The sequence below is a fragment of the Lissotriton helveticus genome, chromosome 6 (assembly GCF_964261635.1).
Source record: "Lissotriton helveticus chromosome 6, aLisHel1.1, whole genome shotgun sequence".
Classification (NCBI taxonomy): Eukaryota; Metazoa; Chordata; class Amphibia; order Caudata; family Salamandridae; genus Lissotriton; species Lissotriton helveticus.
Window position 1 is genome coordinate 811,076,252 of NC_136067.1, and position 72,089 is coordinate 811,148,340.

Here is a 72,089-nt window from a genome sequence, read left to right on the forward strand (position 1 = left end):
AAAAAAAAAATTCCCACGCTTTAACATTGATTTCAATGTAAGCTTATGTCCTTCATTTATTTCCATAGCTCACTATGTGAATCCCGCGGCAATGAAATATGAAGCTTGTTGGAGTGTAGGAGGATTGGATCAGTAACAAAAGGGAGTATGCTGAAGGTAAGAATAATATTTTATAATTTTATACATTTTTAAAACTTTAATTAATCATTGTAAATATAAATAACATATTGTAAAAAAAAGAACACAACATAGTTTTTGTAAGTTTATTAATAAAAATATTTATTTAATAAATGAAATTTTTTAAATTAATTTTCGGACATTTCAAAACATTTATTGAACATTGATTTATATTAAAAAAAATATTTTAAATATACAGTATTAATAAATAAAGTAAAATAAATAATTGTCCTTTTTCATTTTTTGCAGCTTTTGATGACGTATACGCGTGAACGTCAAATGCGTAGGCAGCCATATTGAGGAGCGTCGCTGGACAGAGCAGAAGCAAGGAGACCTGCGCTCAGGTAGGGAAGTTATAAAACTTATTTTTTTATGAAAAACAATGTTTTGAAAGATATTTATTGCAAGGAAAGAAAAGGGAGTTTTAGAATAGGCAAACAAAAGGTTTCATTATAGATTTTGCATGTCGCCGATCACATTGTTAGTGTATGTCCACGTCGGGTCACTTGTTTGTTAAACATTATAGCAATGTTTGTATTTAATAAGTTAAATAATAGTTAAACAATGCTTTATGTTTGTATTATTGTGACATTGTTTAATATGGTATACATCGGAAGCAAAAGAAGATCAATTAACGAACATGGGTGTTCGAGAGGAGGCAATGGATCGTTTTAATTGGGGTTTTTTGGAGTCATGGAACACATCTTTAGATTGCTTTTTGGGATTTCTTTTTGGATGGATTTTTGTTTTTGGAAATGCTTTTTGAAGGAGTGCTGATTTTGAGTACAGCGAGAAGATGGATCGTATCTTCAATTTTTTGGGAGTTCTGATATCGAGAGCAGGAGGAAGAAGGAACCTATTTCGAACTTATTGGGAGTTGGAGATTGTTTCGATTTGGTGAACAAATCTTTTTTTGGGAATTTTTTGCCGTAAATCGATCTTCACAAAGGAATACTTTACTTTGGAAATGCATTTTTATGGGAATGGAATAAAAAACAAGCATGGTTTTCCTTTGGATTAAAGAAGAAAAATAATGAAAAAAGAAGACTCCTAAGGTAAGGGGACCCGACTTTAAATTTAGTAAATTTTTTTTTTGAAAAATGCCTATTATAATTAGAAAATGTAATTTAGGGCAAAACAGGAAAGTAATACTGAAGGGGGAATTAGTAGTGGAGTATGTGTGCAACATTATCTAGGTAGTCTGAAGCCACACACAACGAAAACTGTTGTAAAATAGCCAATAGTCGTTCTGACATTTCCTTTGATCTTTTAGAGATGCGTGGGTTCACACTACCTGTTAATGCTTGTGACATTCTCATTTCTTGAAAACTTTGCTCCGTCCTCAAAGTTTCCAAAAAATGATAAAGATTAGGATGAGGTTTCCCAATTGTGTGGCTGAAGGAGTTGTGCCATCCCTCTATGGCATTGTTTGTCTTTGCCTCTCCTTCTAAGCAGGTCGTGTAGCAGTTCCACCACTCCACATGGAAACGTGGCTTCCTCCTGCGACCCGACCTGCTTAGATGGATACATGGTTCACCCGGCCTTCCTCCTTGACAGATGCCAGACCGGGAGGGAGGGCTAACTGGGGGCCCTCTACAGCAAGCCGGTCAGGAAAAGATATGCTGGACCCATGGCACACACGGTCGCAATATGGCACAGGGCCAACAGGTGTATGGGGTGGTCGGATAAACTTACCGAGGCAACACCCCTATGGTCGTCGCAGCGACGGGTTCCCTTTGCTTCCTTCAGGGATTCGACAAATGGGACACGATAGGGATCTCAACAGTGGGAGACCTAGGGGCAGATTTATGATGACTGGCGCATCCCCAGGGATGCGCCAGTCATCCTGCGCCGCTGCTCCGCCACCCATGGTGCGCCGCATTTATAATGCGGCGCACCATGGGGCAAAAACGGCACAGATGCGTGACGCATCTGTGCCGTAAAAGTGGCGCATTGCTGGAGCTGCGCCGCAAGCGCGACGCAGCTCCAGCAAGGCTCGAGGGTGCTCCATCTCCACAATGCTGTGTCAAGACCTACGCCTGCTTCAAGCAGGCGCAGGGTTTTGACGCAGCATTGTCCTGAAAGTGACTGAGTGAAATCTCATAGATTTCACTCAGCCACTTTTAGGAGGCGTTCCTGCACAGGAACGCCCCCCCCTGCGCAGGAACGCCTCCTTATGGCGCAGGGCTTTACAACGTGACGCATCTCCTAGATGCGTCACATTGTAAATAGGGCGCATTGTTTGCGCCGCCGTTGCGTCAAATAAAGTGACGCACCGGCGGCGCAAGGCCGTCATAAATCTGCCCCCTAGTACATAGGGGCAAACTACTGACATTTGCTGAACTGCAGGCCAAACATTCCCTTGCATTGACAGAATCTTTCCGGTATCTTCAAATCAAACACGCCATCCTCACCGCCATCCCTGACCTCACATCCATACCTGAGATTTCCCCCCTGGAGGATAGACTACTGTCGGAACCTCTCCCTGAAAAGGCCATCTCCTACACTTACCGCAAGCTCTGTAACAATCTTCCTGATTCCTTCCAGCCCTTCTACATAGAGCCTACATGTCCGCTCCAACACTGGCCAAAATAGGTAGACGCCCTGACGCGCGGTGTCTACGGGGTTGCGGCTTACCTGGCACCTTCTATCACATCCTATGGGACTGCCCGGAGGTACAGCACTTTTGGGGAGGAACGATTCGTAAGATGGGAAACACCCTGGGTAAGACAATCCCACAGACACTAAAATAGTGTGTCCTTAATATGTGGGGGGCCACGGACCTGACCGAGCTGGCACTACAATGGGCGGCGTTGGGCTTCCTGCTTGCTAAGCGCTCCATTGCTGGGGCTCTCCAGAGTGGCCGCTGGTGTTGGACTGGATGGCTGAGATGGATTGATGCATGATTGCCGAAAAAACAGTGTACAAAATCAGAGGCTGCCCCAAGAAATGGGACAAGAAATGGGGACATTGGAACAAATACCAAGGTGAACTCTGTGAATCTCCGACAATTGAGCTATCTATGGCCCGAGCTGGACCCATATGACGAAACGTATGCTAATTTATTTTCCTGCTTGATCTGTACCTTGATTCAATTGTGTTGTTTTAATTGTGACTGATTTATTGACTCTGCTTTTCCTTCCAATAAAATCTTATGTTAAAAAAATATTTATATATGTATTTATTTCTAACACAACCCTCTGCACTCTTTATGAGGTCAGAGATCGAATTACATCACAAGTTACTAAATTAGCATATTATAAGTTGCACAAATACAGTTATGCCCTAGAGGCCTCACAAACCATATTCTAAGTAAGTGGTATAAGGACCACTTCAGAAATAGTGAATAGGCCTAGGGCCTAGAGAATCGCTGGGGCTACACTAGACGACCAAAGGTTAGGAAGTAGGCGACCCAAGGGAGACGCGTGCAGTGTCTAAACACAGTCATGAGTTACCTTTGACTTATAATGGGAACGTGGAAGTTACAAAGTTAAAGATTTAGGGCACTTCCGGGTGGCCTACAACCACTTTAAAGAAGGACACTTCGAGATTCAAGACCCACGGGAGCACCGGAGTACTCGTGTTACCTCACCCAGGGAAGTCAGATGCATAGGTGCCTTTTGATGTCGGGTTTCGTCGATCTTTTCAGTGGAGATCTGCAAAGAAGTGCTGCAGGCGACCAGATGAAAAGTGTCTGGGTGGATCCAAGGGTGGATCAAGGAACTGAACAAGCTGAAAGCAGAGGGGACAGAGTCTGGGTCACTAGCCAGTGAACAGGAAGGAACCAGGCGATGTCGAGTCGATTTCAGGTGAAGAGGTGAAGCTTGTCTCTGCAGCCACAAAGACCAGGAGGTGTTGAAAACAACCAGGAGCTGGATTCGAGCTGTCCCACAAAGGATATAGTTGACTGCGGTGTCAGGATTCGGATTGAACCCAACAAGCCTTGGCAACCGCAACCCATGCAGGAAGTGAAGATTGGCTTTGAGTCAGACCAGCAAGGTCTGGGGAGCTTCTCCGTTGCAGGAAAGCTGGAGCAAGCCTGGAGCAACCAGGCCAGTGGTATAACTTCAAAAAGAAATGTTTTAGAGGGCTAACAAGCCAGTGGGCTAGCAACCCGGAAGACACATCGTGCTGAAATGCAGGAGCAGGCCCCACGTGGCACTTGTGGAGTGTGGAGGGCTGAGCTTTGATGCAAATGGCGCTTGGGTCTGGGGATTCTCGTACCCCAATGCACAACTGCGAGTTACCTCAGGAGTCGATGCAGTTAGCAAAATGCCAGAAGTCCAGGGTGTTCAGTCCCACGTCTCTCGTGTCCGCCACGGATCTCAGCTTTGCTGTGGTGGTGGATCGGAGTCAGAAAAGTTGGAAGTCCAGTTCCTGTGTTGCTGAGTCTTTGGGTTCTGGCAGAAGCATCGACAAAGCAAACCAGCAAGTTACTGGTGGTGCCTGTTTGCACAGGGTGGTCACTCCTTACCCACAAGGGAGATGTCTTCAGTCTTCTAGTCACAATAGAACGTCGAAGGTCCAAGAGTTTTGAATCAGAGTTTCGTTCTAGGATAATCTAAAGTCCTGGGGGCACAGCCCCTATCTTTATACTGATTTTAGGGGCTGGATTACCTGCTAGGTCCCTCCTATGGGTGGACCTGGGAAGGGGGTGGTTTCCTCCTTTCCCTTTGTCCAGTTTCGAGCCAGAGCGGGGCTGGAGTGCCCCAGCAACTGGTTTGAACCGAGCTATGCATGGAGCACCTTGTGTGCCCCAGGCAGTGTCTGGAAAAGCATCTTTGCCTTCAACCCACCCTGCCCAATACACTACAGGCTGTCTGGGGAGGTGCTAGGGCGGGGGGGGGTAGTATTCCAAAGTGCTTGACACCTTACACAACATGTTTTGAGAAAGCCAAACTAAAGTTAGCATTAACCGCAAGGATTATAATGCACTTTAGAGTATATGGTATGGCTATATCATAGAACAGCTATAAGGAGATGGTTCCGAAAGCTGCAGAAGGGCTCAGCTCATGCTAGGGCACCCTCTCACATAAAACCAAGCACTCTGCCTCCAGGATTGTTAAGGCCTGCCATAGGAGTGACTTACAGGTTACTATGTGTCTATATATAAGGTAGATATAGATATACTATATCTTAGTAAGGGGTGATTACACCACCTTACCCAAGCTGAGTGATCAGCCTGTGGTGTCAGTTTAGATAGCCAGCCAGGGGTGGCATAATACATGCTGCAGCCCCTGGTAGGCCTTTGATACACCTATGCCCTGGGTACCTATGGTACACTATACAGGGGCTCACAAAGGTGACTCAATACCCAATTTGGTATGTACCTAAAGTACATGGTATAAATTTAGAGAGAGGACCGCTGGGCTGTGGGTCTGATTAGCTGGCCCACAGCCACACTAAAGTTGAATCACAGCAAAAAGTGGGGGTGACCATAGGAAGAAGACCCTACTCTCCTACACACAGCGCCGTGCCAACTAAGTCTGCATAGCACTTAGATGCCCATAACTTCCACCCCCTGCAACTGGACAGCATGTAGGTCCACCCTTTCTCTTTCATAATTCCCCGTCTAGGCCATGGTATCTTCTCCATTTCCCCCACACTCTATTGAACTTCTTGGGGCAGCCTCTGGCTTTGTATGTGACCCTCTCAGCTGCCATGAATATGTCCATACCTCTTCTCCACTCCTCTATTCGCGGGGGTGCAGGCGCGCCCCAGGCTCGAGCCAAATTTCTCTTGGCCACCACTAAAGCCAGCCAGAGGAAAATCAAAAGTGGGCGATTCAGGTCTACCTCGTTAGCTATGCCCAATAGAACTAATCTATGCTCCATCGGAAGGGTCGTTTCCAATATGTCGCTTAGTTCCTTTAGTATCTCTGTCCAGTAGCCCTGGATAACACTACAGTCTCAGATGGTATGGTAAAAGTTTTCTTCCCCCCGCCCACAACTCAGACAGGTAGAGTCAGTGGCCCGCCCCATCCGGTGCAATCGGTGCCTATCATAATAAATCCAATGGAGGATTTTAAACTGTATGAGTCGAAGCCGGGACTTTATCGCGACTTCCCTAGGGTGCATCAGGGTAGGTCTCCCAGTCAAGTGTCTCCATTTCCCCAAGATCCATTTCCCATGTTTCTTTCAGTTTCCCCAAACTATCTGGTATATTATTAATCAAAGTCCTGTAGGTCAGAGAAACTAGCTTAGCTGGGACGTGCTCCTGTAGGAGCCGGCCCTGCAACAGTGCATACTCCGGTAGTGGACTCGAGAGCGCCCCTTCAGCGCTCCATGCATGGCGCACCTGCGCATACTTCAAGTATTGCGTGGTATGTAATCCATACTCCACTCGTAGTGCCAGGAAGGACTTCAAGACTCCCCGATTTCCCCAAACAGAGATACCTATGGCATCCCAACGTGTGAACCCTTTTAATTTATGCAGTACCTTGAGCCATGTACAATGCCATATCGGGGTTTGTTTCATCGGTTTATGGGCCCATCCAATTCTCCGGGTTGCCCTCTCCCACAGCTCCACAGTCACACGGATTGCTGAGAGTAGTCTTTCTTTTCCCTTACCTACATATAAGTAGTGCAAATACGTTCGGTGCATCATTTTCCCCCTCTCAAGTCTATAAGTTGGGTGATCTGCTGGGGCGTGGAGCCAATCATTTATTGGCGATAAATGTTACGCCCAGCAATATGCCTCAATGTTCTGCAAGGAGAACCCCCCATTGTACTGATTCCTCTGTAGAGCCTCAAGGGCAATCCTGGGCTGCTTCCCCAGCCAAAGCAACGCCTGGAGTTCTCAATTTATCTCTTTGAAGACCTGTTAGGGGGAGGGGGAAATACTAATTTTGTAGGGCGTACAAGAAACTTGGCAAGGTTATCATTTTGAACATTGCCGCCCGACCTAGAATTGTAAGAGGGAGGGTCTTCCACCTGGCTGCGTCACCAGCGAAATTTGCGAGGACTCGCTGAATGTTCCTCTGATATGAGATTGAGCGGTCTTTCGTTACGAATACCCCCAGGTATGTAAACCCCTCCTTCGTTACCTCAAGCGCGACCGGTAAGGTCGGCCCCCTATTCTCTCCCCCGGGGCAGTACAGAATAGACTTATGCCAATTGATCTTGTAACCCGAGTGGGAGCCATATCGGTCCAATAGGGTGAATAGACACGGTATTGAAACCTCTGGGTGGGTGACATATAGGAGGATGTCATCCTCATGAATCGAGATTTCTTCCTCAACTGCATCGCCCCGGTCTATCTTGAACCTCGTGATCCCTCTCTCTTGCCTTATATCACACGCCACTATTTCTATGGTAAGGGCAAACAGTAGCGGAGACAGGGTGCACCTCTACCGGTTCCCTCTCCGTATGGCAAAGTCCGCTGATCGCACCGCATTGACTTTGACCCTCGGGCGTGGGTCAGTGTAGAGGAGTTAAACCCACTTCCTAAACTTCGGACCGAAACCGAACTTAAGCAATACTCCCTCTTGGAAGGGCCAATGTACCGGATCAAAAGCTTTCTCTGCGTCCAGCGACAGAAACACATGGGGCTCCTCACGGTCACATACCTCCATCAGCCAGTTATGCGTCCTCCTTAGATTTAGCCTGGTTGCCCTGTCGGGCAGAAAGCCTGTCTGGTCCAAGTGGACAGCCGAAATCATGCATCTCAATCGCAGCGTCAGAATCGTCGCCAGGAGTTTGACCTCCACATTCAGAAGTGATATGGGGCGATAGGACGCACACTCCTCAGGCAGCTTACCCTGTTTATAGATAGGTACAATTGTGGCCACACGTAAATCCGGTGGCAGCGCGCCCTGATTAACCGCCCCCGTGAACAGAGCCAGCAAATGATTAGTGAGTAGGTCTGCTGTTTTAAAAAAAAAAATCTCCGGGGACACAGTTCAGGCCAGGAGATTTCCCTGGGCGAAGTCTCGCCAGGGCCTCCCTAAGCTCCGCAGCTGTTATCTCTTCCTCAAGACTCGCCTGATGCTCTTCCGCTAAGACTGGGGTCTCAATGGTCTCCAGATAGTGCCCTACCTCAGCTATCAAGCTCAGGTCCCTAGCTTTGAAGAACTCTTCATAATAAGCTGCAAATGTCTGCGCTATCTGGACATCAGTTCGCTTGATATGACCCTGTGCGTCTAACACCTGTATCACCCATCTCGCATCCTGCTCTTTACGGCTCAGCCACGCCAATAATCACCCAGACTTAATCCCATGTCATACAACCTATGCATGGTCGCCTGTGCCTGCGTCTTGGCCTCATCCGTCGCCAGTGCCTTGTAATGGTGTTGTGCGTCTAGTAATGGCCTGAGGGACTGTGTCGAGTGAACTGCCAAGTGCCGCTGTTCGAGTTCTAAAAAATGCAACTCCAGGTCGTGTAGCTCACCCAGCACTTTCCTCCTCTCCCACGCTAGCCTGTTCTGGGCTTTGTCACGCATGACTGTTTAAAAGCTTCCCACATGGTCACCCCTGACTGCACCGATCCCAAGTTTTCGGCAAAGTACACCTTCACATGAGCTCCCCGTAACAGGTCCTTGTTCTGGAGATCCCTTGCCATCAATCGCCAGCTCCTACCTCCTGACCTATGACTCGTCCCTGTTGTCATCAAAAGTGGCACTTGGTCTGAGACTCCCTGTGCCTGATATTCTGCCTGATCACCAGTGCTAAGAGCATGGCGGGGAAGGAATATTTAGTCCAGTCTAGAAAACACCTTATGTGCCCCCGAGAAATAAGATTAAGTTCTAGCATCCGGATGGAGCCATCTCCATACGTCCGTCAGCCCTAACGTGTCAATGCACCTCGCCAAAGGGGACTGTACCTGAGGGTCTGTCCGGTTACCTGACCTGTCGAGAGGGGCATACATAACATCATTGAAGTCACCCCCCACCACTTGCAGCGTGCCTGGCGCATTTAAAAGGATATCTGCGACCCCCGCTAGGGTTCTAGCCTGAAGTTCGGGTGGTGCATAGACGGAAACTACCGTGATCTTCTGGCGTTTCCATGTTCCCGTGATCCCCACATAAGTACCTTGTGGGTTCATCCAAGTATGTGTAACAGTAAAAGGGGGGACCTCTTAAGCAGTATGGCCACCCCTCTGGATCCCGACGTGTACCCTGCATGCACCATCATCTTGTACTGGCCCCTGGCCAGAAACCCGCATCTCGTGCCATGTAAGTGTGTCTCTTGCAGCAGGACTATGTCCGGGGCCGCCCTCTTAACATAGACCATGACCAACCCCCTTTTTATCTTATTACCTAGGCCATTCATATTCCATGTGAGGATTTTGGCTGTGTCATTATCTTGTGTAGAAGCCCCAGGGCCTCCCCCACCTCAGGAAACATCAGTCCCAGCTTTCTGCTGCATCGGTCGGTTTCGGGTGTGTGGTATGTAGGTGTATGAAACGCTTCTATCTGTGACATGCTTTAAAAAGATAACATTGAACTCCCCCAACCCCTTCCAAAACTGGCCTCCCTCCCCACCCGAATAGCCTTGCATAACCACCCCTAGAGCCCCCCCCCCTCGCCTCCAGTCCTATCGCCATACTAGAGGCAAGATAATACTGTCCAGGTGAAGGAGGTCTCTCGCCCACCCCGTCTCAAGCCCAAAAAGAGAAGGACCCGCTCTAAACCTCTAGAAGAGAAACATATAAAGGCAGAGGCACAAGCAAGTAGAAACCACAAAGTAAATCAATCCCAAAGAACAAAGGAAACATAAGGGGGTGTCCAACTTGCGAGCTCCATGGCCACAAAGTCGATGCTCGGTCAGCCGATCCTGTCCAATCATCACGAATTGGAGTCCTGGGGGTCCCCCTGCGATGTCACCGTCCCCTGTGTATTTTCTTGTTCCATATCATGTATTGCCACCACCAGTGGATGCAGTGAGTGTCCTTCCAACTCCTCTCCTTCGGATGATGTACCTCTGGGCTCGTCCTCCCCTTATGACTGCGCTTTTTCGGGCTAAGCAGCCGCACCGGGAACCCGATGGTTGACCAGAGTCATGTGAGGCCGCACTTCGCCGTCTCCTCCGCGCCGTTCCAGATTTGGGATAGGGGGTAACTGCCAAGCTGCGGCCGCCATGTCGCTGCCTCAGTCTCTGCGGCTTTGGTGATCCCCTCGGGGGCCCTCCCCGGGTCTTTCAACAGCGGAAGTCCTCTGAAGGTCAGACGCATGGCGCGTCAGGGGGGACGCTCCTCCAGCCACTGCCATGCCTCTTCTGGGTTTTGAAAGAAGTATGTTTTCTCCTTGTAAATCACTTTCAATTTCACTGGAAAGTGAAGCATGTACTGAACGTGGAGGTCTCTCAGTTTCGCCTTAACCGAGTCGAAGAGCACCTCTGCTTCTGCACTTCCTGACTGTAATCCGGAAAAATCATGATTTGGGCATTCTCAAGACGGATTTCCCCCATTTTTCTAGCTTCACGCAGAATCATGTCTCTGTCCAAGAATTTCAGAAAGTGAGCAATGACTGACCAAGGCCTTGCTCCTGCCGGTGGCTTCGCCACGGTTCTATGACGAAGCACATAGAGAACTTATCCTGCGGAAAAGTGCGAAGAAGCCAGGAGTGCAGGCACTCCGCCATGTTTGTACCCTCAATTCCCTCTCTAAAACCCACAAAGCGGAGGTTGTTGCGTCTTGCCATGTTTTCCGCATCGTCCACCTTCCACATAAGTTGCTTGTGGGAGGACTGTAGTACCGCCATACCTTTCTTCAAGTCTTGTATGGTGTCTTTGGCTTCTCCTATTCCAGTCTCCGAGGCCGTCACTCTTTCGGCCAGATTTCGGAGGTCTTGCCGCAGGAGCGTCACCTCTGTTCCAACTTGTCCGATTTTACTCTGCAGGGCCTCCCGGGACGCTTGAATGGCTCCCATCAGCAGGGCAGTGTCCGATCTTGCTCCAGGTGGATCACCTTCCTGGGGGGGCGCCGCTGTATACCGGTTTATAGTCCCCTGCCTGGGGGCTTAGGGTCCATACTTTTCTTGCCCATGTTGCGCAAGTCACGGTCTGCACACACCTCCTGCAGGCTCGTCATCCAGGTGTCGCGTGGACTCTCTCCACCGAGTCTCCCGGTCAGTGGTCCCAGCAGTCAGGGCCCCTATGCTCCGACTTTCTTTTCGGGCCGCATTGACCTCCACTCTCCGTCGCCAATGTCCTTCAATGGGCGGCCCCAACTTCGGTCCTGTGGGGGGAGCACTATTCCCTGCTCCACTTCCGCCTCTAAAGGGATGCGCAGTCTCAGGCCGCTGACCCGGACAGTACCTCCAGCCGTCACCCGAGAACCACCAGAGGTCGACTTCTGTCAGCATCCGCCAAATTACAGCAACTTGTGGGCGAGGGGGGCAGGAGAGCAGGAACGCCAGGCCCCTACAGTCCTGAACTCCGCGGCTCATTAATGGTGGCCCCCCGTTTGTAAGCACTGCAACTCCCCAAGGCTTCCACAACCACTCCAGGGGCCAGTGGGGTGCCTCCTGTGTTTCAATGAGCCCCGGTTCACAGGTGCCTCTCCAGCCCAGGGTGAGGTCCTCACACCGCGTCCCTCCGTGGCTCCATGACCTCCAGGCCGAAGGTTCTCACCCCTCTTTCCCCGAGTACGGTCCTCAGCACTCAGGTCGGCGCTCCCCGGCTGCTCAAGTAATGGAGGCCTCCACACCGTGACGCGCTCCACACAGTCTCCCCCTCAAGCAAGGCCTCCTCCCTCTGTGGCCACCACGGTACGTAGATGAATGGTCGGGGGGAGCGGGCCTTCCCAGGTCTCTTCGTCAGCCCGACGTGCACTCACCTCCCACTCACCGTCTGCCTCTGGGGTTCCTCCAGTCACCCCGGATGCCAGGGGCCCGCCTGCCTCTCCGTATCTCGCCCCGATGGGCCGCAAGGGCATCCACAGCTCCCCGGGTCCGGTCCCTCACGCAGGTCCCTCAGAGACTCTGCAGGTCGCGCCATGCAAGCCTGGGCCGGCCCGCCTTCCAAGCACGGCAGGCCCCGGATGGGCCGGCAGATCAGCTCCAGCTCCGGCTCCTCCTCCGATCATTCCAAAAGCTCCCCGGGACCGATGCAGCATCCCGTCAGAGCCTCAGTCGGCCATCGGAGCCCCTACCAGGCAACAGGGCCACTCCACCTCGGCTGCAAAGCTCCCGGCAGTCGGTAATACCTCCGGCAGGTCCAGCGATATCCTCAGCACAGCGGCAGCGCCATCTTGAATTGCGTATTGCGATCCGATCCGCTCTCCGGGTGGTTCCGCCGCCTGAAACGGGCCTCCGAGGCACTCGCACACCACTCTCTGCTGACAGGGGGGAGCAGGAACACCCACAGAAGGTAAAAGTTACCCTTTATGCCGCCATATGATCGTCGGAACGGTTTAGGTGGCCGGGAGCTACGCCGGCACATGTCTTACTTGGTTATGCTGCTGGCCACGCCCTGACCTCTCCTCATCTTTTGACCAATCAAATTCAGGGAATTCACACATTTGCAACATTGGGGGGTGGTACACTGCCCTGGAAAATTGTATTTCTAAGGTAGGCTTAACTAGTAAGTTTGTCCGACTTTTCCGAATTGCTGACCTGTCACTGACCCACCACACTCAATAGGCGATCGAGAGCAGAGGTGCTGGCAGAGCACTCTGTCAGAAGAATCAATAACCCAATCGGGGTTCTTGGAAGGAGTTTGATAACCCAATCGGGGTTCCTGTGGAGAAGATTCGCTAACCCAATCGGGGTCCGACTGTTAGCTGCAGAGACAGGTGTGACGCTGGCATTGCACTTTAGCTGTAGGTGCCAGTCCTGACCTGTGGTGGTCCTGCCCTGATCCAATTTGGTCCGTATTTATCCTGATTCTAGTCTGCACCTGTTCTATCCTGCTGGCACCTGCATTATCGGGGGTCCTATCCTTTATCCAGCCCGTGGCCAGGGTTGGTCATCACACCATTCTAGGTAAATATAAAGCTGAGAGAGACATGTCATTGTGCTGTTTCCCTTTTCTTACCCTTCCTATATTTCGATGCTTAAAGAAAGGTTCATGATAATCTCACATCATCTTGCTTTGATATTATTTTTGATTGATCAAGCCTTGACAAATTTAGTAAGGACATTGACATTTAAATACATTATTTAGATAAAGCGTTAAAATCTTTCCCGATTCTGTGGTTATTTTATGAGTGCAATGTTTGATGCTACCTATTTTCTTGCTAACTCCCTTGATCCCTTAGAACTTTAGATACCTGTGATAAGGATTGGTAAGTCAAGGTATAGGTCCTAGAGGTTAAATTAATCACTGGTTGAGTGTAGGTTTACCTGTTCAAAGACTGTATGTTTATGGGACCAGGTGAGTATGGTAAAAATTCAGGGAAGGTGAACTCGCGCTCTATCAGTATTTTTGGTAGCAGCAGTATGGTTAGGGTTTAGTTAAGATAGGTAGTTAGTTGTGTGTTGATTATTTTAGAAAGTGCATTAATTTTATGTATTAACCAAAACCCGTTTGTATTGTTCTATGTTTGTTTTGGAATCCCCGGGGGCAGAATAGCGGGTGGTAAATGGAAGCCACTTTGCAATGAGGTCACTTGCCTAAGGAAGTAAGTGCATGGTTAGGTAAAACTGGAAGCACTGATTAGGCAGTTTTCTGTATAAATGTGTGAATAAATGATAGCAAAGGAGTTTGTTAGTGAAACTTTGGCCATATATCACCTAGAAAGGGATCTACTCGCAGTGTATGAAGAGTAAGCGGAAGGGATTTACTTGCATTAAAATAAACCATCTTTCTTTTAAATTTAGTCACTTAGGCACAGTGGCGAATGTTTTTACGTTGTTAATTAATATTGTATTTTAAAAGTGAAAAGAAATAAGTTTACGTATTACCTTGCAAAAGAGGGAGTCAGTTGCGGAGTTGTGCTGATGTCACTCAGAGCTGCGCTGTTATTGGTTGAGACAGCGGGTGTGTTGCTTAGGTAATAATTGTAAAGGAGGGGTGAATGCAGGAGTGTGAGAACTTGTCTCACGAGAAAAGCCGCGCAATCATTGGTCAAGAGTTATTTGAATTCCGAACACTGATTGGTTCTTGAAAATAAGAAACACGCTGGTATTGGTGAAGTATTTTGTAAACAAATTGAGTGTAGTTGCATACTAAAATTTATCGGTGCAAAGTATATGTGGCATTGAGATCCAACAGTTATAGGAAATACACCTGATAGGAGGTACTAAAGTTTTGCGTACGAGCAATACACAAGAGGGAGACCTCATATCATGTACGGAGGAGAGAGAAAAATTTCGCTTTTTAAAAAGATTAAGAATTTCTTTAAAAAGGACAAAACGATTATAACTAGAGAAGGGATTATTATTCCTCCACCAAATACACCCGCATCATACATGATGGTAGAAAGGGGCTATCACACCTGTCAGTGGTTAGAGAATTGTACTGAGTACACAAAAGATGATGGTGTTTTGGCATTTCCAGAACATGGTACCTTTAATGGTAGAGTTTTGTACAATTTGAGAACATGCATGAATGAATTAGATCCCAGACCTAGATTAACTCAATACGAAGCATTAGAAGAATGGGAGACTAAGGCTTTCGAGCGAGATAGACCGAGAAGTGACAGGAATTGGAGTAAATGTTATCCCAGATTTCCAAAAGAGACAAGAGATAAACAAATGAAGAAATGGAGACAGTCTATGTTAGTAGAAGGATTATATCCTGTAAGGACGTTAGAGGAAGCATCAGGAAGCAAATGCACAGAGAAAACAAAAAATGTAATGATTAGTGGTGCGTCAGATGATGACTACTTTGAGGATTTGTTAATGAAGAGTCCACCACCTTACCATGAGGAAGCCAATAGAGTTAACCCTGGCGCCCCGTTCTTAAATCCATCTTTGGTTCCACAAGTAGTGCATGAAACCTCGTTAGAAAAAGTGTTACAGGAAAGGGAACGAGAAGCCATAAATAAACAGAGAAGTGAATTAATTCAGAAAATTTCACAGCTAATTATGAGTCCTGAAGCCTTTACCATTCCGGTAACCATAAGTCCTGTTGTTCTATTATATGCAGAGAAACAGTCCTGTCCTAGACCTCCATTTTTAACTACACATGTAGTGCAACCTAGAAAAGAACCCTTGATAGTTGATGATCAAGCAAGTGAATGTGAGTCAGTGATTTCCCTGATGGATTTACCTATAAGGGAACCAATGGGTGATTCTGTCAGGAAAAACACTCCTGGAACTTCTAGAGAGGTATGGATGGAAACATCCTAAGGTACAAGAAGTGCTACTATAGTAACCCCAGAAGAAATAGAGAGATAGTCCAGAGAAATAGAAAAACCAAAATCCCAGGTGAAGGTATTGGATATTTTTAAATTAAGAGTCGAATTAGAGGAACTGATGGCTGAAAATGTGGGATTAGACAGGTTAAACACTCTCAGTGAGGACAAATTGTTGTTTATATGCCGAAGTATAACTCGCAATACTAAAACATTTCTTGAAAAGTTAATGAGTTTGGCTTCTGAAATAAGAATTCATATTGGAAAATCTAAAGTATTACAGAAACCTTACCGAGCTGAATTTTCGGACAAAAATTTAGAAAACATGAATGTGTCAGGACGTAAAGCGCAGATTAAGGAGTTACGATCTTTGTTGCAGAAGTGGGGTGATTTAAGCAAATGGAAAGCTAGATGGGCAAAGAAAAAGGAGGAGGCCCAAGCGAAAAATACTGCAATGAATATTTATTAAAGAAACCAGTAAAAGTGGAAAGGTTGCGCCCAATGAGAGAAGTGCCTAGAGGAGGTTATGTGCATGTCCCATGGTCTCGACAGGATATTTTATCATTTACGAACGATTTCCCGAAACTCAGAGAGAAACCTGTAGAGTGGTACAGACAAGTTGAGAGATTTGTAAAAGTTTCAAAAGTACTACTAAAAGATTTTGATGGGTTATATGACATTGTAGTTCCTGTGGATTTATGGACAGAATGTAAAATAGCGGTTGATTGGCCCAATGGTGAGTACCCTAGAGACCAGAAGACAGGAGCCCCGTCAGATGAAGTCATGAAAAAATATAATCAAGTAATACTGTTCTTGAAAGGAAAGGTACCCCCAAAAGAAACTGACTGTACAAGAATAGACAGAACTACCCAAAATAAAGATGAATCAGTACATGCATATTATGAACGCCTTTTACAGGTATTCAAGCAGTACAGTGGTTTGGAAAGCATTGATACGAAAGACATGACCCATTTTATTTATCGATTTGTGTCAGGGTTAAAACCAGAAATTTCACAAATGATTAAAGACCATAAAATCTGGTGGCAGGCCAAGCCGATAGATGAAATACTTAAGTATGCAAAATATTGTGGGGATAAAATTGACAATAAACGAAAGAATTTAGAAGAAAAAGTAATGTGGGCACAAGTAAAATTAGCAAAGCAACAGTAACTTCAGTTAAGCCAATTGAAAAATAATCAGAATCAAGGAGATGGAAATGGGGGTAAACCAAGAGGTAGAATGAACAGGGAGGAGGCCAAGAAGAAATTTCCTTGTTACGGGTGCGGAAAAATGGGGCATTGGAGGAACGAGTGTAAAGCTGTATTGAGTAACCCTGTACAAAATGACAATTTGAATCCACAGACGCAGAATGGGGTGTCAAGGAAGCCACAGCAACAGATTAAACAGAACCAGTTACCACTTGCACCTATGCCAGATTCTGGGAGCCAAGCAAATTACAAGGTGGATACCAGAAATCGGGAGGGAAGTGGAAGGTGAGACACATTGACATCCCAATTTCATTGAGTGACGCATTTTTCGAGGAAGATAGTTACTGACGGTGCCTGAGAGGGGAGGACGAGGAGCGCGTGCTTGGCGCATCCTTGCCGGTAGATCAGTCAGGTCCATACATTGAGGGAAAAGTTGAGGGAAATGATGTTACCTTTTTGTTGGATACTGCTGCTACCGTTCTACTGTGAGAACAGAAGACGTTCCAAACCTACCCCTCTCGGGAGAAGCGATCCAAGTAGTGCGCGTTTCTAATAAACAAATTAGTACCCCTGTTTTAGAACCTATGGAGATCAGAATAGAAAATTTTAAAGAAATGGATACATTTGTGGTGTGCGACTCCAGTCCTGTGAACCTATTAGGTAGGGACTTGCTGTGCAAAATGAATTGCACAATCTTATGCACCCCAAGTGGTGTTGAAATGCAAACCCCAGATGAAGATGGAGTTTATAAATTAAAGTTAGCAAAACAAGAAACTGAAAATAGAAAGATGCTAGTGACAGACCTCCCAAAAGAATTGCAGCGTACAGTGAATCCTGAAGTGTGGGATTTCACTGGAAAGGATGTAGGATTAATGGCAAATGTTGACCCGGTAAAAGTGACAGTGAAAGAAGGGGCAGTCTACCCAAACATTCGACAGTAAAAAATGAGCCAGGAAATAAAAGCAGACGATGCAGCAGAAATAAAGCGTTTGGTTGAACAAGGCATTTTACAAGGAATAATGAGCAGTCCATGTAATTCTCCGATAATTGGCATAAAGAGACCGAGCGGTAAATATAGGGTCGTAAAAGACCTTCGCAAAATTAATAAAATTGTCGTCCCATGTTGTCCAGTTGTGCCAAATCCTGCAGTGATTTTGTATCAGATACCGTGGGGAGCCAGATGGTTCACGGTAATAGATTTGTGCCATGCATTTTTCTCCATACCTTTACATCCAGATAGCAAATATCTTTTCTCGTTCAAATTCGACGACCATGTCTATGTTTGGAACCGTGTCCCTCAGGGGTACACAGAAAGTCCATTGATTTTCAATCAGATTTCGAAAAAATGCCTTGAATCTCTGGTCTTGCCCGGACAGTCTGTCCTGGTGCAATACATAGACGACCAGTTGGTGGCGTCTAAGACTCGAAATGACTGTTTTGTTGATACCATTGCATTGCTGAATCATTTGGCAGAAGGAGGGCATAAAATGTCACCTGAAAAGTTGCAATTCTGCACCACATTGGTAAAATATCTGGAGCACCAGATAGAAAGAGGTGTTAGACGAGTTACCTCTGAAAGGATCAAAATATTTAGAAACATGACTTTACCTCAGACACAGAAAGAAATCAGAATGTTTCTTGGAGTTGTAGGTTACTGCAGGCAGTGGATTGTGGGATTTGCAGTCCTAGCTAAACCACTGATACAAATGACAACAAAAGAGCAAAAGGCCCAGTAGAATGGGATGATGAAAGTATGACTGCCTTGTTGAAGCTGAGATACTGCCTTTGTCCAGCTCCAGCCTTATGGATGCCTGAGTATTCTAAAGAATGTGCATTATTCTGTGATACACGCGACAATTGTACATTGTCTGTTCTGACCCAAACTCATGGTTTAATGAGACGTCCTGTGGCATATTTTTCATCCATACTAGATCCAGTGGCATCCGCATTGCCAGGATGTCTGAAAGCAGTACCTGCAGCCTGCATGAGTCTTGAGCAAAGTGAATCCATCATTATGGGACACCCTGTAACTGTGTATGTCCCACATTCAGTGGTGATTCTGTTAACCAGAACACGTACTCAGTATTTGACTCCTAGTCGGCTGACTAAGTATGAGTGAATCCTTCAAGGTGCAGGGAATGTAACTATTACCACTTCGCATAAGTGAAAGGGGAAGTCGAGCATGATTGCATCGACCTCACAGAATACAGTACAAAGCCTCGACCAGACATAAGAGAAGAGCCATTGTTGACATTTGAATATGAACTGTTCGTGGATGGCTCATGCATGAGACATGAGGAAGGAGGATTAAGTGCTGCCTATGATGTGTGTACTCTGTGGGGTCCAGTGGAAGCATCCTATTTACTTGAAGTCAAGCCTGCACAAGTAGCCGAATTAGTTGCATTGACAAGAGCCTGCAAATTTGGAAAAAATTTGAGAGTAACCATATACACTGACAGTCAGTATGGCTACGGGGTTGTGCATGACTTTGGCCAACTTTGGATGCAAAGGGAGTCTCTGACTTCTTTGGGTACTCCTATTAAGAATGGACATTATGTAAAAGACTTACTAGAAGCAATTCAATTACCAAAACAAGTGGCTGTGGTCAAGTGTGCTGCTCACCAATCTGGAAATGACAAAGTGACAGCAGGTAACCGATATGCTGACCAACTAGCCCAGCATTGTGCCAAACATAAGATGGCAATAAATAAGAAAATTGATGCACATGGAAACAGCTGTCAACTTATATTGCTTGGAAGAGTGAAAACATGGGAAGAAGTGAGAGATTTACAAAATGATGCAGAAATTAAGGAAAAGGACGAGTGGGAGAAGATAGGATGTCAGAGAAGGGCTAAGGATGGTGGTATTGTTTACCTTGATGGGAGACCTGTGTTACCAGATTGTATGCTTGCTCCTATGGCTAGGATGTAACATGGAAGTACGCACGTAGGTAGAGACCCCATGATTAGATAGTTCAGACAGAGTTGGTTCAATGTGAGATTCAGGAATGAAGCAGAGAGTCTTTGCCAGAGGTGTATAACATGTCAAAGAATGAATCCTGGTTAAAGAACTGTAGTGTTGCCAGGAAAGATTGGAAAGGCAGAAGGTCCCTTCATATAACACCAGATTGATTTCATCCAATTACCCCCTTGCCGAGGATTGAAGTACGTCCTAGTCATTGACTGCCGGTTTTCAAAATGGGTGGAAGCCTAACCTACACGCAGGAATGATAGCATCACTGTAGCTAAGTTACTACTGAGGGAACTCGTACCACGTTTCGGTTTTCCAGTAACGATTGAATCAGACAGAGGGTCCCATTTTAATAATGAAATAATTCATCTGATCTGGGAAGCATTCCAAATTGAGCAAAAACTGCACTGTGCAGAAATTAAGGAAAGGGAAGAGTGGGAGAAGATAGGATGTCAGAGAAGGGCTGAGGGTGGTGTTATTGTTTACCTTGATGGGAGACCTGTGTTACCAGATTGTATGCTTGCTCCTATGGCTAGGATGTATTATGGAAGTACACACGTAGGTAGAGACGCAATGATTAGACAGTTCAGACAGAGTTGGTTCAATGCGAGATTCAGGAATGAAGCAGAGAGTCTTTGCCAGAGGTGTATAACATGTCAAAGAATGAATCCTGGTTAAAGAACTGTAGTGTTGCCAGGAAAGATTGGAAAGGCAGAATGTCCCTTCATACGACTCCAGATTGATTTCATCCAATTACCCCCTTGCCGAGGACTGAAGTATGTCCTAGTCATTGTCTGCCTGTTTTCAAAATGGGTGGAAGCCTACCCTATATACAGGAATGATAGCATCACTGTAGCTAAGTTGCTACTGAGGGAACTCGTACCACGTTTCAGTTTTCCAGTAACGATTGAATCAGACCGAGGGTCCCATTTTAATAATGAAATAATTCGTCTGATCTGTGAAGCATTCCAAATTGAGCAAATGCTGCACTGTGCATACCGCCCAGAGGCTTCTGGAGTGGTAGAACAACTGAATGACACAACCAAGTCTCGATTGGGAAAGATGTATGAATCTACCCGATTGGAGTGGCCTGATGCTTTACCTCTTGGTCTGTTGGGACTCAGAAGCATTCCAGACAGAAACACAGGCTTGAGTCCTCATGAAATACTCATGGGAAGAGCAATGAGGCAAGCATGGGTACCAGGACACAAGCTGATAAATATATCTGATGATTTAGTGCTCGAGTACTGCAAAGAACTGGCTGACCAAGTACGTTCTATCTCTCACCAGGTTGGGGAAGACGTTGTCGCCAGACAATCAACTCCAGCACATGACCTGAATCCAGGTGACTGGGTAGTGATAAAAGAACATACTCGAGAATCTTGCCTAGCAAAAAGGTGGGGAGAGCCACATCAAGTGATATTGGTTACTACCACAGCTGTAGAGTGCAGGGGAATTCCAAACTGGATCCACTGGAGTCATACCAAAAGGGTTACTGAATCTGATGACGTAGGAACTGAAGGTTGTGCAGCTGAGGGGTCTCAAGAAGTTGATCTCAAAGTAGTTGATGAAGAACAATTGAGCACCAGTCAGGATGAATGGATTCCAGTAGTCGACATACCTGCAGAATTTGTGAGAACCAGAAGTCAAACCTATCTAGATAGACAGAGTGATAGTGAGGAAGAGACAGGAATAGAAGAAGGTACTCAGATCATTGAAATCAAAGTAAAAAGTGATTCTGAGGAGGACCAGATAGGGAAAGGTTGCTTTACTCAGACATTTTAAAATCAAGCCAGTACTCCAGAGTCTGAGGAGGGAAAGATAGATATTAGGGCGAAAGCTGAGGCAGAAGACAATCAAGAATTTCAAAGACCTGAGCAGGATCAGATAGGGGTAGAAAAACGTGTTCAGGAAGAAGAAGGCGAACAAAATCAAAGTCAAAGTCAAATATAGCAAACTCCTGAACAAGGCCAGATTAGTATCCAGGCAGAAGAAACCAAAGTAAGCTCTGGATCTAGTCAGATAGAGAGGAATTCAGAGGCTGACAGAGAACAAGTAGTGCCACAACTGAACGAAAATAAAAGAGTATATGAAGAAAGTCAAAGCACAGTGCCAGCTAAAAGACTCAAAAAAGGAGATAAGTGGCCTGGTTTTGTCAAGACTGAAATTTCGCCTTAAAACAATAAAAGAAGAACCAGAGCAAGATGAACCAGAGCAAGCAAATTAAATATCAAGCCAAGCTGGACCGTCCACAGAGCAACCCAGAAGGAGAAGTCCATGTTTGAAAAGACTGAGTAATAAGTTTAAAGGACCTGAGTGGACGTACGTCATACTTGAAGATTTAGAAAATTTAGAATTGAGTGATGACGAACTGATTGTTGATCAGACTGACGAAGAAGTGAGACCAACTTGAGAAAAAGAAACACAGGTTAAAGTCTGTGGAAAATTTACAAAGAGGGGATAAAATCTCCTTAGTCAAAAATGGCTGATTATAATGTTAACAGAAGACCGAAAAGAAATTGTTTAAAGACATGCTGTAGAATATGTACATGTAGGATAGTAATGTTAGTTATAGTATGGTTCGGATTGACATTAGCTATACCTTACCTAATGAGCAAAGAAATGCAGAATAACACTATTATACCTGAGAAGGTAGATTCACCTGAGACACTAGATATACATACACATGAGAAAGCAGTTAGTTTTAAGCAACATGGAGTAGATTTAGAAGCACCAGATGAGGGAGATTTACATTATAGAAGAGCTATAAATAGAACGCATTTGAATGTATTTGCTAATCTGTTAGTACATTATGTAGAAGCTATGGAAATTAGTGGCTGCTATGTGTGCATGAAGTTGCCCACATCAGTGATGAATGAATGAATATTTATTGTTGGTTACTAAAAACCATTACATAAAACCAGAAATACAATAGTCATCACATTACAAAAATTAAAATCAAGGAAATTTCAAAAGTCAAGTTGTATAGTTAATCCAAAAATGCAAAGAAGCCGGAAAAAGGTTCATGGGCCGGGTGAAGGCTCTGTGATCTGGCCAGTAGCAGTCATCAGCATTGCCCGTGCTTTAAAGATAAACTTCCCAAAGGCAGCCATATCCATAACTCTGGACAGGGTGTAGAGGTGAAAAATCCCATCCTTTGCAGAGCTTGACCCAGAATGTCTAAGTAGTGGCCTAAGATAAAGACTGCGGGGCAACCGCAGAGCAGGGCAACAGAAAAGAAGATGTGCCAATGACTCCCGTTTATAGCTGCAGAGCCTGCATACCTGTGCACCTGGGCTGGCCTTGCCACATGGGTAAAGTTCTTTAAGGGGCAATGGGTGTAGTCTGTAGGCCAGGATCTTGTGAAGGGCTGCACTTCCCACTGCCTACGTGAGATGCTGTTTGGGGGAGTTCAGGATGTGCGGGAAACACAGGGTCTCATGCAGGTCTTTTCTTCGCCATAGGGACTCCAGATCCAGTTCCCGTGACCGCGGACGCACTTGTTTTTTAATCGCGTTTTTGATTGTGGGGTATGTAACATATTCAGGATTCCACGAGTCCATGGCAAGGTTAAGATGGGCCTTAGCCACTTCAAGGGAAGCCGACCAAGGATTCCCTGGCTCTCTGAAAATACATTTCAGGACTGCCTTCAGAGTGTTCTCTTGTGCCGCCATCGTTAAAAAATAATATTTGCTTACGGCGGCCAGCTCTTCCAGATTTTGCTGGTTGAGTGAGAACTCCAAGCGAACAAGGGTGTTTCTGGTGCAGCTTGGGAGGTGGAAAAGTTTCTTGTATGCCCTGCAATGAAGTTTTTTCAGTTCATGGCTCAGTTTACCCGGGAATGCCTGAAGGGCGTAGTTGAGTGCCGGCATGAGCTTGGCTTTAAGCACTCTGTTAATGGCCGTAGTAGACGGGCTGTGTAGGGAGGCTTGCAGCTTACAGATGGCATAGGTGATAGATTTACCTTTGGTCTTGATAGACTGTAGATGTAGCGCTGTGTGCTTTCCAGCAAAAGATTGCCTAGCCTCCATTTCAAAGATATTTTACTTGGATGATGCCCGAATATAATTACCTTTGATTTAGATCGATTAGCTACAAGCCTATTTTTGTCGTTGTATGCGGCAAGTGCCGTCAACGCCTTTTGCCGCCCCATTCTCGTATGATCCAAAAGGACCAGGTCGTCAGCATATTGCATAAAGTATATTTTGTGTCCGCCGATCTTTGGAGTGGCCAGGGCGGCGCCAGTCAAGGCCCTCTCCATGTCCGCAGTGTATAAGTTGAATAGTAATGGGGCTAGCACGCACCCTTGCTTTAGGCCTCTGTCTGTGTAGATCTTAGCAGAAGCATGGTCCCTTGAGAGTTTGATACGCACCCAAGTTTTTTGATACATGGACTGTATCGCTCTTAGCAGCCCCGGATTGATGTTCCATTGGACCAGCTTATGCCTCAGGATTGCGCGGTCGACCCCATCAAATGCCGCCGAGTAGTCAATAAAGCAGGCGAAGAGTGGAAGGCTTTTGCCTGTCCGTGCGCGATGCGCCAGATAGGAGAGAGCGATGATGTTATCTACTGTGGCTGACCCAGGTCTGAATCCGGTTTGGCAGGATGGACGAATGCCAGCTGCACTTGACCAGTCAGCGAGGTCCCTCAAGATGGCGCTAGCGTAAGCTTTACCCTCAATATCCAACAAGGCAATCATGCGGTAATTGGCAGGTTCCGATTTTGGGCCTTTTTTGTGGATAGGCTGTAAAAGCGAGCCTGTCCACGAATCTGGAACTTCCCCCTGGAGCCAACATTCGGAGTACAGATGTGTCAGGTTTTTGGACCAAAAGTCAATATTTGCCTTGAATAAATGCCCAGGAAGCCCGTTGGGGCCCGGTGCGGCATTTTGTCTAATATTTTTTAAGATTTTAGAAACCAACGATTTTTCCGGTGGGACCATCGTCTCGATAGTAGAGTCAAGGTAGTCTCCCGCAATAGGTGTTACATTTTGCATGTGTGCTGAGCCATCATTGGTGTATAATGCCTTAACATGGGGGACCCAGATGGAGGCTTCAAGGGCATTTTCTCTATGATTTGGGCCTCGTCCCATGTTGCATATGTAGTTCCAAAATTCCTGTGATTTTCCCGGCCTCAGCAACTCAAATATAATTAACCATTGTAAATCGCAATGGGCTCGCTTTGCGGCCCACACCTTTTTTGCCTCACTTTTTTTGGCTTCTTGAAATTCCTTCTTATTTTGTTCAGTCCTGCTTTTGTGGAACCGTTTACGTTCCTTGTTTAGTGCTTTGGCACTTTTTTGATTTCTATATTATATCCGTATTTAGGGGGAGGACACCTGTGCGACACACTACTCTGATTCCCACGTAGAAGCACCACCAGGGTCTCTGATGTGGCATTCCAGCTTTCTATTGCGCCATTTTTCTGTACACTCGATGGCCAGCCTGACCACCGATTTGCCCAGCTAGTAAATCTGGTTATGGTGGTTTTTTCCCATTTGATCCTTCTGGGCAGCTTAGTCAGTTCTTCACCATCAGCCGCTCCGATGTATTCAAGCTTGTGGCGTTGGTCCGCGGTGAGATTCAAGGTGACGGTTAAGGCAGTGTGAACTTTATCACTACGCGGCTGAACTAAAAAGCTTGACATCAAAGATTGGAGTTTGCCACTCAATATTATATAATCGACCGTGGTTTGGTTGTTAAATGTGGGGCCGACCATCTGCCCCGGTCTGTTCTTTAAGAGAACTGAGTGGGCCGTCGCCAGGTTATAGGATTTTAATAGATCATTTAGGGCGTCAGTTTCCCCTACCTGATGGCTGCGTTTGGTCAGAACCCCTATGTTATGAGTGTTAAAATCGCCAAGAATTATACATTTAAGTGCCGCGAATTGGAACAGTAAACACTCTATGTGATGTACCAACAATCCCGGGTTTGATGAAGGCCCATGTGGATTGTGGTAAAGATTATTTAACAATATTGAAAGGTTACTGTTTTCCAGGCGACATCCTTTCAAAATGCCTGCCTGGAGGAAATCCGGTAAATTAGAGATTTCTGCAAATTCCAAATTTAGTGCGTGTTTAATATAGACGCATATCCCTCCTGAGGGTCTACCGAAGATGTTAGTCTTTTTTGCTGGTTTTCCGTACTCAGCATAACCTTTCAGGGAGAGCGAATGGGTTTGCCAAGACTCTTGTATACAGATTATATCTGCTTCCTCCATGAATGACAGCGCGTTTTGGTTGAGAAGCAACCGCCTAAGGCCGGCAACATTCCAAGACATGACTTTCAGTCTCACCGGGGGCCGTGCCTTCTCAGCGGGTTTTAGTCTGTGTTTTTCATGCGTCGCGGAAAGTGGCCTCAGGCGTTAAGGCGCGAACCGTTAGGTCCTGGAGTTTAAAGCAAGCGAGAGCCAGGACCAGTCTTTATTCGCGGGACCCAGTGTTGCGCATTTACGTGTCCCCTGGATTAAGTCCCTAGTGATCTTAATTGGTGTTCTGATAGGGTGACCAGCGATTGTGCCACCTTTGTGCCCCTGGAATGTAGGCACTAATTCTGGGGCGTCCTTGTAGAGCGCATACAGGCGTGGGAACTCTCCAGCTGGTTGTGCCATATTTCCCATCGAGATATATGCAGAGTGTGTTTTTAAGATCAGGGGATATTTTTGTGATATCTTGCGTTTTATCCTTATGACCCAACTTTCCAGTAGCTTGTGCTGGCTTTTTAAGGCCTCTGCCGTGGCCGAGCTCGTGAAAGTTACCTCCGTGGTTTCGTTTAACTCATCCTCGTCTGGCGGTAGGAAGGAGATGGTTTCGATGTTTGAAGTTTTTATTCCCTCCAGCCCTGGAATGTTCGCACAAAGGAACAGAAGGTTGCTACGATTAAGAATGTCCCACCTCCCCTGCGAGACATATTCTGGGTATAGCCATATTTCCCGGTCCTGCGATTGGGGATGATTTAAGTCAACAGCGGGGTCCGCAGCCTGAGCACCAACTTCTGTTGGCTGTGAGAGGCCAGCTAAGGAGGCATCTGTGTGCCTTATTGCCCCGGTAGCTCGATCAGGGGCCGTCATGAATGGAACGCTGGTAAACCCATTGTTAGTCCAAGTGTTTTTAATGCCCTTTGTATCTAAGACTGCCCGTGACACTTGAAGCGCAACCTGCGTAGACATTGATGTAACGGAGGCTAAGGAATGATTTGATCGCGCCTCGTGTTCGGTGCTGCAAGGTTGGGTCGCTTCCACGGCGTTTGTATTTTGTAGGTCGTTTGCAGGGTTTGTGATTGATACTAATGGGGCTGGTCGGGGCGCCACCAGAGAGACAGCCAGTCCTTGATTTGTTATTGGGTTAGATAAGTGGAGGACATCGTGCTTCGGGAGCGTGCAATCTGTTATTAAGGGGAATGCTTCTAGCTTTGTCGTTTCCGGTGGCTCTATATGACCTTGCGACTGGTGACCGGGCTGCAGCCATTCCCGTATGGATTTATTTTTAATCGACTTGTTCAGTTTTTTATAATTTTTTCTTATTTTTCCTTCATAATTTCTTGAGAGGATCTGAACCGGACGATGTGGAAGTCTGCTGCCATTCAGAATTTTGAGATGTAGTTGAAACGGCATCTCTGATGTTTGCGTTGTTCGTTGGTATGGGCTCGACCCTAGCAGATTGATTTTCATTATGTGTTACTGTGCCGTTTAATAAAGAGTTTTTTAAACTTTCTTTTATGGAAGAATCAGACGCTAGTGCCTTGATGTTTGAATCCTTGTTCCTGCTAGCTTCTATTTTAAGATCTTCAATTAGAGAAGTCATAATGTGCGGGAGTTTTTCCAGGTTTTTTAGAACTGGCCCGCAACTGCAAGGCTCGGACATGAGATATGTACTCTCCTGGGCTCTGCGAATCAGGGAGTTCAGGTGATCCCATTTAGCGTCGACCCCTGAAATTAAATTTGCCAATGTTTGTAGGATGTTAATCTGGGCATCAAGCTTATCGGCATGCATAATTGCTGCTCCAGTCATAGAAATTAGGGTCTCATTTATCATTGTAAGAGGGTCTACAAACGCTGGGGGGGTGACCTCCCTTCCACGTGTCGGGGGTGAACGCTGGGACGTGTCGTCTTGATTCGGCGGGCTCCAGGTCAACAAGATCGGAGATTGGAACTGCCCAGCCGGTAATGCAGTGATCACTCCTCCTTCGTCAAGGGCCTTACCGCTCCCAGGTTCCTCTGGTATGTGCTCTCTGTTTGCTAATGCTGGTGCACTACAGCGGGGACCGTTGCCAACGCCAGCCTTCAGTGACCCGTATGGCGCCGAATTAAGTTGAGAGCATATTAATGCTTGTTGGGGCAGAGATGTTGAACTGTCGTGCTCGGGCCTCAAATGTGCCCTGTCAGCCGATGCCAGCTTATGAAAATCTGCCCCCTGAATTGTGATTATTAACGGTGATAAGGGAGGCCCTGGGCCCTGCCCCACGGTCATACTCGGGCTCTGTTCAGGAGCTTTGGTAGTTGGTAAGCAGCTCAGAGGCCTGAGAGGTGCTGCTGAGCCTGTAACCGAGGGTAGCAAAAAGGATCTTATGTCTCTGTTCCCTGAAGGCCTAGCGGCGGCTGTAAAGGCGCCAGGGCGGAAGTTCAAGTTAACTATGGGGAGACACTTCCCTTCTTCCCCTGTTTGCGAAAGTACGGTATTCGGGGACCCTGGCAGCGCTGGGGGGACCACAAATGAGCCTGGGAGAGTTGGTGTGGCTCCGGTAGCTCCAAGGGAATCCGCGAGGGTCCCCTCCAGAAGCACTGCCCCGGGGTGAAGCTCCCCTACTCCTGGGGGGTAGAAGAGTTTTGCCTTCCCTCTTCGGGCCGATCTGTGAGGGCGAGGCTTAGCCTGTATCTGGGCCTGTAATAAGGAAGAGTTTCTGGACCTCATCGTTTCTCCTATAATCTCTTGCTATATGTAATTTTCGAGGGCCTTACACGCGCCAATTCCCCCTATGATTCGGGCTGTTCAAGTCTGTTCTTAGTGAGTGTGGGGCCCGTAAACAGTGTCTGCGTTGTTATCACAGCGCTCGGAGCACAACACAGCGCTCACGCCTACCAACCGCGCTTTAGGTCTAGCATTTAACAACAAATAGCAGATATGGTGACACAAAGTTTTTTTTAATGAAGAGCCAAAAATCCAAATGGGTCCTCTCCCGCTAGCAGGCGTTGTTATCACAGCGCTTAATACAGCGCTCACACCTGCCAACCACCGTGGGCATCATCACGGACACGTATCCCTGTGCATACCCCTATGCCTTTTCCTTTTCTCTTTATTAAGTTCTCCAAGGGGGGTTTACAGGGTATTTACAAGTTTTGCACAGGTTTTGCACAGGTTTTACTGCGGAATTTATATGCCAGATGACCACTAGTCCTGAGTCCGTCCCACAAAGTGCATGCAAAATGCGCGCTCAGCTTCCCAGCCCCCCCCCCCTGCTTCGCACCCTCACCGTGTAGTAGGCTCAATGAGTGGTAGAGACCTGGCCAGGCAGCGAGAACGGTTACAATTCCGGTCAGCCTCAGGGAGCCTCAGGGCGAGGAGCAGAGGAGCAAACGAAAGGACGTAGCAGAGGAGGTGGCTGGTTCTCGGGCACTTTCGGCACTTCGGCACTTCAGGCACTTCGGGCACCGCGCCCTCGCCCTCGCACACAATACGGCTCTGTCCGGTGAAAATTACGTGAATCTTGACCCTTTTCGCGGTCCGCTCACGGAGCCGCGGTTGTCTGCAGCTGTCCCCGCAACAGAGAAAGATGGCGTTCTGGTGTCCTCGAGAAGATCGCGGGCTCCCTCTAGTGGCTGCTTCCAAAAGACTTTTGTGCCCACATCAGTAGCTGATGGGGTCACTTAACATCACTTACCACTGACCTATGGTATTTCATTTAGCATTTTAGCTAGTCTGTTTTATAGAACTGGAAAATTACAATATTATTATTCTAATTTTGATGTCATCTTTTATGAGGTTCCTTTACGTAGAAATTTAAATCGTATCTCTAGTACTAGAGACTCCACTCACTCTATGGGAGATTATTTTCTAACAGTAGGATTAATAGATATAGCTAAGGCTCACAAAGAAAATCTAACATGCACATTACAAGAGAAAGAACATATGTTTTTAGATTTAGTCAAGAAAAGGAGACAGGATTTCCATAGAAAAGCCACTGATCATAAGCGAAAGATTCCTAAATGGGCTGAAAATAAAGACTTTACCTCTAATGGCAAGACTCAAGCTGCTATGTTGCTGGATTTTGAAAAGAAAGAGAAACTCTGTCTCCATAGAGAGAAAACAGATTATTATAACAATATATTCATTGGTTCCAGTGAATGTGAACACAATTTCAAAGTTATTGGGGGTTGGGGTTTCAAAGATGGAACTGAACCAGTATTCCCTGGAATTTATTACATTTGTGGGAAGAAAGCCTATTTTAAATTGCCTGATCATTGGTACGGGAGTTGCTATTTTAGAATAGTATTCCCAAAAGTGTACCACATATAGAAAATCACTATAAGCAATGAAGAAACTAATGGACTAACTCGTAGTAAAAGAGCATCATTTGCTGAAATTATAGGTGACATATTTAGTGCAATAATACCTTCAGTGGGAGTGGTTCTGAACACTCAAATAAGTTGCAAATTGTCAACAGTGGTGGATCGCTTATCGACTGACACTGCTAGTGGATTTTTGATGATCAATACCGAATTGGTTGCGGTAAGATCAATGGTTTTACAAAATAGACTTGCTCTTGACATATTATTGGCAAAAGAGGGCGGAGTCTGTAGAATGCTGAAGACACAACATTGTTGCACTTACATTCCAGACGAAAGTGTGGAAATTAAAAAGTACGCAAGAAATATTACTAATTTAAGAGAAGAACTGAAACCACTGGAGGTTGACAGTGCATGGAAGAGACTAATTAGTGGTCTCTCCTCAATAGGTAGATGGTTCACTAACGCAGGAAAGAGTTTTGTAGGTAAAATACTGATGCCAATGGTGGGAACAGCACTACTAATTTTAGGGATAGTCATTTGTTGCAAATGTCACAAACATAAAAAGACATGTAAAGTAAATCAGAAAGGAAAGAAAAGAAACTTCAGTGAAATTGAGTTAGAGAAATTTAATGTGGATTTGTACAAGAAGATGAAAAACTTCCACATGAATAATGGGGATAAGCCTAAAAGAGTGTTTGAAGAAATAGAAATGAGTAAATGTTGAAAAGTTGGCATCTGTTTCTGTAGTTTGTGATGATATAAAATATCATCAAGAGGGGATTGATGGAGCAAGGTTTCGCACGTAAAGCGCCTTGCTTGGACTCAGCCCTCTCGAAATAAACTGTAATACACTAATGAACATGTTTCGTCTTATTAACAATGCAAAACACGACATTTCTAGTAAGCTGGGGAAGCTTGTCTATGTGCTTTTACTAACAGTAACTCGAGTGATCTAAAATGGCCGCCGCAACGTAGGAACCTTTCTGCGCATGCGTCTGTCACACTCAAGTGACATGACGTATTCTCTCTGCTTGGTGGGAATTCTTGCTTCTGCGCACTAGAACTAAAGATGGCTGCTCTATGTTCTCATGTGTTAACGCTTGCGCTATTGCTTTTACTAAGTTGTTCGTTCTGCATAACAACTAATGCTTTAGTTAAAATAAAGTAATGGGAATAGAGTAGAGCTAAGTGATATACAGTGCATTCATTTATTTCTTGTTCTAAAACTGTTTCTTTTCTACTTTTACACGTGTCGTATTTTGGGCCTGACATGTACTTCTGAACTCCATCTTGGGAGGAACTGCGCCTGTGCAGAGGAGCTCAAATTCCTGAAGCACTGGCATTGAAATCCTGCCAGGTCCTGTCTTGCTAGAAGATGTTCCTGGGAACTCGATCTCCTGAACCTCCAAGAGGATGTCAAATTATACATTGTATTTGTTATTGAAACATTCATTGCCAGGTGGAATAAAAGTGCATGGGAAAATAAAATATTGGGTGGGAACGTAAATCTGAATATTGAAGAGCATGACCTCATAACTGGTATGGTGGGATGACCTCTCCTCATCTTTTGACCAATCAAATTGAGGGAATTCACACATTTGCAACATTGGAGGGGAGATACACTGCCCTGGAAAATGGTATATCTAAGGTAGGCTTAGCTAGTTAGTTTGTCCAACTTGTCTGAATAGCTGACCTGTCACTGGCCCAACGCACTCAATAGGCAATCGAGAGCAGAGGTGCTGGCGGAGCACTCTGTCAGAAGAATCGATAACCCAATCGGGGTTCTGGGAAGGAGTTCGATAACCCAATTGGGGTTTCTGGGAAGAAGATACGCTAACCCAATCGGGGTCCGACTGTTAGCTGCAGAGACGGGTGTGACGCTGGCGTTGCACTTTAGCTGTGGGTGCCGGTCCTGAACTGTGGTGGTCCTGTCCTGATCCAATTTGGTCCGTACTTATCCTGATTCTGGTCTGCACCTGTTCTATCCTGCCGGCACCTGCATTATCTGGGGTCCTATCCTTTATCCAGCCCGTGGCCAGGGTTGGTCTTCACACCATTCTAGGTAAATATAAAGCTGAAAGAGACATGTCATTGTGCTGTTTACCTTTTCTTACCCTTCCTATATTTCAATGCTTAAAGAACGTTTCATGATAATCTCGCATCATCTTGCTTTGCTATTATTTTAGTCTTGACAAATTTAGTATGTACATTGACATTTAAAACATTATTTAGATAAAGCATTTAAATCTTTCCAGAGTCTGTGGTTATTTTATGAGTGCAAATGTTTATTGTTACCTATTTTCTTGCTAAGTCCCTTGATCCCTTAGAACTTTAGGTACCGGTGACAAGGATTGGGAAGTCAAGGTATAGGTCCTAAAAGGTTCAAATTAAATAACTGGTATAGCGTAGGTTTACCTGTTCAAAGTATGTATGTGTTTGTGGGCCCAGGTGAGTATGGTAAAATTCTGGGCAGGTGAACCCGCGCTCTAGCACTATATGTGCTGCATTCTGCAACACACATAGAAAGAGCAAAACGCAATAAATGATTGTTTTTGTGCAGGAAACAGTCATTAAATAATGGAAATTTGCAGCACAGCACACATAGAGGTAGCAAATCGCCTTTATTGATTGTTTATGTGCAGGAAGGGACATCTTCCTGCACATAAACAGTCATCCCTCCAACTCAGGCACCCTTGCACTATAGCGCAAGGGTGTCTGTATTTGCATTAGGCATCTATTTTTAGCGCTATTACAAAGGAAATCTCATGGGTGTGCCGTATTCTTGTAAATGTTGTGCATCCCTGCGTTTTTTCAAATGACGCAGTGCGGCGCTGCAAACTTTGAAAAAATGCATTCAGTATTTTTGAGAGTTTGTAGTACTTACTTTGGTGATTTTGTACTGAAAATAGAGGCACGTCGTACTGTATCCCCTTGCTATCAGGATGCCTTGATAACGACGTTTGGATGGAGATAAGCAGTTATTTACATCATTCGTCATCCGTGCAATGGCTTTTTCGTCCTCCAGTGCCCATTAAGTTGATATACTATTTTATTCCATACCTGCTATTTTCGAATTAAGTGGAGAACATTTGGTTTGGGTACGTACTGACTGCTCCTAAAGCTCAGGCCTGGAAAAGATTTTCGCGTCAGTGCATCCAAGGTTGTGCGTGCCCATATGCTGACAATAACGTTCTGAAGCTCTGAAAGCTGCTATAAACCAAGGCCTTCTGTCTCTGTTAAAAAATATCCCCTATTCTGTCAGCCCCGGTTACTGTATTTCATGGTGATACATAGTGTGAACGTTTCTCAGAACACCACCTCGTGCTTCACCTCGGGGACTGTTAATTGCAAAAATAGCTCCTTAGGAATTTGCGCTGGGATGATGTATAGCGTGCAGTTGTTCCTCACTCGCTCCGGAAGCAGATCCCTGCCTTCCTCGTTAAAGAGATACAGAAGATGTATGAACACGTAAGCTGCTTTCAAAGACTGGGAATATTTCTATTTGATTTTCCTAAGCTTTGCCAGATGTCCTGTTGACATTTTGTGACATTAGCGTTTTTGTTTCATCCTGCTCACACATTTCAAAGCTTTTTCAAATACATGTTCTATAAACTAGTAGGAACCAGAGCCCTAACTGGGCACATTTTCCCGTGGAAAAAGTTCTGCACGTCATTAACTGCGCAAACCGTCAAAGTGTGAGTTTGAAAAAAGGAGTCCCTTACGTTAATCTACGCTAAGGGCCTGTACGGAATGTTCTTTTCCATTTGTCTATAGCCAGGGATTTAAGTGGGATGAAAAAACTGGGGGGTCTCTCAAAGGGGCGTGGGCAATGTAAATAAGGGCGGGGCTTAAAAACACCTAAGCTAAAAGTCTATGCTTAGCATAGTGTGCTGCCCTTCTTGTATTTTGCTGTTTCTGTCATTGCATCCAGATATGATACAACAAGTAACATCCTAGCTACAACAAACCAGGACTATTGGCTTTGTCAATGGTTGTTAGTTGCATAAGATAAATAAACAGCAACTATGGCGTGTATATAATACTGAAAAAGCTTCCACTTAAAGCCCTGGTAACACCACAACAATGTTGCTGCTCCTGAGTTTCAAAAAGAGAAGGGAAATCCAAAGAGAAAATGATTCTCTTTAAAGGATTTCCCTTCCCCTATAACACTCACTTGGCATGACGTCATGCCGTAACTTCTCCACTAGTGAGAAGTGAGCAGTATGAGAACGCGCACATGGATGTGCCTGCTGTCGCTGCAAAAAAAACGGCCCACCTGTGCCAGAGCACAAACCAGAGCCCGATAGAGACCAGTTTCTGGGCCTCCTTTAAAAAACTGCCAGTGCTCAGCTCGGTGAGACCCGGCCCACTTAAAGCCATGTCTATAGCTAGGATGACCAGATTTTGAAAATGAAACACTGGGACATTTACCAAAAATCGAAGAAGGACTACACTTTTACATTTTTCAAGGATCACGAAATGAATTCATCCAGAAGGTCATTCTGGATGCCGCCCTCTGTGAAGACCGACATTCAATGCGGAAATTGCCCGTCTAAAATTTGAAGAATTACAAAGACTGTGCCATATATATATCGTGACGGTTGAACAAGCACGAGCAGCTGTCCAATAGCTTGACAAAAGTAAAAAAGAAAATCAAAGACCTCCACAGAAATCTACCGCCACATGTGGAGACCTATAAAGTCGCATTTGGACTTTCTTGTGAAGGGTCACTACTGTTTATCTATTTTTCTGTCCTGAAGAAGGTCTTAAGGATTTATTCTACTGAAGACCGAAACGTCGACCAAACAGTCCTTCTCCTGATTCTTGATTAATTTACATTGATGACTGTCTTATTATGAATAATTAGTTGTCATCTTTTGTTTGATATAGGATTGGACTTGTTTCTGCAAATGAATTATAGTTTGATTTCACAATTTCTTATTTCATTTGTCTAGTGCTGTGTACCTTTGGACACCCTGGCACCTTTGGAATTGCGATTCTCAAATTGCGATTTTCTCATAGAAAATTGCAATTTGAGAATATATCCTCATTCATTCCTATGGGCCTCTTGGCCCATAGGAATGAATGGGACACTCATTCCTTAATTGCGATTCGCAATTTGCTAATCGCAATTAAGGAATTTTAGATTCGCAATAAAATTGCGATTTATTACCTACATTCCATTTTGCAATTCTCAAATAGCGATTCCTTAAAAATCGCTATTTGAGAATCGCAAAATGTAAATTACCTACATATGCCCCATAGGAACTATATTAAATGCACCTTTTAAACCGAATCTCAGGTTTGTTAGTTAAATTGTTTTCTAGGAGCTGCTAATTCGTCCTGCCATTGAGCACATAAAAACCTTCCTTTCTCTTTTTTTGAGGGACATGAGCTAAATTTGTCAAAATCTGCCAGATCTGTTGCTAAAAAACAGGACTGTCCCGGCATATCCAGAGTGCCTGGTCAACCCTGTCTATAGTAACAGTTTCAGACAAGGCTCCTGTCAGTGTAAACAATCTATAAAAGCCACTGCCACACCACTTTTAAGAAATCACAGAACTCATTTATCTCCACTTCCTCATTTCGAATCTATCTCTGGCTCCCCTTTTTTGTTTATAAAATAGTTGGACAACCACAGAAGAGATATGTTTTGATTTGTACTTAACTATCAGTTATGGTTTCACTCACACAGAGTGCTAGGCCCATTTTATTAGATGGGCGCAATAGCAAATCCTAACGAAGATGGCATGAAGTCATCCTGGTATTTAAGTTTGACACCATGGACCAAGCTATCCTGGTCCAAAGAATTTCAGAGATCTAGTCAGTTAGTTTACTATAATTGCTGTCATAATAGCTGTCATACGTGTCAGCTCACAAATGAATTTCGGAAGAGCCTTCATCAGGACATGTATTGAAGAAAATGAACAGTCACCTTAACCTCTGAAGGATATTAAATGTCAACCCATGTATTGGAGCCCAAAGAGGTCAAATATCTTGAGTGAAAATGAAAACAGTTGGTTTAACTAATTTGTCTACTAGATTTAATCTATCAATTACGGTAGAAAAAGGAGTAACCCCGTTGCCACTTAAATATGAAAGCTCTGGAAGCCTCTGTAATGGTCTCATGGATCAAAGTTATGATCTCAGAACCGGCAAGAAGGAAGTTGCATTGAGCCGAAGCACTGCCAGATGAGTTGTACATAACCTATGTCAACATATTAGCACCGAAAGTGTCAGAAATGTACTTGGTACCTAAATCAAAAGATACCCTTCTCTGCACAACTAGAGAGACCTTTATAGTGTCTTCGACAAAACCTGTATGCGATGCATTAGATATAAGTCCATATTACCCACTGTTACTGCTAAACATGATTACAACTTGTAAATAGCGGTAATCACCTCTTGGCTTCTCCAGCTCATCCCTAGGTTATTTTATTTGAAACTGAGTGGTTGAATAAATGAAGGAATGAGAAGAAATTGTAAAGTGCAGCAGCTACTCCAACTGGAGCGCCCCAGTGCTAGTTGCAGGAATAAAAGCAAATGACTAGCAATTCCTTTTTAATATTTCTTTAAAGAGATGAGTCTTTAAAAGGGCTTTCACCATAGCCTCCGAAGACATATTCCGAAAATGTCCAGGAAGAGAGTTCCAACGTTTGGGATCCAGGGAGGAAAAGGCCTTGCCTCCAACTCTAGATTTATATATTCTTGGGATACATAGAAGAATATGGTGGGTAGAACGTAAGTTACTGCAAGGTGGATACTATTTAATATTGTTTTGAATGTAACGCGGGCCCATCATTTGCAGTACCCTTGAAGTGAATATGAGATCTTTGAATTTTATTCTTTGAGTGATAGAAAAATCCAGTGGAGCAATTTTAACCTCTTTTGGATTGAATTGCGATGTGGAATGTTCAGCACAAGGTGAAGCACGTCATTCTGAAGCCGCTATAGTCTGTTTACAAGTTCATGATGAGCCCCAAGTAACAGGACATTTGCATAATCTAGCCTAGATGTGATTAAGGCATGAGGATGCCCTTTCGTGTATAGAATAGACAATATTATAAACATTTTCTAAGTGATTTAAGTAGGGCACAACAAAATCTGCAGTGGCCTTTATTTGTGGCTTAAAGGATGGTGAGGTGTCGATTTAACCCTTTCTTTTTTTCGACAGAAGTGGGGGTGGGGGGAGTTTCCAAATCTGATGGCCAGATTGTTGTATCAAGCAGGGAAGATGAGCCAAACACCAAGATCTTGTATTTCTCCGCATTCAGTACGAGGCAGCTTCTTATACATCTAGTCAAGAGATCTGGATTCAATCCATTGTTCTTTTGCTCACAATGCCTCCCCAGTTTGGACCCAGCCAAGGGTGCAGTTCAAAGACTTTTCTTTGATGTCTCCCTACTTCAAAGGCTGAAATGGGTATAATACTGGACCTCTGACACCATATACTCAGAACACTTCTGGACTGAGGACATTCTGCCTGGAAGAAGAGCTGTTGGGCAGCCAGGAGGGACTGCCACTTTGCTACTTGCTTTGCTGTGTTGGCCAGCTGCCTGTTGCTTCTTGCCTTAAAGTGAGAGGACTTGGCTTTGCTCTCTGCATCCTGCTTTCTAATGTTTTCCAAGTGCTTTACTGAGCTTGCCTCCTGTTGCTGAAGTCTCAGGGACATCAAATACTTCACCTGCATCTTGCTACTGGTACCTGGGCTCCTCTGCTGTGAGTCCTGACCTGCAAAGTGGTGCCAAACCCAGTCCTTGGCCCTTGGAGGTGTATTTGGTCCTGCAACCAAGAAACTGACACATTGACTCCAAAGCATCAGTTCGGAACCAGCGCATCCCTACGAAACCAATGCATTGCAGCTGCGTTCACTGAAGCCGTGGACATCGCTTACTGAGTATGCGGTTCAACGACCTCGACTTCAACGCTGTCCCGACTTTGCCGCAGCACCTTCGAAGAGCTGTTGCTGCATGAGTCTTGACAACGTGCCACCAACATCCGTGGTGCACCGTCTCGACTCTGTTGCATCCCCGGCCCTGCATGACTCTCGATCGACTCATCTCCTTTGGTCCAGCGGTTCGCCATCAGCACCAAAGAATCAATGCTCCGTGCTTTTGACATCAACGCTTTATCGACACTGCGGCACCTTCAGGAATCGAGGTCTCACACATCAACCAACGCATCACCACCTCTGCCTAACACATCTTCCAGGAGCGGCCAAACTTCAATGACCCTGCACCGCCTTCAGGAACCAATGCATCACCTCCATCAGTGATGTCTCACCTCCCCTGCATGACACATCTTCTTTGATTTCGGATGCATCCAAGACACTGTAAGGGGGTCTGCGTGATTCCTGTATCCAGCCCACGTTTCATTGCGATCAGACTGAACTTTTGGATTTGTCCCGGTCAAGCACACAAGATAGCCCCAGTTGGAGCTAAAAGCTCTTCTAAGTACTGCATTTTGATTTAATCTATAACATTTCATATCTTGACTTGTGTATGTTGGATTTTTGTCATTTTGGTCTTGTTTTACTCAGATAAATGCTGCTATTATTCTTACCTGGATTGGAGTATGTTTGTGGTATTTTACTGTGTTACTGTGTGTTTGCAAAAATACTTTACACACATTGCCTCTTTAGTTTAGCCTGACTACTAAGTGGCAAAATACCAGAGGATGAGCACAGGTACACTTTTAGTGTGTACTATACTTACCCTGACTAGAGTGTGGGTCCCTACTTGGACAGGGTGTATACCTCTGCCAAATAGAGACCCCATTTCTAACACCTATGTAATGTGGAAAAGGCCAGCAACAGTGCCATACTGAGCTGTCATTGTTGTTGACTTGGAGAATGATCAACTAGAGTCCCTTATTCACAGTTTTGAGGAAGATGGATGTGGGCCCTGAAACATTGCACATGATCCTATTGTTGTACACTGATTCCACTACTAGGCTCTCAAATTGGCCTGGTAGTATCTTGCTTTTGTAATAATGGGAGCCGTTTGCTAGTGTAATTAGCCTCTAAGGGAGGGATAGAGAAATACAACTGCATGAATATACTCATATAATATCTATATATATAAGGGGTAATTTTAAGAGATGTTTGCAAGGGTCTGAAACTCCCGTTGTCAATTATGGGAAGTATTAAACTAGTAAAGATGGTCATGCTCCCACAACAGTTGTGCTACTTTGCTAATCATCTAGTGTGGTTGCCCATTGTGTTGTCATACAAGTAGATGCCATCTTCCTTACCTTGACATGGGACTCTGATAGCCAGAGGGGGGGGGGGGGGACTGCAGCAAGTTTCAATTTTCCATCTCAACAGGAGGTTCAAGCAAGACAACTTCAGTGTCTGGACAAGATTTCAGTGATTACCAGTCAGATGCTAATATCGTTTTGACATTGCCCATAGAGGTGATCTAGCAGAAGTATTCCTTAAGCCAAGGGGGTCAGACAACAAGGCTTTCCCACTGACAGCAAGTAACAATTGTATTGCTGGGGCAAGTATCTGAGCTGAATGGGATTGAAGGTCGATTATGCATTGAATATTTCAATACCCGGCCTGCTCAGGATCCAAGAGGCTGTTGAGTACAGAAGACTGATTCCCTGGTATGTTAAAACAGTTGTTGATTTTTATGAGGAGAAATTTATCAGGTCATCTGTGATATTTGTTCAGAACCATTGTGCCTTTCAGGATATTCTTATTGTATGTCAAAATAGTTAGGTAACTCAGATAGGTCTGGTTATTCGGAAATGTGGAATCTTCAATGTACAAAGTTCTGCCTGAACTATTTTCATTAATGGAGGGGAGAGCAGTGATCAACCTGAATAAAAAATATTGCCAAAAAATATCAAGGACACAGATATTGACTTTGTATACTTTGCATTTAATGTCAAGAATATTGACAACAAAAATATAGACTACCACAATAGCGTTAACAAATGGGTATGTTTATTAATTATTATTCACTATATTAACTTTAAAAATATTACATTAAAAAGAAAAAATATGCTCAAAATATAAGAAATGTATAAGAAAAGTTTAACTTACAAACCTAAAATAAAAACCTTTAAAAAAATTGCAAAAATAATAAACTTATTTGATACAATTAATTGAATACGTGATGTTTCAAAATATATAAATAATAAAACTACTAACAAAAATGTAATTATAATAACAAACACTAGTATATTAAACAGGCACAAAATGTATACAATAACAATATAAGAAAAGAAATTATGAAAAAATACTACAAAAAATGACAGCATTTCATTAACTAACGTTTAATTCAAAACAAAAAATATATTAAAACAACTTTTTAAAAAATCAGATAAAAAATTGGACTTGGAGGGGTAACATTCACGGAGCTACAGCAGGGAAATTTTGGACTTTAGAGGGGTAAGATTTACTATTACCACTCCAACGTAAGCAACAGAAGTGGAAAGTGCAAGACTTTGAAGGGGTTAGATTCGATTGCAGCGTTTACAATGCATGCTTTAGTTTGCGTGCCATTACAACGCGAACCATTACATCGCAAGTTGTTACAACACAAACCATTACATCGCAAGTCATTACAATGACTTACTGTAGGGGGCGCGCTTGTGTTGAATTTACTATCCAACACCTTTCCTCCTGTTGCACAAACTGGAGTAGGAATAGTAAATAATATTACTCCTAAATCCAGCACGCCCCCCTAGAGTAAGTTGTTGTAACAGTTTGCGTTGTATTGGTTCAGGTTGTAACAATGCAGTCTTTGTAACAACCGTGTTGCAATGGCATGCAAACTAAAGCATGCAAAGTGACGGTATATATTCGGTTAGATTTACTATTCCTGCTTCCTATGGATATAAACAATGGAAACACAATTACCACAAATTCTTATGGAAACCACTGCCTGTGACTAAACAGTACACGCCCTGATACAGCTCCTCAGTGATTAACTGAGGCTTTTGCTGGATGCATGATGCCTGCATTTGTTTAAACCTATTTCTCATTGTAAATGATATGGGACTGGTTGCTTTCACCAGGTTGTTAATGCTTTTTAAATTGTAATTTAAAATAAATATACATAAATAGAAGGATAGGATCATTAATTTCACGCAAATACTTTGCATAAAATATAAATAGGAGCTTAAAAACTATATTTAGATAAAAACTATCACTAATATGGCTGATCCACCTAAAATGTATTCCAATTACTACAAAAAGTACAGAGCATTCATTACCAGTGTAAAGTGCAAAGTAAAGTATTTTACCTCTCAACCTTTAGCTCTAATCCCTCAGAAAAGGTCCAGAACATTCATAAACAGTGCAAAAAGTGCAAAATAAAGTGGTGTAATAAGCAGGTGGTCTGCACAAAAATCTCAACTCCTAATCGATCAGGAAAATATATCAAAGCTCCTTGAATTTCCTCAACGGTTCCTTGTAGCAAATAAATATAAAAATTGCCACACCCTAGCCATTTTAGTTTGCCATTGATTAAATGAGGGGCATCCTGCCGATTCAATCAATGATTGCGCAATTGTAGAAGATAAAAAATAATAACTTATGTTCACGCTTCAGTTATGTCCTATTATTAACTGAAAGACCAAGTAATGCTGTCAATGGATCGGGTACTGAAGTTGAAGATTTGACTCCTTTAGCACTGCTCTTAAGAGCTCTTAAAAATATGAACAAACACAGCGGGCCATTAAGCAGATTAGAAACTGTATCTAATAAGGCATCTAGATAATATAGATGAAAGTCTGGTACTGCCTGTCCCCCTGATGCTTACTTTGTTGATTATGAATCAACTGCAGATGAGGACACAGATTTCTCCATAGAAACTTCCTGATTAAAACGTCGATCTCATTAAAAAAAAGTATTTAATTTATTCGGGACATTTACAAATATGAATACAAATAGGGATTGGATCGAAATTTTGATTAACAAAACTCTGCCTATAATTGACAAAAGTAGGCCATCCTTCCAATAATTATTTTTACTTTATTGAGTGTCACCCCGTAATTCAACAAAAAAAATTCAGAGATGTTATAAGTAATAAATAAAATGACCGAGATACCTAACAGGATGTGTTGGAGTGAACTGGCCTCTAATTTGACTAGGAAGATGCAAACGTGAAGCATCTAATAATAAGATTTCAGGTTTATTGGGGTTGATCTTATACCCTTCTTTTGAAGTAAAGTTATTGAGCCTATCCAAGGCTCTCTGAAGATTTGTTTTGTGTCGCTGCTAGATATAAGATAATATAATCCGTAAATAATTTTAACTTATATGCACCCATAAGGGGAGGTAAGATTGAGTTATTGCTGCAAAGTGAAGTAGCCAAAGACTCTATGAAGAAGGTAAATAAAACCGAAGACAGCGGGCAGCTGAGACACCTACTCCAAGAAATAGAAATAGGACCTGCGTCACAAGTTGATGATAATTCTATCTATGGCCCCCGAACATAACTGCCTTAAAACATTAATAAATTGTTCCAGAAAGCCAAAGGTCCTCAGAATCTGAAGCATGGCTGACCAATGAAAATAGGGCAAATGCTTTTACAGCATCTACTATTATATATAAGCAGATTTGATCTTATTTGCTGCAAAATAATCAATAGCCTGTATCAGATAGTTTGCTTTGCTCCTCATTGATCTCTGAGGAAGAAAACCGCATTGGTCGGTATGAGTCAAAATATGGTCTATCGGCGCAATACAATTAGTTACAGTTTTCATTAGTAATTTATAATCCCCATTCAACAACCTAGTTGGTCTAAATGAATTAGGATTAGGCATGGGTGAAAGCATACAACTATTCATTCTGAGAAAGTAGCCTGAATCAGAGTACCTAAAACAATTTCATGAAATAGCTTTATCACATAGTCTTGGAGAAAAGGGAAAACTCCTTGTAGACCTTAGTTGGGATACCATCATTCCCATTAGCTTTGGCATTTGCCACCGAAGCCAAAGCGTCCTTAAATTCTGCCAAAGTAATCAATTTTGTAGCACTTTCTTGTTGTTCATTTGGTTATCTTGGAATAGATACGGAAGCAATGCATTTTGTTACTGCATCCTCAGAAACCCAAACTTGGGTCTGATAAAGCGCAAAATAATGATTTAAATTTTTTTGTTGAATACTGTCACAATTTGAGGTAAACTTTTTCGTGGCAGGATCCACCATCGCAAATATAGTATGGTGTTCGATCTCACTTTTGAAAACTAAGCAAAAACCCACCTGGTCACTTTCTTCATAAACGGTTTGTAAGGCTTTTCTTTAATTTAATACCTCTTGTTTTAAGAATAAATCACATACATTTTGCCTAGCGTCAGTTAATTAAAGAGTGACTGGTATGCTAGATTTAGGCTTAATTCTTTAGCTAGGTTCTCCTGTAGTCTCTTAGGTCCTCATTAGGATGTCAGTGGAACCGCCACTGACAGACCATCGGTGGCTGTCCCACCGACATCCAGGTTAGTGGTCCGATTGCCGCATTACAATGTGGTAGGACAGACACTGCATAGATCAGAGGAACAGACTGGCTCAAGGAGCCCATCAATATGCCTGCGCAAGCACCGCTGTAGAAATTAGGATATCCCTTTCTGAATGCATGTTCATGGCGGTCTTACTATCATGAACAGGAGCCGGAAAGGGACTTGTCCTCCATAGGACACTGGAATGTTGCCTGGGGGCACATGTGGTGCCCCCCAAACATCCATGCACCAAGTGCCAAGCCGTGGTTGCATTGTAATCGGGCAGGTGGGATCGCCGAAATATAGTTGGTCGGACACCTGCCTCAGGCTTTGCCATCGTAATGAGGCCTTAATTTCAAGATTGAAAGGTTTGCTTTGATTCACTTTATCCGCAATCATCTGATCCCTATATCATACCTTTAAAGATTCCCAAATAATTACTGTGGGAGATGAATTCAAATTAAGCCTAGAAAATTCCTCTGTAAATGTGCAAATTTCTATTTTTCACTCGTCATTAGACCACAGGGATCTATTGAAATCCGCCTTTTGGCTCTACTCCTGTTCAAATTTACGCCAGGCTGGACGGTAACTAATGAATGATCTGAAAACCTGTTTACAAGAATTGGTGTGTCTATTCTAACTAAAGACTGAGGGATTAAAAAAGGAAAGCCTTGAAGCTGATTAAAATTGTTTAGAAAAACAGATAAATTGTCTATTTTTAGAATTCTTAACCTGCCAAGGGTCTAGCAAACCATATTCAAGCTTAAGCCTGTCAATATTTGCAGCTGTTGTAGATTTTAATTGTTTTTTTTATCTGTGCATGATGCATCCAATTCAGGATTTTGTAAGACATTTAATTCGGCACACAAATTAATCGAGTCGTTAGACTCCAACATCGATTCGTTAGGCTCCAACATCAATAAGTACATCTTCTATGGGGTCATAGTAATTTATGAAATGACATTTCTCAGAGTTCAAGCGAGCTACCATCTCCCAAACGTATCTTTTTTGACATTCACAATTTCCCAACTCAAATAAATGGTTTGTGAAAACTTGTGGGGAGCAAACAGCCTAGGGTTGTTTGATTTCAAATAAGGCTCCTGCCAAAAGACTACACTTGTGTTTAATGTATTTAGCCAATTGACTGTCTCCAGATGTATGGGCCTATTAGACAAACCATTTATATTGCATGAAATATTCTTAGTTGACCCTTGCATTTTTTTATCCTTACATCAGCCTTCATCAGCCACATACATGATTACACCTCCATTTCAGTACAAGTATTTCTTTACACATCTAGGGTCCTATCGTTTTTTACTATCATTTCACCCTCCGAACCCAACTCCCTACATTCTACCAACCCACTTCCCTGTGCACCCGAGAAGGGATTCACCCATCCATTCTCTTCTACCTGCTTGAAGCTCCATTTGGTAGGTGCCCTGGATTAGCACCTTGGGTTCCATTTAGAAAGAACACCAACCCTGAGACAATTTTCAGAGCACTGCAAAATAAACCTTTGACATCATGAATGCTTCTGCAATAGAAGGGAAAGACCAAAACTGTTATTTTTGAAAGACGTCCAACTAAGACTTAGATTGTTGGTGGATAGCTGCTTGAACCTCTGCTGATTTAAAAGGTTCAATCAAGTCTCTAAATTCTCACCTCCAGCAGGCTGCCAAAATAGACATAACTGGGTAAATCTGAAACGTTATGCACTCTAATGAGCTACATGATTTTTGCTGGATTGCTATCGAAAGAATATGATCCTTTATCCTAAAGTCAGAGAAATTAAACAAAATAGTTTGTGGATGCTTAGCATTCTGACTTTGATGAAATGGAACCCTGTGAACACACTTTATTGACAGATCTGTTGGAGGGTCGGGAAGTACATGCCTCTTAATTAATTTCTTCATCAAATTAGTTACACCCGTCTGATGTATTTTTCTGCTTTCGGGGAAACCTACAAATCTTAAATTTGAATGATGTGAGTGATTTTTTATCTCTTCCGGATTATTTTGAATGAGGAGAGCTCCTGAGCAGCTTCTGATGTGATCTTCTGCTGCCTACCGATGTTGTCCTCCAAATCTGAAATATTCAAGCTGGGTGACTCCATCAGAAAAAGGTGAGAGCTTTTTGTCAATCTTGGTTAGGTGATTGTACAAAGAAAAGATTGGCTATGCCTGAGAGTTTTTTATGTCTCTGTAATTAGATTAGAGATTAATGTAGTAAGAGGTTCTTTTTCAATCTGAATGCACTCAGACGTTGAGGCTGCATAGACAAGAGAGGATACTGAAGGCTCGTATAAACATTATTGCTATTACTACCATCCAGCTCAACAATGCCTTTTGGCTGAGGAAAGGGCTGATTAACCATCTCCCTTCATGATCAAGACCTCCATTAATCTTGGATACATCATTACCATTAGGATCCTTATATGATTGATTAGAAACAGCGACAGAGTCTATCCTCTTCGTGCTTTTAAATAACGGGCAGCTCTGCACCACCAGCACCCCCCCCCTGTTTCCAACTGCAACTGGTGCAAACCAGGTTTGGATTCCAGTGCAAGAGGTTCCAAAGTATTGTTTGAATTAGCACTATCTGCAGGTTTTAAAAACCTTTGCCCGGTTAGCTATGTATATGAGCCACTGGACTAGGTGAGATAGCAGTGACATTAACAGTAACAGTAGCAGAGGCCACAGCAGTGACCATCTCGCCTGGTGTCTCATTAGTAGAAATGCTACTGGGTAAAATGCTGTTGGCGAGATACCCTAACTCCAGACTAGTTCATGCTGGGGGTCGATACTTTCCTAGTTGACCCTTTATCATGTGTTGTCCATCTGGGAATCCGATATACGTCTCATATTGACTTTCTGAGGAGCCTTTAGCTATCCTCTATGAGCCTCTAGGTCCATGAGATTTTTCATGAGTACAAAACAGGAGAATGCAGTAAGGCTGTGTAAAACAGAGTCCAAACTGAGGAGGTAGATAATATAGTCAAGTAGTATACTGTAGAGTGCTATACACAGCTAGCTTCGCCCAGTAAGCCGCACCAGGATTTTGCGAGATTCCTACTGGAGCCCAGCCAAAGTCACCTCTCAAACTACTTGCGGTTGAGAAAGCACTCACCTCTGATTCCCTTTTTCCTATCGCACTCCTACCGGGCTGTTTCTATCAGGGCTGTTTCCACTCATACGTTGTTGTCTGTTGCAATGTGCAGCCTCACTCAGTTGCGGCACACTCCAAGGTTATGGTTTGCTTATTAAGTATCTAGCAAACTGAACCAAGTGTCCACACTGTCCCTTCCATAGTTCTTTGTGATGCCGACCACAAGAGTTAGCTAAGTTGGCACTCCAACTGCTGTCACTCACTGCTTGTGACTGCCGGAACACAGTTTAGAAATAGCGTCGTAAGTCAACCTTAAGATACACCTAAGGCTTTGCTCAGCGTTGTGCCTCGCCACCTTGCGTCTGCATCCATGCGAGCCAGCCACCATCCGTCCAATAGCACTGAGCAGCAGGAAACCAGTGAGCTAGACGCCAGATGGAGCGAGGATGGGACTAGGCATCTGAAGTGATGCTGAGTCCCAGTGATGCATGATGGGATATGGCACCAACCTTAGGTTGTTGATATATTGCCATGCAAACAAAGTACTCGCTACATCAGGGCATGGTGAATACCCTGATGTAGCCTTTAAGGTTCTGCCTACTCTGCATTGTACACTATGTAAAACTGTGCAGATGGGGGGGGTAAATAACAACACTTTTTGTATCCACAGTATATCCAAGGCTTGAATGAACCTGTGTCAGATAAGTGATTGAGGAACAAGAGAAGTGAGTTGTTACTACAAAGAAACAATTCAGACCATAAGCCCCATGCATACTATGCGAGAATAAAGAGTTTGGGAGGTAGCTCAAGGGGAAATCAGAAGAAGGAGGATAAGAGGTGGTCACCTGTTGACAGGTTGGTGATCATTCAAGTAAAATACCAACATGAACAGTATTCCCTGTAGGGACTCACACCATAGCGTCTTCGAGCGCACAATCACGATCATGAGGAATGCACACCGCACATATCACAGCAAGAGTGTTTGCAGCAGCTGTTTTTTTTTTTTAAACGAGCAACAACAGGAATCTCATGTGGAAGAGCAGACTACGTTGGAAGAGGGGAGAAGCAGTTTCATATTCCTCTTTGTTGACACTGAGCAAGGGCTACAAAGGATCACAAGTTATGGAGCAAGTGGCTCTCACAAAGGCCAATGCTGCATTAGTTATAGAGGTATAGTGAGCGATGGCTACAGCAGCGATGTCTCTGATGAATGTCATTTTGTTAGGGCCATGCACTAATTAGTATTGCTTGGCGTCCAAGTGCATGTCATGCAGTTTGTTGCACTCAATTGTTTGACCAAGGATACATATTACTAATGCTTCCTTTAATATCTGCTCTACACTTTGTTCATGTTTACCAGTGGACAGTTAATGCTGCAGGAATGGCTTCTGCTGTTTTTTGTCCACCCATTCCACTCCTGGGGGTGATTATTAATAAGATAAAGATCAGCCAGCTTGCTGACTCACTTGCATCACACCCCTCTTTCTCTGCAACATTAGCCCATGTTGGACGTAGCCCTTTTTGCAGGGTCATCCCTGACATTTTTGCCTTTCTCCTTATTTTGTCTGACCTGTTTTTGTTGGTTTTGGGACTCTGGGCACTTTACCACTGCTGATCAGTGCTAAAGTGCATATGCTCTCCCTATTGTGAATTGATGTATGGATTAATGAGTCCATGATTGGCTTATTTGATTTACTGTCAGACCCTAGTACAGCCCAGGGCTGGTAAATCAAATGCTGCTGGTGGGCTTGCAGCACTGGTTGTGCCACCCACAGAAGCAGCCTGTAAAGTGTGTCTCAGGTCTGCCATTGCAGAGTCTGCGTGCCATGTCGACTGGGCAAGTGCACCCACTTGCCAGTAGCTAAACCTTCCCTTTTCTGCATATTGGTCACTCCTATGGTAGGCCCAAGGGCAGGGTGCATTGTAGGTAAAATGTAGTACATGCCCTGATGTGTGTGGCATGTCCTGATAGTGAATTACAGCCATTTTCATTTTCACTATTGCAAGGCTACCTGTTTTCCATAGGCCAGAATGGGCAGTTTCATTATAACATCGTATAATCCTAACTGACTCAGGGAACGAGGTAGAAATTTTAGTTTAGTATGCCTGAACTCAGAATGATAAAATACATCTTTTAGTGAAGTTGGTTTTACCATTCTGTGTTTGAAAACACCACTTTTAGAAAGTAGGTATTTTCTTGCCTAACTGTCAAAGCCTGCCTCTGCTAGGTTGTGTGTTCCTTGTCTGGAGTTTGAGTGACAGGGGCTGGGGGATTCCAGGAGACAGGGTGAGTCAGCACAGGACTGAATAGAGCTATCTGCATGTAGATGGGTGGGAGGAGTTGCACGTGGAACCTGTGCCTACCTTCAATAATGCTGGCTCCACCTCCTGTGGTGTGTCTGATGTCCCTGGCCCACACTGTCAAATGAAAGAAGAAGTCCTGTCAACAAAGTGCTCCAGGACTGCACAGAACTGGTTTGGATTAGGCACAGACACTCTCTGCCTTCAGAGACAAAGGATTCTGGTGTGTAAAAGAGGGGACCCAGACCCCAGAACTTTAGATCACTTTTCGGAAACAAGAAGAACCTTTTCTGAGGAGAGGAACCAGAGAAACTGAGGAGGAGACTACCCCTAAGCTGAGTGCTGTTTGGGGGATTGGCCTGCAGTGGTTGCCTACTGCCAAAGAAAGGAGAAAGGACTTTGTGCTACTTTCAAATCAACTTGTAAAGGATCTCCAAAGGCTTGAGATAGAGCTGACTCCTGCTGAAGTCTCAGGGACAACAGACTTCACCATCCAGCTACCCTGCCTGCCCTTGCTGGAAATTGAAGTGCCTGCTGTTGAGCTGGGCCTTCTGAGAGACTGCATGTCACTGGGAGCTGGAAGCGGACACAAGGCAAAGAAGCGTGGTGCCGCCGCAGCCGTTGTTGTTGCATCACCGGAGAAGAGTGTCGCCCCTGACGCTGTCGCCATCGCTTCACCCAAAGCGCCTCGCATCACCGGAGAAGAGTGTCGCTAACGCAGCAGACGCCGTCGCATCACTAAGAAGCATGTCGCAGGGCCTGTCCTGGCTCAGAAGAATTGCTGAGTCTCCGCACGGCAGTAGGTGTGCACGCATCGTTGTAGCATCAAGAAGAAGACGCCATTTTGTTTCATTGCACCGGATATTCATCACATCACGGTGCTGCTGGTCGCATCGCCACGGAAGCGCAGTAAGAAACCGACGCAGCACCTCCCCACACGGAGAAGATCCGACGTATCCTCTACGCAGCAGTAGGGACCCGACGCATCCCCATTCTTGAGTGTAAGGAACCGACGCATCACCTTCCCTGCAACACATTTGTTGTATAGCACTACGCATCCAAAGGTACATTGAACTGAAAGTGTCGCATTTTACATCTAAAGAGAACTAAGCTAATTCTACCAAGAACAGTATAGTGTATTTTTGCTGTTTGTGGTCGTGTGTTAAGTCTATATAAAAATACTTATTTTTATACTATAACTTGTGTGGTGTCCATTTGTAGTGTTGTCACTGGGTTACTGTATGTGTTCACAAATGCTTTACACAATGCCTCTGAGATAAGCCTGTCTGCTTGTGCCAAGCTACCAAGGGGGTGAGCAGGGGTTATTTTAGGAGTGTACCCCCATACCCTGACTAGACACAAGGGTCCCTATTTGCTCAAAGGGACCTACCTCTGCCAACTAGAGACCCCCAAATCTAACAGCCCTTGTACAAGCTGAGACCTGAAATGTTTCCCATCTAAATCATGCAGCAGACATCACTTAAGATATAATGAAGTCTCTTCAAAATTCAAAAACGTACCTTTCTTTAGCATGCAGAAGCTTGACATTAATACGTCTCATTAAAGCATTTCACTAAAAAGTACTTATTAAAAGTGAAAGTTTTTAAATGTGAACTTAGAAGCATTCTTGCCTCTCCCAGCAACATGTTTGTGAACAAAGAGGCAAGTAAGTTGTCATGTGCACCATGAATGTGGCCCACATTCTTATAAACATGGGGCCCGATTCACAGAACTAACTTAAGACAAAATACTAAACTTACTACCATTTACTCATTTTGGTATTTTGTGAATAACGAAATGAGTAAGTGCACTTACTCATTTTGGTATTCACAGAAGGCACTTACTCATGAATGAGTAAGTGCCTTCTGTGAATACCAAAATGAGTAAGTGCCATCTGTGAATACAAAAATTAGTAAGTGTCTTCTGTGAACACCAAAATGGTAGTAAGATTAGGATTTTGTCTTAAATTAGTTCTGTGAATTGGGCCCAGAGCAACATTTTAGTATATTAAATCACCAAAATACGTTGGTCACCTCGGATTCTGAACCGACCTAATTTGAAGGGGCTTTCTTATGTGATAATGAAGAAAATGGAGGATTGTTGAAGTGCAATTTTTGCCTAACGTCACACTGTTTGGTGAAGGAAGAAGCAGGGTTTAATCTCAGATGTGTTGGTCTTACTATCAATAAATCAGCCTTCTAATGAGTATGTGTGTCTCTCTTTTACCTTCAAATGTTAAATTTCTTTGTGCATAATTTTCACATTGCTCATCAAACTCTGGAGAGACAGGTGTGCTGTTTATAAACCCATGTAATGTATGCTAATAAGTAAACATGTGAGCACATACCTCTTAGGTTTAAATTAGAACCAAGGGTACCTATGGATATTATTTTCTCCAACTCATCCAATGTTTCTTGTGAATCCCCGCAGCCATTGCCATGGTCCGACCATGCATCAATTACATTTTCTATTCAGGCCCCAAGGAAGACAAATAGCCGTAGCCCTGCTACCCACCATCTCTGCAGGCAATGGAAGAGAGTCACCCAGGAGGGCTTCCAAGCCTCTTTTGTAGAGCCGCGGATCTCAGTATCAGACAACATAGAGGATGCCCTGGCCATATACAATCTGGCTATTTCCAGCGCTATTGATCAGTTATCACCACTGAAATCTCTCTTCATCATCTCTAAGCGCCCCCAGAATGCCTGGTATTCCACCCAACTTCGAGCTCATAAACAACTTTGTAGGAAGCATGAAAAACTATGGCGTGTTACCCATGATGAGAAAGACAGAGATTGGTTCTATGCCTCTCTGGCCGATTACCATGGGAAAATTAGGGCAGCACGCAAAGCCCATATAGCACTGCAATTGGATCAGGCTCATAATGACCCCAAAGTGTTAAACCCCGTTCTCCAGTCCTTTACTAACCCTAAAGCTTGTGAGAACCCAGCAGCTCTTACACAAAAATTGTGCAATGACATTGGAGCATTTTTTACACAGAAAATAGAGCTCATTTATGATAAAATTGTTTTGTCAGGGAGGCATTACACAACCATCACACCTCCTGATGTGCCTCTGCAGATAGCTACTCAATTACTGGGAAGTTTCCCCCCGGTTACGCAGGTAGAGGTAGAGTCACTGATTCGCATTATAAAATCAGGCTCCCCTCTGGACACCATTCGGCCAAGATCACCACTTCCCCCGCTTGTCAATTGTCCCCTTCCATTGTGCATCTTCTCAATCTCTCCCTGAAAGAGGGCCTTGTTCCTTTAGAATGGAAAGCAGAACAGGTTATGTGTATGCACAAGAACATCAAGGCCCCGCTGACTGAGCTTTCTAATCTCCGTCCCATCTCTCTCTTACCTTTCCTGACCAAGTTATTGGAGAAGCACATAAATATACATCTCTCCAATCATGTTGAGCAGACAGGTAGCCTTGACCCTTCCCAGTCAGGCTTTCCCCCAAATACAGCACAGAATCAGCCCTACTAGAGGTCACCGATAACATCAGGATGACCCTAGATAGGGGCCATTCCACGATTCTGTTGCTGTTAGATCTATCCGCCGCGTTCAACACAGTTTCCCATCAGTTACTGCTCAGGTGACTGAAGTAGATTGGACTCAGAGACTCTGCTCTTCAGTGCCTAACGAGTTTTCTATCTTCTCGTTCGCAGGCTGTTAACCTTGGCCCATATTGTTCAGCACCAACAGAACTAACCAAGGGAGTACCTCAGGGCTCCTGCCGGAGCGCTACCTTGTTTAATATCTATGTGGTTCCCTTGGCCAACCTGTTAAGGAAGTGTGGGTTTATTCCCATCTCCTATGCTGATGATACCCAGCTGCTTTTTCTGTTCGAAAACTTTACTCCATCAGTGCAGGTGACCTTCTCTTCAGGTATGAGAATTATTTCACAGTGGATGAGGAGCAATATCCTTCAGTGCAACGTGGGAAAGACGGAGATCATGCTTTTCGGTGAGGCCCAATTATTATGGACCCCTAATTGGTGGCCAACTGATCTGGGTACCCCCCTGCTCCGAAAACCTGTGTCAAAAATCTTGGCGTTCGCCTCAAATAGACCCTTACTATGAAGGAGCACGCCGCCCAGACAGCCTACTCCCTGATTCGACCCGGAAGACATTGACCCAGGCACTTATTTTAAGTCGTCTGGATTATTGCAATGGTCTGCTGGTTTCCGCCAACGAGGCTGCCCTCGACAGACTTCAGGTTGTCCAGAACATGGCGGCTTGCCTGATCCAGAATGCCCCTCCCAGGACTGCTTCTTGCCCTCTACTTTATCAGCTCCACTGGCTCCCTATACGGGAGCGAGTGAAGTTTAAGGTTTGCTGCATTATACATAAGGCCAAGTTCAATTCGGGTCCTACCTACCTTGCTGACAAATTCATTCCTTCAATACCTCTGAGGTCTCTCCGTTCAGGATCCAAATCCCTACTTGAGGTACCCAGAATCAAAAGGGCCAGACTGGGCGGGAAGTCTCTATCCTATCTGGGCCCCAGCTATTGGAATAAGCTTCCTTTGCAACTGAGACAGTGTACGGATCACTTCCATTTCAGGAAACAGCTCAAGACTTCTATCTTCTGTTTTTGATTTTCAGCAGATAGTCCTTCATACGCCGCCCGTTCAAGCGCCGAGATACCCCTTCGGGGGTCGATTCTGGCACTTTATAAAGAAATAAATCAGTAACTAAATAAATAATTAAAATATGGCATGCATGGTGGGTTTCTTGGCGCTCATAGCCTTGCTTCATGTGCACAGACGCCTGACACTGCTGCACACATAGGAAAGAAATTAAAAGGAACATTGAACATGACATGAACATGACAATATTTATTCCAAAATAATTATTTTCTTGTTGTAGTTGAAGTGTAGTAAACAAAATAATAGCTTAGCTTAAGTTGCTTTAGTTGACCTGGCTAGGTCACATTTAGTCCATGTTAACAGAATGCTTACATCAGTTCATAAAGAAGTGCACGTTTTTTTGCTCTGCATGAGCCAAGCACATTCATGTGTTTGTTCTCTTTTACAAAATCATTTGAATTTAGAAGCAAATTAAGGTCCCAGTGTGCTGAACTTGTTAAATAACTAATCTCTAGCTTCCTTTCAGTAGACTGAAACATATTAATTCACAAGGGCCATTGTTATGAATGTGCAGAAGCTCATTGTGCAATGTTTCATTTCATGATTATTTCCTCTTAATCATGTATTCATTTAACCCTTCACACTCATTTGGAAGTAAGCAGTGTCCTTAGTGTTTGCAACTAATGGTTTGATTGGTAGCCATGCAAACGTTTCATATTAGTACAGCCTACTTACTTAATATCGTGCTATACATGTGTGTGCGTCTATTGTCTGAAAACATTATAGAACCTGCGTTATTTTTAAAAACAGGCAGTTCTTTCTGAGTTTTCTTAGAAGGCAATGTCTGTACTAGTCTGTTGTTTGATTAATACTTAGACTTCCTTATGTTGTCTAAATGAGCAGAGTCTACATCAATCTGTTTACTGAGCTGTACTAAGTTCTTTTCTTGGGTTTCCTTCAGAAGCAGACCTTATGTTAGTCCTCTTGCAGAATTATACTTGATTATTTCTGAATATGCAAATTCCTAATTAACTAACTAATTACTTTTTGCTTTCTGTAATGATCATAGTTTAGAAAACTACTATGAGATTTTGACATGGAATGTTGTTTCGCACAGTTTTGGTCATTAGCCTAGAAAGGACTAAGTATTGCAAACACTCACAGGGACTTACAAAGGCTCAGACAGTTCCACTGACACTCTTAATTAGTTAAGTAGAGCATTGACACCAGTCACGCTCCACTATGTTCAGCTTGGTTTTGTTTGTCAAGAAAGCCTTCATTGTTTAATGCAATCATCATATGACTTCGATTTTAATGTGCAACAAGCAGGCTGGGAGAAGGCTTGTCTGCACTCCATTGATTGTCAGATTTTAGTTTCAATTGGGGTCTGACTTAGAGTTACCAGAGAATGATGTGAGGTGAAGTAAATGTGTCTCTGACTATGAGAAAGGAAACATTTCCACCTGGTTGTACTTTATGCAACTACTGGGTCTAGACCCTCCCGTCAGTGAACTCTCTGCCTGGTCTTATGGACCTCTGCAGCTTAGAGCCATAAAGTCTTCCACTGCTACTCGTACCATGGCCTTGCTCTTTTGTGTTCTCTGCCTTAGCTCATTTCCCATTTCATGAACCATGATACAAGAGATGAAGACCCTTCTTCTCTCTTCACATCTTTTAACCACCACAGATTTTCAATGTATCCTTAGCCCTAAATTCTTATTTTCTTTTCCACTTGACTCAATTTCCTCCCTTCCCGTCTTTCCTTCTCCTCTTCCTCTCTCTTCCCTATGTAAACTACCTACTAATATCCCCTGCTTCATTGCCCATTCCCACAACAAATCATTCCTCTTCTTGATGTCCCGTGATGACCTTTTCAGTTTTTATCTTTCTGCTTACATCTCCTTCTACCATTATTCCCAACCCTTATATCTACCCACACCTCATTCTTCATTCTTAATGATGTAAAATCAATCTACAAGAACGATTGAATATCCACCACATGATCTTTCACAGTAGACCAGGCCTGTCCTTCTCTTAATCACAGAAAGATGGTTAGGTGACAACACAACACCCTTGCTTCATAAGGCCTTCTCACCTAGCTATTAAATCCCGATAACACATTTTCATAATAAGATCAGTGGAGGAGTGGAAGGTATCTTAAAGAGATCCTTACCAATTACCAGCATTCAAGATTTTCACCTGCTGCTCATATTCTCCAAATTACAGGTATTTATTCCTACTGATCAACAGATTCCTCACCAAGCAACCCAAACTTCTCAGTTGCCTTCTTTAATGCCACCACTAATCTAACTATTAACTGCAATAAGTTTGGATTTTGGGTGACCTGAACATCTTGTTCAGCAAACCAGATAGACCTCAAATCAGATGCCTAATTTTGAACCAAAAACCTTGAACTTCTCTTATCTTGTCTTTGGACCAATGCATCTAACCAGTCACATACTTGATGTAATCTTCTTGCTGCCAGGCCAGGTCACAGTGACACCCCATCCCTCCATTGGCATGAATCACTATCAGTACTTGCAAAACTAGCTCAACCTCGTTTCTGCTCCTTCTACAAGTCTATCAGCAATCAGCAAGACTCTTTTGAGACCATGACAAAGAGTTCCCTCACCACACTACAATCACAGCAAGTGAATGTATTACCGATCACCTCCATAACAGAACTTCAACATTTCTATATTTGACTGTACACTGCCAGTTACAAACTGCTCAGTTTCAAGAACTCCTCATGCCAAAAACACTGATATAATTCTCCTTTGTTCTATTCAGATGAACAGAAGATATAAAGACTATTAAGGCAGGAAACAGAATCCTCAAAACACACTAACAAAAAACAAACACAATGCCATGCCCTACCACCAACAACACTCAAATATATACAAGGCTGCTCATAAGAAAGTAAAGTAAACAGGCTCAGTTACATATTTCATATCTACAGAGCACTATATCCATCTAAGAAATTACACACAATAATCACTGAATTATCTTATCTAGAAGGTGCTTCAACCACTTGCAAGCTACTACAGCATACTGGTAGGTTACTATTCTGAAGCCAAGACTCTTGAAAATAATATTTTCAGTATAAGTGAAAGCCACCTCCCACCTCAATCCCATCATTCAGTAAACTGCAGTCAGACCAGCACCCAGGCTTCCTTACCTCAGATTTCGCTAATTGTCCAAGAATTGTCAAGGCTAGTGCCACGACCTACTTGCCAGGAGATCCTGTGCCCTCCTCCAGTATTCAAAGCTGTACTCCTCATCACTTCTATCACCTTCAGAACCACCATCAACTAATCCTTAGAATGGGGTAAGTGTTCCAGAATTCTCAAGATCTCACAGACCACTCCAACATCGACCAATCTCAAGTGGACCATTCCCGAGAAACTCATTGAAAGATCATCTTTCACTCAAATCTCTTCCTTCTTCAAAGAAAACAATTTTCTCTCACACAACCAAACATGATTCTACACAGGTAGAAGAGGGAAATCCACCTTAGTTGCCATCAGGGATAATAAGAAGACCCTCAACCCAGTCAGAATTGCTGGACTACCTCAAATATACCTTTTTCTGCCTTTGACATGGTGCATCATCTCACCCTTAGAGGCTGGGTGCTCTTGGTAGTCAAAGTACTGTCCTAGACAGAATTTCCTTCTATCTTACCGAAAGTTCCAATATCATCAACTTTTGCCCTTTTTCCTCAGAACCCCCTAGCAGACCTCATCAAATTCTTCAACCTTACTTGCTTATCTTTGTGAGAAAGCATATTTATTGGCTTTCAACAAAAGCTGAAAACATGTCTGTTCAAACCTTTCGATTTATGATTCTAAGGCATTTGTTGAATATGCGTATGGCTCTAAGAAACTTTAAAATCTAAAAAAAGTACCAATAAAAAATAAAAATTAATAAATATCAATTAATAATAACAATAAATAATAATTAGTAAAATAGTAATAACAATTAATAATTAAGTATTAAACGTTTACTTAATAAAAATTAATCATCTACATTTTTTTATTAGCATTCTAAAATTAAAAATTAATCATCCTAAAGCTTGAACATCCCTAAGGCCTCAACTCCTGACTGTTCCCAAACAAATCACCAGATCCTGCACAGGAGAGCTCAGAGGAAGATGGTATGCTTCTGAAGGTCTGACACTATTTCTAGTTAGCCTCTCTGGTTTACTCCATGTGAAAGCAGACCTCAAACTATTGCAAAATGATTCCAAACTTTACCTATGATGCCCAGTGCTGTTTGCATCAGTCAGAATAGAGCACATCTTGCCAAGCACATCCTGCCAAGCAACTGAAACAAATGGGCAACTTTTTCCACAAACACCGGAAGCACTTCAGGCCTTAATCGTAGGTGTGAAGTGCCATGCAAATGCTTCACTACAATATACTCCACGCTATATTTTCATGTGTAGAAGTTATCAACAAACGTTTATAGCAGCCCATCATTCAGCAAGCCTTGTGAGCATCACCCCACTTATTTTTCCTTTGCTAAGTGATTGTAAAATATAATTTATGGTGTAGTAGGCAGAGATTCCTGCAGTTATTGAAGCAGTTCAAAATAAATAATGTGTAATTTGAGCTTTTCACTGGGGTAATAAAACTCACGAGTACAGGGTTATTGGCATAATTGCTTCCAAAATCATATATTATTGAATCATCTTTATTTGAACTAGCATGGCATATAGATATGTATTTTCTTACAAAAATCAAATATATTGCTTTCGTTTGTATATCCTTATGTATAGTAATGAATACATTAATGGAAAGAGGCAAACCTAAGTTGAAGTATGTGAATTAAAGCATTTGGAAGAATGTGCTCTTCCTGGCAATGCCCTTTTATTCTAGCTTTAAGATGCAGAGATGCCAATCAAAAGGGGTCATGGCCGGACTGGACATCAAAATCAGCCTTGGCAATTTTTGCCAGAGCAACTCCCATACTGAATGTAGTGCACCAGAGCCGCATTTCTACCGTGTGCTGGCAGGTTGGGTCCCGGTTTCACTGCCAGTTTTGTTCCTGTGGACCAGAGGCCACTTTCAAGTGTTTAGGGCAGGAACCACTCAAATACAAAAACAAATGGTTTTAAAGCAAGCTTTAAGCTATGTGTTTTTATATTGTTTATTTATAAGCGCTGCAGGCAAGAACGTGAATGGTCGGTCCCGGCAACTAAACCAGCCCCCACTAGCAGTGAAACCCTCCCCCATTTGGCACTCCGTCAATAAGAGCCTAGGTTGGGACCGGAAGCTCACACTGGCTACGCCTCTGTGGGACTCTGAACTGTTGGGTAGCCTCTGGTCAACGAATGGCTTTGATAAGTAGGTCTTGATCGGCATCTCCTGCCTGGGTGATCTCTGGATTAAGGGCGCTGTGGTCCCCTTTGCCACGCTTCAACAACAGTATGAACTCTCTACCACAGAATTATTCTGATACACGCAGATTAGACACGCCATCACCACTGCCCTACAGAAAGGCACAACCCCCCCAGAATCATCGCCACTGGAGGATCGTTTGCTGGATGGCTATCTAGCGCTGGGATACTCACGGGTGACTACGCGCTTTATAATTTTTTTTATTAATAATAATAATAATAATAATAATAATAATCTCCCCAGAAAGCGATCTCCCTCACAAACAAGAAATTGATTAACAATACCCCCGATCCTCTAGGGCACCTGCGTGAGTGTTGGGAGAGAGATAGTTTAGAATTTGATGACGAGGAGTGGCGGGAAGTGGTTGCCTCACCCAGGGAGGTCGCCATCCCGGCACGTCTGCGATTGGTCCAGCTCAAGATACTCCACCGAACATATGTCACTGGGCCACAGCTAGTTCATATGGGGAGGGGTGACGGGGGCAATTGCAGGCGCCGTTGTGGGCACACGGGCACCTTCATCCACATAATTTGAGAATGCGACCAGATACAACTGTATTGGCGGGAGATACATGAGGGAATGGAGGAGGTGCTGCATAAGACCATTCGTTCGGAGGCTAAGCGATGTCTCTTAAACATGTGGGGTCACACAGATTTATGTTATGTTGTTATGTTATAAATTTTATAAAGCGCTCAGCTGCCACAGCAAAGTGGCGTCCCGGCGCTATAATGGGCAATAACACAACCAGATGGAAAAACCAGATAGAACAGGAAATAGAATTAAAGAAGTGGAAACAAAAAGGTCTTGATAGCTCTTCTAAAAGACAGAAGATCCGGTAGGGCACGAATGTCAACGGGTAGAGTGTTCCAGAGACTCGCTGCCAGGACACCAAAGGAGCGGCCACCAACTCTGGTTTTCCTGAAGCGAGGGACACATGCCAGAAATTGACCCGTCGATCGTAGAACTCTGGAAGGAATATAATAGGAGATTGCCTGTGCAAGGATAGGGGGAGATAAAGCCTTTAAGATCTTAAAAACCAGGCACAGGGCCTTGAACTTAATCCTCTGTCCGACGGGCAGCCAGTGAAGGTCATGGATGGTACGTCTGGCAGAACAGAATTTAGGCAGGCCTACCAACATTCTGGCAGCCGCGTTTTGCACGCTCTGGAGGCGTGTAAGTTCAGCTTGGTTAACGCCTAAGAGAAGCGAGCTGGCGTAATTCAATCGAGAGAGCACTGTGGCTTGGACAATGAGTTGCCTTGTAGGAGCATCAAAAAATTTTAAAATGGGTCTTAGGCTCTGAAGGACCCCAAAACAGGTGCCGGCAACTTTTTTAGTGTGAGGGATAAAGGTCAAGTTGGAATCGAGCCAGACCCCAAGGTTCTTAGCTTCTGTCACAGGAATGGGGGCTTGACCTAGCTCCGGTGGCCACCAGCAGTCTCCCCAGAGATGAACCTGTTTACACAGAACTAAGACCTCAGTCTTCGCTGCATTGAGTTGGAGGCAATTCTCCGTCATCCAACTAGCCACCTCCTTGAGGGCCATCTGGAATTTGGGGGCCTCAACCGCAGGGTCCCCATTTAGTGCAACCGCTAGCTGGGTGTCGTCGGCGTACGACACCATAGTTAGACCCCATCTCTTAGCGACAGTAGCTAGCGGCTACACGTACAGGTTAAAAAGGGTCGGACTGAGTGCCGAACCTTGCGGGACCCCTTGGGAAATGTTACGTGGGGCAGATTCAAATGGAGGGGTGGATACTTTGAAGGTGCGTCCTGATAGGAAGGAGCGAAACCATTCAAATGCTATATTCTCCACACCAGCCTCTCGCAACCGTTGAAGAAGGATGGGGTGGGAGACAGTATCGAAAGCGGCACTGAGATCCAAAAGGATCAGTGCCGCCGTCTGTCCTGAGTCCATCATCCTCCGCAGGTGCTCCACCATCGCCAGCAAGGCCGTCTCCGTGCTGTGACCTGCACGGAAACCATTCTGAGATGGATCTAGAATGCCTGAGCTTTGGAGATGGCAAGACAGGATTTTATTGGCATGTGCCTCCGCAAGTTTGGATACCCATGGGAGGAGACTATGGAGAGGACCTGGGCTACATTGGGGACGATGGTGTCCAAACGAGATATAGCCCGGCAGTGAGGAGCGGCGGCTCCATCTTCCTTGGCCTCCTGGGAGAGAAGTCTGGACTGGTGCATGTTCAGAGAAAAGACGGTATATATGGCAGGAGGATGCCCCAGAAAGTGGTCCGCAGTGTGGTCTGGGTGGAACGCATATAGGGGAGGGATCTGTGTGGCCCTGGTACATTCCTCAGAGGAGGAACCGCTATCCCCTTGACCCAACTCAAGGGATAAACTGTCATCATTTGTGTCGCATATATTATTTTGCTATTGTCACCACTGTGTTATCACACTATGGCCATACTTTTGCCGATTGTCTTTTATGCTGTGTCAAGTTGTTTTTCTTTTGTATAAAGCAATAAAAAGATATTTTTTTTAAAACCCAGAGCTTTGGACTATATTATTTCCCGCTGAAAGGCAATATTTCTCTCCATGATTTCCCATACCCGGCGTGTCATGCAGTTTGGTGCTTATTGTCCCTCCATGTTAAAGAACAGTAGATGTTTCAGCACACAGGCTAATGTGCTACCTAGCTAAATACATATAAGGTCCGAAAGGCGAGACCAATTGCATTGCAAATGCTTGTTAAACTTGGTAACACTATCTGGGCATTGGCTGGACATCATTAGTGGCAGGTTAATACCCAAATATAGCAAGAAGCAAAAGAGAGGTGACCAGTCCAGCTTTGCAAATGGCCTTCAACTATGCGGCAACAGTTGTCGCTGCATTTTTAGTAATTTTGAACCGTTTAAGCTAGAAACATTTTTTGGGTTAAAGTCTGCGGATTATGCAACAGATGATGGAGTATGTGGCTAAAGTGGAAAGTCTCTGATTATGCGAACATTGTCAAGGCTACACAATCGCATAATTCCAGGGCTCTGCCTATGGGTACTGCAAATCATAAGCGCCTGAGGTATGCTTCCCCCTGAAGTACAACAGGCACATACCACTGTAAACCAGAGGTGAAGGAGTTTTTCCACATGCAGAAAGGTATAGCTCTCTGTGGGCTGTGGCAACTCACACAATGCACGACTCGACTCCTGACTTGCACCCGACATTTTCTCATACGTTTTTCGATCTTTTGTCTCCATCTCCATAATTGGCGAGCTTCTCGTCTTTTCTTTCTTTAAACGTGATGACAGAATCAATTTTCTTCGATGTAAAAGTACAACATTAATCACCCAGAGCTGTCAAGGCGTATAATGCTAATGGCCAGGTCTGTCAGGGCCTTGGCTGCCTGTGACTTCATTCATGGCTGCAGCATCACGTGACTGCATTATTTCAATACAGTGGTACGGAATATGGACGCCACCAAAACAACGCCATGTCCCTTTCTCCTAGCCTGGCCCCTGCATCAGAAAAGTCTAGACCAAATAGGGCTGACAGGGAATGTGCAGACCTGCAGCCAGGGACCCGTCTCAGCAAACAGAGCAGGCATTTTTATATTGTGTGTGTCCCAATATAAACATTACCTACAATGAAAAGGCTACCGGGGCCTTTCTTTGAGTGATGGCTAAACACACAACCAAACAGCGGACACCCACCACCCTCCTGCTTTACGTCACCACCGCGCTTGTCTTTGCAAAGAGTCAGACCTCGTGAAACCCATTAGTTAATAAACACACCTCTGGTCTGGGTCAACAAACCATCAGTCTTGCTGAAATAGTTCTGCATTTCAGAGCGAATACATGCCCCGAGGTAGGATTTTAAAGAATGTTTTAGCTCAACACACATGTGGTTTCACTAAACACTTAGATCGATAATATGTACTATTTCGATACTTGTTTGCTTGCTTTTGACTTTGCTGGAATTTCCTTTCATTAGGGAATTAAAGGTAGAGCAGTGTTCATATAGGTGAATAGATGATGAATATTGAAAGTTATTTATTCCCAGCACTCCTTATTACACGGTTCCCTTATTGCTCCCAACTAGGATCTTTTCTTGAGAAGAACCACGCTTTATGCTTCCAAAATCACTTACTGAGAGTGGTCCTGTCATGATGATTTTCCCTTATTAAACTCTTTCTTGACTAAATTCAAAAGAACCACCTTGTAGGGTGCTATACTAATTGGACCACCCACACACATCTGTCCTCGTGTTTTATTTGTTTTCTGAGGAAAACAGACAACAGAGACGACGGGCAACATTCTCTTCCATCAAGAGGGGTGGGGCAGGTTAATTTATTTTGCTCTGTTTGCCCTTCAAGGTAGCTTTGCAGTAATTGATTCTTAGGAGCGCTGCTTCAAATGCAGAAGTTTGAGTTCTTTGACTGTTAATGAACTTCTCGTCAGGATTAGTTTATAAATGTGGAAATACAGCATTAAAGAACTACTGAATGAATTTGAGAAGCCAAAGATACGCCACTTCTCACACAATGGAAGTCAATATTTCCTTGGGTTTTCAATTGGCTTTGAACACTTCTGTAGACTTGTACCTAGGTTCAATCAATCAATCAATCAATCAATCAGGGCTGGTAAAGTGCAACTACTCACCCACAAGGGTCTCAAGGCACTGGGTGGCGGGGGGAGCGGCTACGTTGAGTGCTGTGGTCATCCCAAGAGCCAGGTCTTGAGGTCCTTCCTGAACTGGAGCAGTGCGGGGGCTTGCCGGAGGTTGAGGTTGTTCCATGCATTGGCTGTGAGGTAAGAGAAGGACTTTCCTCCCGTTCTGGTCTAATAGATGCGAGGAACGGTGGCCAAAGAGATGTCAGCTGATGGGAAGCATCTTTTGGGTGCTGGAAGGAGAGGCGATTGTTCAGGTATGTTGGTCCAGTGTTGTGGAGGGCTTTGTATACGTTCTGTACCTCTGGTACTATGCCTAGGACCTGCATAATTTTTTTTATCTCTAGTGGTATCAGCTAAGTCTGGTAGTCACGGACGATCCCTCTCCGGGTTGACAATAACATGGAGAATTCATTTTGATAGGAAGACATGTATGTCAATATCTGTCTGAAATTTTGAAACATTTTCTTGGTCAGAAATTCCCAAACATGGGTCCGTGAACCCATGGTGAATTTGACGCCTATTAAGAAAATTAAATGATATTAGAAGAATATCAACTGCAATTATTTAACACTTTGTAAATGTGTGTGGAATTTGAAATTAAATTGGAGGCTAAAAATTAGTTTGCTCTCCGTAGCCTGCTTCGTGGGAGCAGAGCAACTACACCTAACAGAATCTAGTATGGATGGTTGGTGGCCTCAAGGAAAGGCCTATTGTGTCCCAACAAAAGAGAGCTGGCATTTGTCCAGAAATTATATCCTTTGAATGAAATACCAGAAAAAAGAAACTGAGAAAGAAAGCAATATCATCTTCCACATTTAACACCCACTCAAGGTGTTGTACTGAATCAGATCCAAAAAAAGGACAATGCTATCAGATATCCTTGAAGTCCGGCCTCAGTAGTTGAACTGGACTGTGTCTCAAACAGTGACACATGAGAAGTTTCCACATTGTTGTGTGTTTATGATGATGATCGTGTGTAAGTGGACTATTAGTGCTACATGATAAGGCTCTAGGCGGTTGGCACCACAACAGAGGAGCCACACCAAATCCAACAAACAGGAGCAGACCTTTCATCAACCCTTGCCAAGGAAGAGGTGAACATACCAAAAGTCCTCTACCTTCTCACCTGAGCCCGATAATATTTACTTGGTACATGCAGCAAGGGTTGGGGCTGTGAGAACGGGACAAGGCAGATGCTAGGCCTTGGCACCATGCTGCAGAGCTTTTGTGCATTCAATAAATTCTCAGCTACTGCAGCACATGATATGTAATAATGTTCCCTAAGGCAATACAGATTGTGGATGTAGGAGAGGCATTTGGAGAATTATAGGCAACTCGTGTTGTGTATCCAAGTGCTGGGAAGGGGCAGTTGATACTCTGCATCTTGATGTTGCTGTGTTCGTTGTCATTTCATCAACACTCATCCCTTTGGGCCTTCAGGAAGGCCCTCAAAGCTTGGCTTTTTGTCTCCAACCAAATTTCTGATTCATGCACCTTTCGTAACACAGCTAGCACCAAGACGCCCTTTGGGGCACACGAGCGCTATACAAAACAATTAACATAAGATAACATAACAATGTTTTTCCCATTGGAGGATATCTATCAGAAAGCCAATCTGGTACATTCCAAAGCCGGGTCTGGTGGCTCAGTGGAATAATGCGTCCATTGCAGGGGCCTGTGTTCGACCTCATAGTCACAGGTTCAACTCCCGGTGGGTCCGCTCAGCCTTTCATCCATCTGAGGGCGATAAAATGAGTACCATTGACTTAGGTAACAATAAACATCTGTTTTTCAGTGCCAAGAGACCTACGGGTAATCGTGCGCTTTACAAATACACCTGCTATGTAAAGCAATAACTGCGCACTTATATCTATAAAAGGCAGCAGCCAACTAGGTATATGTCAACCTTCTAGGGCAGCGATTAATAGTGCTGCTGAAAAACATAAATACCATTATCCCAGGTTGTGTTTTTTTACTGGGTGTGGTAAACACCTCATATTAGGAGTTATGAACATGGGAATGAGGTAATACACCTAAAATCATTTTTAGCACACCGAATTCTGCATGCTTTACATTTTTTTCTCTGCCTTTTACCCGGATACATTTCAGTAGTTTAGACTTGATGGAATCTATACTAGGAAACATGCGAGGGTGTGATAATTATTACACTACTCATAATTCTGACCCCTGTGCAAACTCCTGCTTTCAGAATTTAGATCTGAAATTGTAATAAGGACCTAAGTAGGAAAACGAAAACTTGTGAAGCTGTTCTGCCAAAAAGCATGTTGTCCGGCTCTGAATTACTGAATGACAGAGGATAGCACTCTTTATTAGAAAATAACTGTGGTTTCTAAAGGATGAGAGGAAGGAAATGGGATTAGCTCAACTTGTCACCTGGTAGAGGTGTGGCAATCTGAGAGATCAGAAATAATGGATGTGGTTTAGAAGTATAAGCCCTTAGTGGGGTCAATGAGACAATATAGAATCCATGTTTACACAGGTGCACCCAGGATATGCACAGTTGTCCCACGGTTACTGAGACTCCCGCGGAAGTATTGATAAGAGTTTTAAGTTTGGCACACTCCAAAACAGCTGATTGCTGCTAACAGCATTGGTGTGGTTTGTGCACACTTGGCAGCTGGCGAAAATGTGTTCTCTCTCAAAGAGCCCATGAATTTCTCTGTGTTCCTTAAAACACGATGTGCTGCAAACTTTACACAATGGCATTGGAACAGATGTTTTTTTGGTCATGTTTGCTACTATCTCTCTCTTTTGCTGTTACATTATATATCATTCTATGTATGCTACAGGGTCACTGGGAGAAAATATTGAAAGATATTTTGGACACCTTCAGCTGCATTTTGTGGCTTCTACAAGCTTTATCCATGAGGTACCCTTTGGGTCCAGAGCTATTGTGTTGCACTTAGCTTGGCCCTCTCTACAGAGTTACTCCCATACCTTCTGCCTTCACCCCTCCTGTTTTTGCAGAATTCGTTTTTGTTGGCTTTTAGAACTCTATGTACTTTACCACTGCTCAAGTGCTTGTGCTCTCTCCTTTAAAAATAGCAACATTGGTTTACACCCAATTGGCACATTTAATTTAGTTGGAAGTCCCTAATATAGTGGTACTATAAGCACCTAGAGCCTGTAAATTAAATGCTACTAGTTTGCTTACATCACTTATTGTGCCACCCACTTAAGTAACCTTTTTAAGCATGCCACAGTCCTAGCATTGCAACCTGTGTGCAGTTTTAAACAGTGATTTCAGCCTGGCAAAACAAGCCTACGCCCCCTTTTTAAAACATATAAGTCACCCGTAGGTTAAGCCTTAAATGGACCATAGGGCAGGGTGCAGTATAAAATGTGGACATGTACTTTTATATTTTACATGTCCTGGTAGTAAAACAGTGACAACTTAGTTTTTCACTGTTGTTAGGCCTACCCTCCCATAGGATAACTTTGGGTTACCTTTTTATATTTAATAAGTGATAACATTTGTTTAGGAGAAGGTAGATATGTTATGTTTGGTGTCTAAGGAATTGTAATTTAAAACCCTCTTTGATGGTAAAGTTGAATTTTATACCACAATTCTGAAAATGTAACTTTTAGAAAGTTGGCATTTTTTTGCCCTAACTATTTGGTGCCGGCAGCCTGTTGCTGGTTCACATGACTAGGTGTAGTTGGTAGTTTGCTCCCAGACAGCTACACAATAGAGGGTCTGGGTGTTGGCATGATGGGCCATCCTGATTGTATCAGGGAGGGCAGAGCTCTTACCTGTCACACTTGCACTTTAAAGACGCTACTTCAGGTCACACACAAAGGACTCCACACTATCCTTTTGTGCCTGAAGACAGACTAAGACCAGGGAAGGGAGGCAGGAAATTCCAGACATTTCTGTAGGGGGAAGACTCCAGAAGTTTGTTTCACTTCCACAAACTGGGCATCAGGTATAAAAAGGGGACCCTCAGACCCACTCTTGAGGACACTCCGGGACCTGAGGATACTATAGAAGATGGAATGCCTAGATGACTTGCTGCAATGAACCTGCAACTGGATCTGCTTGAGTCCTATCCTACTGTCTGAGAAGGAAGACTGGACCTGCACCCTTCATCCCAGGATGAAGTGACTCCAAGGGTCAGCTCACTGACCTCCTGTTCTGAGCTATATGGACAAAACAAGCTCCAGAGTTCTCCCTGCAACTGTCTTGCTGACTTGCTGCACTGGACCTGACTGTAATTACAATTGGACCTGACTGAGCCCTGCTGGCCTCGGCTGGAGTAAGTTTCTGATCCCCATCCCTAAGAAGAGGCGCCTCCCAGATCCAGGACCTTTGGTGTGCCATCAGTTGAACTCCTGCTAAAATAAAAGGAGAAATCTTGAAGTTTTGGTCTCTTTGTAATTACAAATGGACCTGTTTGTGCCAAGATCTTGCTTGCATCTCCGACCATCAACACGAAGCTCCGGTGAACCGACTCTTCATGCTAGAGAGACCAACAGCGACAACCGTCAATGTGAGAGTTGCACTTCGCTCTACAGCATCAATAGCCCATGGTGACTGTCAACACAAAGACCCAGCAACAACTGTCCATGATACCCAACAGGATGTGTGGGCTACTGCGACAACTGTCCACAACGCCTATCCTGCTCTTCGCGCTACAGTGATGACCATCCACGCTCTACCTGCTCCTCGCGGGCTCCTCCACCTCAAACTGAACTCTTCGCGCTGGACTTTAGAAGGTAACTTTTTCATTTTCAGTGAAACTAACCTGGTCCCTGTTTCCAGCTCTTACTCCACTAGGGTTGGCCTGAACTTGTGCCTTTCACCCGGTCTTGAACATCCAGATAACCACAAGTGGCACTTTGTGTTTTTAGGTGTATTTGCAGGTGCAGGTGAAATTGCATATCTCCAGTTCTACTGACTGGATTTTTGTTGTTTTTGTGTCAGATAATTGATTAAACATTACTCAATTTTTCTAAATTGCTGTGGGATTTTTCTTGTGTTGTGTTTTCACTTTATTATTCTTTGTGGGTTGCAAAAATACTTTATACATAGCGTTTAAGTAAAGCCTGACTGCTTTTGTGCCAAGCTACCAAAGGATTAAGCACATGTTAATTTAGTGACTTTTGTAGTTCAGCCGGACAAGGATTGTGGCTATTGCTCCAGAAGAGCTCACAACCTCCTCAACCACCAACCAAATTTCTCACATATTGTATATGATGTTATACTAAGAAAGTGTAGCATTTCATCAACAAAATGGTACCATGAAACTAATTTAGTGCTGGAAGGCAAGATTAAAAGTTGTTATGACACTCCAAGTCCAGGACTGTCACACACACATCCACAGTTACAAATGTCAGAAATGATAATATTCTTGGTATACAGCACATTGAAACTAATTCCTAGAAAAATCTTTTAAGCCTTCATCAAAATGTTATCCCAAGTTTCGGTTTAAAGCTCTACCAGCCAGTGCTTAATTTGTAAAAGAGTAAGTGTCGGTTCCCAAAGTTCTGCTCAGAAGCCTGTGGCCAGGGTAAGTAAATGTCAACGCACCGTATATCAAGGATGTGCAGTATTAAATTCACCTCATGTCTCTTTAATCGTCTACCAGATACTCCCTCTCCCTTTGCCTCACTACTGCAGATTCCTGCTTTGTCCCTTTGCCTTTCCGTCTTCCTCTTGCTCCGTCTTTCCGTTTGTGTGTTCTTCCCCTCTCTTGCTCGTGGTAAAATGTATAATGCAGGGAAAAAAGTGATGGTCCGCAAAAATAAGTGCTGTGGCCCCCACCTGCAACCACTGCCTCCAATTAAGCACTGCTAACAGCTCTATATATATATGTAGATTTACGTATCTGTTCGTGAATATGGTAAGATAGTTCCTGTGGCATCTGATAACATCTGGACTGGTGCTGGCACCCCTGTTCATAATTTTGAAATCATTCAAGTAGTATGATTTTGCCACCCTGAGCAAATGGCCTACATGTTTGTTTACCATGTAGTTCCTGTAGTTTTTGTATTACAGAAGTGGCTGCAAAGCCTCCACTGTAATGCCGAACGTGTACTCCTTTTTAATGCCTATCCAAATATGGACATCCCCTTATTTGCATGAGCACGTGCCTTAATGAACATGATTGAATCATCAGTAGTTATCATGCCCATGCTCCCAATACATGCCACAGTGAAAAGGTCCTGACTGAGTAAATAAATCTGAATGCTGGATATGCTGTATATATAATAACACAAAGGGAATTAGGAGGATTAAATAACCAAGGAGTTCACCTCCTAATCATACTGATTTTTACTCCTAGTTAGCTTTCATAGAGACAGTACATCTGTCTGATGTATGTTGATTCAGTTATTTTAAAGGGTGAAAGCACTCATCCACCCTAAGGTGGCATGCTACATGTAAATAATTGGGGTATTAGTTTAGTGGGTGAGTACACACAACAAATAATAACCATAAACCTTTTCAGGCTGACCCCTCAAAGTCACTGAATTACCTGAGCTCAACCCCATGGTGTCTATGGTTTAGAATAGACAGGCTTAACTTAGAGGCAATGTGTAAAGTATTTATGTAGTAACAGTAATCAAAACATAACACAAGAAAATCCTAAACACATTTCTTCATAAATAACATGACACCAAAAAGACAAATTCTAATTAGGAATGGGAGTTATGAATTTTTTAATTTGAAATGTGATAATAGGGCTAAAAAGCATTAAGCAATAACCATGCTCATGTGGTTGCCCTTGATCAATACTGAGGTGCAAGTTAAGGACAACTGCTGTGGAGGATGGGTCTGATAAAGAAAATAGGCTCAACCCAGTTAGAAGTTTTACCTTCTCTTGAATAGACGTAAAAAATAATCAGCCGCCAAGGCAGCAGGCTGTAGGTGAAGAGGTCTCCCCATCATCAGATAGCTACTGGACGTAGTCTTGGTGAACCCGTTGAGTTTTGGTGGGACTGAGCAGGAGAATTTGAGCTTTGCACCCAAGGAAGGTCCCTTACCATCCGGATCCTTTTGGCACTTTCACCCGGTGAAGATTTCTACCTTTGGACTCAGTCAGTCTTTTGGGGCTCTGATTCTTCCAGCATGGCAAGACTGCAGGCTGTAGACAGAAAGTGCTCCACAAGGATGGAAACCTTCTCTGCGAGATCCCGCTCAATTGCATTTGCTGCTGTGGAGAAGCTCAGAGCGGAAGTAAACTGAATCTTTGAACCAGGGGCAAAGCACCTTCGTCATATCAGCTCTGCAGCTAGGTCCCGGTCCTCCAGTGGTCTTTGGAGCCAAAACGTATTTAAGTCCCAGGTTTCAGGAATAGTTAGGAGGAGTACACTTTTACACCAGCCAATAACGAATATCTTGGAAACAGCACTTAGGAGCCACAACTCACTCCAGCAGAGGCCAGCAGCAGTGTCTAGGGCAGGTCCAATTAGAACTGGTCAGCTGTGCAGTTACAGAAAATGGTCTCTTGTAGCTTTATGAGCCCTTGTAGCTTCAACAGGAGGTCAGCCTTATGAGCCTTGGAACCCACTTCCTTGTCCTGGATACAATAGGGAGAGAAGGTCCCGTCTTCTAGACTCTTCTCCGGTTACAGAAAGCAGGCCCAGTCCTCTTCTGTTTTTCTATAGGTCCAGAAAGTGTTCAGCGGAAAGTACTCGGGATGTCTCATTTATGTCTAGCACCAGCATGTGTGTGGGGGAAATTCCTGGCCGATCTCCAACCAATAGGGTAAAAGCTCTCTTGGGCAACTTTTGTGGCACTGTGTGTGTGTCCTACTGCAAACAATCTCCCGGTGCTGCCATCCCTCTAAAGTCAAGATGGCTAAACTCTTCTCCCCTTGTACAGAGCCTGAGAACCCACCCCAGAGTTGTGGTCAGGAAAATGACCCCTGAGTGGTCACTCGAAACCATTTCTGGAGGCAGCTCCTCTCCCACTGGTATTGCCGCTTACCTGACTGAGTGAACAAATAAGGGCCCTGCCCAAATGTCAGCTAACCTTTGCCTCTGACAGGGTAGGCCTCTTTGAAGTTAATCAAGTTAGTGTGGACAGCCCAGTTGGTCAACCTGTCAGAGGAACAGAACATCTCCTCACACCCAAGGGCTTTGTATCAGCTCTCAGAGCAAGTTCGCACCTCATCCAATGGACTATTTAGCTCCTGGGCTACAGTTGGAGCTCATGAAAATGGGCCTACAGGTGGGGTGCTTCTTTACTGTGAAGTGTTGGTGCATCTAGAGTAAGTGTAATTGGACACTAGTCTTCTTTGAGCGGTGCAGTATATGAGGAAAAACACCCTGAGCCCTCTAGGTGGACCCCAAAAGCCCACACCTTTAATCAACACACTGGTCTACGCACACGCTATTCATATTTCTATTTGTAATTAGTACACATTCATAAGTCAATATACACAATCAAAGGACCCATATGACACTTTCGGGTCATACGGGTGCTCGCGAAGACGGAGAGTGAACAGAGCATACTCGCTAAGGGACTGATAATTGCGGGACCAACTGGAAACAGA